Raw genomic sequence first — 55,910 nt, forward strand, 5'->3', positions numbered from 1 at the left:
GGGCGGGAAAAACTCCTGCCTGAAACGCTGGAGAGCTGATGCTGCCAGCCCGTGTCGACAATACTGGGCTAGATGGAGGACCCATGGCCTGACTCGGCATAAAGCAGCCTCCTGTCTTCTAGAGCACGGGTCCTTGATTTTTTTTGGACACGTTTGGGAATTTGAGGAACTGCTGTGTGGGCACCACTACAAAATGGCTTCCGTGGGGGATATGGCTAATCACATAATAGCTACATCTAGGGGTGACCACATTACACCAGTCCTAAAATCTCTTCACTGGCTGGCAGTTAGTTTCCGGGCGAAGTATAAAGTGTTGGTTATCCCCTTTAAAGTGCTACATGGTTTGGATCCAGGCTACCTGCAGGATCGCCTTCTCCCGTACAATTCGCCCCTCACACTCAGGTCCTCTGGGAAGAATTTCCTTCAGCTAGCAAAGACTAGGTTGGCAACCCCATTACCCAGAGGACCTTCTCTTCTGCTGCTCCCAGACTGTGGAATGGTCTGCCGGAGGAGACTCGTCAACTTAACAGTCTACTAGCATTCAAGAAAGCTATAAAGACTGATCTCTTCCGGCAGGCCTATCCAGTGGAATTTTAAGATGTTTTAGTATGTTTTTAGGATGCTTTTGGGATGTTTTTAACAGTGTATACCATGTTTTTAATCAGTATTTTATGTATTTTACGCTTATTGTTGTTTCCTGCCTCGATCCAATTGGAGAAGCAGGTAAGAAATAAATTATTATTATTATTATTATTATTATTATTATTATTATTATTATTATTATTATTACCATGGGGGCCTGGCTAGTCAAAAGGCAAATAATTCACCCAAGAAACTGAGTACAACCAGAATTCATCACAAGCTGAATATGAGCCAATAGTGCGATATGGCTGCAAGAAAGGCCAATGCTATTTTGGGCAGCATTAATAGAAGCATAGCTTCCAAATCGCGTGAGGTTCTGGTTCCTCTCTATTCGGCCCTGGTGAGGCCTCATCTAGAGTATTGCGTCCAGTTCTGGGCTCCACAATTCAAGAAGGACGCAGACAAGCTGGAGCGTGTTCAGAGGAGGGCAAGCAGGATGATCAAGGGTCTGGAAACAAAGCCCTATGAAGAGAGACTGAAAGATCTGGGCATGTTTAGCCTGGAGAAGAGGAGATTGAGGGGAGACAGAATAGCACTCTTCAAATACTTAAAAGGTTGTCACACAGAGGAGGGCCAAGATCTCTTCTCGATCCTCCCAGAGTGCAGGACACGGAATAATAGGCTCAAGTTAAAGGAAGCCAGATTCCAGCTGGACATCAGGAAAAACTTCTTGACTGTTAGAGCAGTACGACAATGGAACCAGTGACCTAGGGAGGTGGTGGGCTCTCCCACACTAGAGGCCTTCAAGAAGCAGCTGGACAACCATCTGTCAGGGATGCTTTAGGGTGGATTCCTGCCTTGAGCAGGGGGTTGGACTGGATGGCCTTATAGGCCCCTTCCAACTCTGCTATTCTATGATTCTATGATTCTATAAGAATAGTTTGAACGCTGAAGCCAATCTATGTATTTTGACCCCACTTGAAGTGGCTGAAATGCATCTCCTAAGACTTATTTACTGAACTACAATATGCAAAGATTTGGGCATCTTGACCCCACCTTCTTTGCCTTTGCCACGCCCCTTTCGCCTCTGGTAACACCCACCAGAGGAATGGGTGCCCAGAATGTCTCCGAAATGGAATTCCGCTGTCGGGCTCAAAGAGGTCGCACACCCTTAGCCTACACCAAATTCACTTTCCTGCCATTTGAACCAAGTAGGTCATTTGTTGATTAGGGAATTGTTAGTTGATCTGCCTTTTCCACCAATTAATGTGTAAATAGAACTGTCTTGTTACCAAAACTTCAATGTAGCTGCATTTTGTTGGATTTGTTTCTTTCTTTGTTTGACATGTTGAAACACTGAGGGGGAACTTTGCAACTTAGTAACAAACTAAAAACAAACAAAGATCTTTAATAACTTTTGTTTTCATTCCTTTTACAGTAACTGACTAGCTTCAAACAAGTAGATAAGACTTCAGGTATCTGCAATCTACTTTTCTTTAAAAAAAAACCAAACCACTAGAACTAGTTTCAGTGCAAAAATTCTTGGTTTTTAAAGTTTGCATAAACATTTATCCTAATACACATATTTTCCATGCAACTTTGTGCCATGAAAACATATTTTGCAAGCAGTGTTTTCCTAATGTAATGCAATTTTGAACGTTATTTTCACTCAAGAGGTCACGATTTCCCCCCGAATATTAGAGAACGCGGACGCAAAATGCGGAGAAGAGCAAATTTCAAAGGATAACGGAGTCCGACCTCTGGAGGCTGCTGGGGCGCCAATTCCCATCAACCCCATCTGAGGGTAAGGAATCATGGGAGCTGTGTAGGGATTATTATTATTATTATTATTATTATTATTATTATTATTAATTGCATTTTTATACCGCCCAATAGCTGAAGCTCCCTGGGCGGTTCACAAAAACTAAAACCATTCAAAGTATAAAGCAAGAAAGGGCGATATGCTTGTGTACACCAGTTGCTGGGGAACATGGGTGCTAGGGTGCTGTTTCACTCATGTCCTGTCTGTGGGTTTCACCCAGGAAGCTGGTCGGCCACTGTGTGAACAGAATGTTGGACTGGCTGGAACCTTGGTCCAATCCAGCATCATCAGGGCTCTTCTGATGTTCTGAGGCTATTCTTGGGTCCTCAAGCCGAAGCGACGTTCTGCGGCCAACCGATGTGAGCTCAGCCTTCCCCAAGCGGCCGCCTTCCAGATGTGTAGTCCCACACATCTGGAGGGTGCCTGCTTGGGGAAGGATGGCGCTTCCTCCTAGCTGGGGAGGGGAGCAGCAAGAATCATAGATTAGCAGAGTTGGAAGGGGCCTCCAAGGCCATCCAGTCCAACCCCCTGCTCAAGGCAGGAATCCACCCTAAAGCATCCCCGACAGATGGTTGTCCAGCTGTCTCTCGAAGGCCTCCAGTGTGGGAGAGCCCACAACCTCCCTAGGTCTTTGGTTCCATTGTCGTACTGCTCTAACAGTCAGGAAGTTTTTCCTGATGTCCAGCTGGCATCTGGCTTCCTGTCACTTGTTCTCCCCGTCTAGTCCTTTATCCGACCTTTTCTCCTCTTTGCCCTTCCTTCCTTCCTATCCAGTGGAATTTTAGGATGCTTTTAGGATGTTTTAACAGTGTATACTATGTTTTTAATCAGTATTTTATACTTACTGTTGTTCCCCGCCTCGATCCAGAAGGAGAGGTGGGTAAGAAATGTGTTATTATTGTTGTTGTTGTTATTCTTCTTTCTTTTTTTCTTTCTCTTTTGTCTTTCTTTCTCCTCTTTCTTTACTCTTCTTTCTTCTTCGTTTCTCAATTTTTCTTTCTCCTCTTTTCTTTCTTCTTTCTTTCTCAACTTTTCTTTCTTTCTCTCTCTCTTTTCTCCTCTTTCTTCACTTTTCTTTCTCCTCTTTCCTTCCTTTCTCCTTCCTTTTTTCACTTTTCGCCTCTTTCCTGTTCTCCTGGCCCTCCCCGTCCCGTCCCCCCCCCGTCCCCCCGCTCTCCCTCTCTCCCTCTGGCTCCGCCGCGCCCCCTGCCGCCCCGTCCAGCCCCCGTCTGGCTCCGGCCGGGACCGCCCCTCCTCCTCCTCGTCCTCCTCCGCCCCTCGGCGGAGCTTGGCGGCGCTCCCAGATCCCTGCCCCCGGCCGGAGATTGGCTGCGCCGGGCGGGCGGGCAAGCGAGCGGGCGGGCGGGCGAGCGCCTTCCAGCCTGGCAGCCCGGCGACGAGCCTCCCCGCGCGCGCTCCGCCCTGCCGCCCCCTCCGCCGCCGCCGCCTCCCCCCCGCGCGCCCCCGCCCCAGGGGCGCCCCGACGGCGGGGCCGAGAGCGCGGCATGCCAAGATGCCCCCGGCGGGACCGGCCGTGCCGCTGGGGCTGCTGCTGCTGCTGCTGCTGCTGGCGCTGCGGGGCTGGCCCGGGGCCGCCGCCGCCTCCTCGTCGTCCTCGTCCTCGTCGTCCTCCTCGCTGGGCCCGTCGGAGCGGACGGCGCTGGCGCGGGAGCGCTTCAAGGTGGTCTTCGCGCCGCTCATCTGCAAGCGGACCTGCCACAAGGGCCAGTGCCGCGACAGCTGCAAGCCCGGCAGCAACATGACCCTCATCGGCGAGAACGGGCACTCCATGGACACCCTCACGGGCTCCGGCTTCCGCGTGGGTGAGCGAGCGGGCGAGACGGGGAGGGCTCCGGCCGGCCGGGGAGGGGGCACTAGCCCAGCTCACGCTGCAACACCCGTCGGGCCCCGGGGGGCCACCAGCGCCTTTCCTGCTCTGGCTCAGCCTCCTCTAGCCTGAGGCGCCAGAGACTGCAACACCCATCATTCCCCATGGGTGTTGTAGTGATGGGTGAGACTACAACACCCATCGTTCCCCACCGGTATCTTTCCTGCTCTGGCCCAGCCTTCTCTGCTCCGAGGCACCACACTACAGCTCCCATCATCCCCTGACGGCCCACAGAGCCCCATCATCCCCATGGGGGGAGGCAGAGGCTTCTTTCCTATTCTAGCCCAGCCTCCACTAGCCTGAGGCACCAGAGACTACAACACCCATCATTCCCCAGGGGAGCTACAGGCTTCTTTCCTACTCTAGCCCAGCCTTCTTCATCTTGCTGGACTTCAACACTTATCATCCCCTGAGGGCACGCAGAGACCCATCATCCCCATGGGTGTCACACTAAACGCCCATCACCTTCATGGGGCCCACAGACCCCATGACCAAGGATGCTGGGCCCTGCTCAAGCCCAGCCTGAGGCACCACACTACAATTCCCATCATCGCCACAGGGCTCATAGAGCCTGTGGGAAGGGCTGATGGGATCTGTAATCAGGCTGCGTCCGAGAAAGGCAGGAGGGTGGCGGGTCTTTAGCTCCAAACAGACCTAAATTGGGATTGCGTATTTGGAACACAGGGCTGAAAGTTTTCCAAGCAAGAGGTTTAACTCTTCCTCTCTCTAACCCAGTTTTTCTTGACCTGAGGCCCTCCAGATGTGTCGGGACTACAACTCCCAGCATCCCCCAGCTGGCTGGGGGATGCTGGGAGTTGTAGTCCACCCCTGGGCTACATTTGTCCCAGATGTCGCTCAGACCTAGCCGTCCCCTCCATCCGGCGGTGCGCGCCCTCTGACACCGCCAGCCCTGACCTGCTCTCTGGTGCGCGCTAAATCCCAACGTGTGGCGACACTGCCGTGTGTCGGGATGCAAGCATGGCGTGATTTTTGCCAGAGTGAACCCTCATCATTTTTGGGGAAGGGGGGGGCGTTTAAGTGGGTTTTATTTTCAGAGCGAGACCCGCTCTCCTGACGTGTTTGTTTTGGGATGTGGTTGCCACCGGCCTTCTCACTCGAGGGCCCTTAATTTTGCGCACTGTTTACGCATTGCATTGCGCACACACACACTATTTCCCCAGTTTCTCTCCCCTCCCTCTCTCTCTCTCTCTCTCTCTCTCTCTTTCTTTCTTTCTTCAACACCCACCCCCTGTCTATTCTTCCCTCAACTGCTTTTGGCTGGCGGAAAACTTTACCTCATGTCCCGGCCCGTCTCTTGGGGCCCGACGGCCTCAGAGTTGCGGCAGCTGAGCTCAGAACTGTTAGCCAAACAAATACACACACAGAACCACGCTGCCTTGCCGAGGCAAACACGCCAACGGCTGCCAGGACGTTTGCTGGCCAGAGAGGGAGGCCGAAAGGACCTAGGAGGCGGCTTCGTTTCGGAAGGAGTTCACTGACGGCTCAACGCCAGAGCCTGTTTCGAGTGCCAGGCAGAGGCCTGTAATTAAATTGTGAGCCGCCACGGCCCTCCTCCCTTCAGAATTTGAGCCTGGGGTTCGGATGGCCCCGAGGTAGGACAGTCAGCCGCTAAGCTACACAGAGCTCCGTCACTTTTGGGCAGGACTAAGAAGGGGAGTGAAGGAACTCACTGCCATAAGATGTCGTGATGGCCGCCAGTTTGGATGGCTTTAAAAAGGGGTTGGATAAATTCCTGGAGGAGAAGGCGCCCCATGGCTCTATTCAGTATCAGAGGCAGGATGCTTATGTGTACCAGTTGCTGGGGAACATGGGTGGGAGGGCGCTGTTGCACCATGTCCTGCTTGTTCATCTCTGTGTGAACAGAGTGCTGGACTAGATGGACCCTTGGTCTGATCCAGCATCAGGGCTCTTCTGATGTTCTGAAGTTCTTACCTGGAGAACCTGGGTCCCTCTCCATCTATGGCTCTTTGCTTTAACATTGAGCTCTGGTCTGTCAGTGGATAACGCGGAGAGAATCTTTTGCTAACTGGGAACTTGGCCTCTGTAAATCGCCATGCACATTGGTTGCGCATACATATGAAGCAAAACTGTGTAGTTACGCCCAATTGAGGCCTGCATTTGGAAAAACATGCGTGGATTTTCACTCAGAAAGAAAGGAAATAGCGCGACCTTGATTTGGGCTTGAGTCGGAACCCGCTTCTGGATGGAATTTAGAGAGCTTTTTTTTGGATTCGCACACCCCTATTTTATTTATTTATTTATTTATTTTATTTATTTATTACATTTCTATACCGTCCAATAGCCGGAGCTCTCTGGGCGGTTCACAAAAATTAAAAAACATTCAAAGTATAAAACAACAGTATAAAACCATAATATAAAATACAATATAAAAGCTCAACCAGATCAAAACAGCCGCAATGCAAAATTACGAATTTAAAACACCAAGTTAAAATGTATTTATAGACTTAAAATGCTGGGAAAATAAAAAGGCCTTCACCTGGTGTCTAAAGGCATACAACGTAGGTGCCAAGCGAACCTCCTTAGGGAGTTCATTCCACAGCCGGGGTGCCACAGCGGAGAAGGCCCTCCTCCTGGTAGACAACCTTACGTTAGGGTTGGGGGAAATTCAGGTCTGGGGGTGTCACATCCAGCCATCCTGGGGCCCCAACTTGCCTTCTCGGATTCCCCAGAACAACACGCTGTCGTCCCCCTCACCAGCGGTCATTTCGTGGTTTCTTGGCTTTTCTGCCATTCCCCCACCCCGGCAGTTGAAAAGTTTGAAATGCTGCTTTACCGGCCGTAAGAGCTGGAAGCTACAACGGGCTGATGTTTTTGATGTGTGTGGTGTTCCTGAGTCTGCCCCTGGCCCTGCACAACCCTGGAATCCAGCCCCAGAGACCGTCTCTAAAACCGAATCCCACCCCCCACCCCTGCTTGGAGGAGGTTCCCCACCCAGTATATAGATAAATAACTTGGCTGCCTTACAGGATTGTTTTAAGACTCACTGAAAGAATGTACATAGAGGAGCACTTTGCCACCAAGAGACGAATGCCAAATAGTATTTAAAACCGAAAAGGGGGCGCCCCACGGTGCGCGGATGTGGAGTAAAAGGAAGGTTTCTCATCTCGCGTTTTTGGTTTCAAAGGGAAACAACGTTGGAAAATGTTGAAACGCCCCTTTTCTGGAGCGGGTGTTGCGTCTGGAGGTGGCCGGAGACACTCACACACGCAGAAGAGCGCCCCTTTTTCGCGCACAGCGGCCTTTTGCGTTTGCAGTCGTCTTCCTTGCATGGATTTCTTTACCAGCTGGGCTCGGACGTGGCTGCCAATTCCCCCATTTTAAATCCACTGATGGCTGGAGGCAAAAAAGGGTGGTTGGGGCGCTCTCGCGGAAGATTTGTCTTGGCCGGGGGCCGTCTGCGTACAGGAGTGGGAAAGGGTGGTAGAAGCTCATGTCCTTTCAGCTAATGGAATCCAGAGGTGGAACTTTGGCCGGGAAACTCCTCTCGCTCGCCAAGAGCGGGAGAGAGGTAGAGGTGGAGCCTCTGGGAACATGCAGAGAGCCAAGATTCTGAATTCGTCCAGTCTGGTTCTGGTTCCAGGCCAGAAAGGGGGCACCACCCCCTCCCACATTCTGCACTCTCCTCTCCCCCCCCCCGCTCCCCGAGCACTTTGGATCTGGCTTTCTGTTTCCTTCCTGTGTTTTGTTTTCCCCGCACAAAAGTTCAAGATACCCGAAGGGCCCCAAGCCACCATGTTTGTTGAATTTGCAGCTGGGGAAGGAGGCTGCTGGTTGAAGAGATAAGGCCAGCATGTGAAGGGACTCCTGCTTCCTTCTCCCAGCTGATGGCTTTCTGCTCTTAGCTGCCGTGCGCCTCCCCTTCGTCCCCGTACCTCTCTGGCTTGATATCTCCTGACCTCTGAAAGGTTCCTGTTGCTCGGTGGAATTGCCTTATCCAGGACCATTTCCTTTCAAGGCTAGATCATAGAATCATAGAATAGCAGAGTTGGAAGGGGCCTATAAGACCATTGAGTCCAACCCCCTGCTCAGTGCAGGAATCCACCCTAAAGCATCCCTGACAGGTGGTTGTCCAGCTGCCTCTTGAATGCCTCTAGTGTGGCACTAGTGTGCCTCTAGTGCCCACCACCTCCCTAGGTCACTGGTTCCATTGTCGTACTGCTCTAACAGTCAGGACGTTTTTCCTGATGTCCACCTGGAATCTGGCTTCCTTTATCTTGAGCCTGTTATTCTGTGTCCTGCACTCTGGGAGGATCGAGAAGAGATCCTGGCCCTCCTCTGTGTGACAACCTGTCAAGTATTTGAAGAGTGCTCTCATGTCTCCCCTCTGTCTTCTCTTCTCCAGGCTAAACATGCCCAGTTCTTTCAGTCTCTCCTCATAGAACTTTGTTTCCAGACCCCTGATCATCCTGGCTCTCCCACCCTAGAAGCATTCAAGAGGCAGCTGGACAAGCATCTGTCAGGGATGCTTTAGGGTGGATTCCTGCATTGAGCAGGGGGTTGGACTCGATGGCCTTGGAGGCCCCTTCCAACTCTGCTATGATCCTATGATTTCAGACGTCCCCGCTTAGGCTTCCAGGCCCATAGATTGCAAATCATGCCCAGGAGGCAGAAGTTTACACCTGCACGCCTCTCCTGGGCTCTTAGGAAGTGGTGCCACCGCCGTTCCCATTCAGTAGATGATTCAACTTCTGAGTCATGTATTGATTCAGAATTATATGTCCCCACCTGTCTGAGATTCTTCCCTCTGGGCGTGCTGTGATGCGAGTTCTGAACAGGAGGGTGCTGTCCCCTGCGTGTCCTGCTTGCAGGCTTCCCGTGAGCAGCTGGTCGGCCCCTGTGTGAACGGGACGCTGGATGAGATGGACCCTTGGCTTGATCCAGCAGGGCTCTTCTGATGTTCTCATGCTTCTTTTGGGGGCTTCCACAGAAGAACTTCCCCATGGATTGTAATTCGGCATAACTAGTGGAAACGCAGAGGGTTCTCTGCCTCCTGGCACCACTTTTTGAGATGGCCTTGCTGGGATTGCTGATGATATAAATGATCCTGAAGAGCTCTTTTTAGCCTGCGGGAAGTTCCTAGGGGCCACATTCTAGCAGATGAAGACTAAAGTGGTGGTTGGAGAAAAAGGGGTGGAACTGGTGGAAAGCACTGTGGTCGTCTGGGGAACTCCAGATTGGGACCCTAGATAGGGTGGATTCCCCCCCACCCCTGTGCCCCCCTGTGGTTCCCCACACCTGCTGAAGGAAGGTACGGGCACCTGCAACGAGTTGTCTGGCTTTGACTAGAGCAGTCTTAAGAATGTCTACACACCCTCCCGAAAACCAAACTGAAAAATCCCCAGCCTTTCCCTGCTGGATTTGGTCTTTGCATAGCTGGGCTCTGTGCCCTGTCCTTATATTTGCTTTTTTGTGAATGGAGGCATTGGGGCGGGATCAACCTGCAGTGTTGGAGCAGTGGGGGTGGGCATTCATTTGCCAGCTTCCTGTCTGCTGACTCAGGGCTCAGGATTCAAAGAGGCTGAAAAATGTTGTTGCAAGTGGGGCCTCTTCCCTGGCGCTGGGATAAACAGCTAGGAAGCCTGCCTTTCCCTCCTTCTTTTTCCCAGAGGCGGTTTTACCAAGGTTTTCTCCTCTGGGTAAGGAACACCGCAGCGGACGTGTTTTTGAAATGGATTTCTTGACAGGCGCTTGTGTCACTTAAACCGAATCCGTCCCTCCAAAGTTGGAGATTCCACAGCGTTGGTTTGTTCCACGCTGAGCACAGAGCTAGGCTGGTGGATCCAATGGTAAAAGTTCCAGGTTAGGAACATCATCATCATCATAAACCTTGCTAGGGAAATCTTTCTCATTCCCCTAAATTAGATCAACCTGAGAGTCATCTACTTGCATTTAATTCTACTTGTACTTAGTGAACGTCAAAGCTTTTTAAAAAAGGACCCTACCCATGTCAGAGACGCAAAGCCAGACACATTATTTAGGCACATGAGGCAGAAAATCCCACAAGCGCCTTTTCTCATCTCTAGCAAGTACATAATACAATATTCACGAATTTATTTATTTATTTATTTATTTATATTTATTACATTTATATACCGCCCGATAGCTGAAGTTCTCTGGGCGGTTTACAAAAGTTAAAAACAGTGGACATTAAAAAAAAGTATACAAAATTTAAAACCATCAAAAATATAAAAACAACAGTATAAAACAGTATCCATTTTAAACAATAACAGTTCTGGGATCCATTAAAAAACAAACAGACTTAGCATATGCTGTTAAATGCCTGGGAGAAGAGAAAAGTCTTAACCTGGCGCCTAAAAGATAACAGTGTTGGAGCCAGGTGAGCCTCAGCGGGGAGATAATTCCACAGTCGAGGGGCCACCACCGAAAAGGCCCTCTCCCTTGTTGCCATCCTCCAAGCTTCCTTCAGAGTAGGCACTCAGAGGAGGACCTTAGATGTTGAGCGCAGAATTAGCTAACTGTTTGCTGCCCTTTTAAATCTGCTGCCCGAGGCAACTGCCTCACCCTGCCTCTTGGTAGGGCCGGCTCTGTGACGTTAATATATGATTCTCTCTTTCTCTCTCTCTCTCTTATCCATCTCTCCCCCTGCCCCGTTATACATACAGTGGTTTGTCCTCTGCCCTGCATGAACGGTGGCCAGTGTACATCCGGGAACCATTGCTTGTGCCCGCCGGAGTTCACAGGCCGCTTCTGCCAAGTGCCAGCAGGCCGCCATGGCCATGGCCAACAGGCCAGACTCCTAAGCGAAGGCCTCCCCATGGAGACCGGCTCCAGCAAACACGCCATCTACGCGGTCCAGCTCATCTCGGACAGCCACGGTGACACTCCCTCCGGCCCCGGCTCGAAAGGCACCGTCAGCCACTCCACCTTTATGGTGCCCCTTGGACCAGGGCAGCATTCGTCCGAAGGTACCCAAGGAGGGAGATTTGCAGGAGTGGGGTTGATGGGTTGGGTTTGGGGCAGGCTCTGGCTGTGGGGTGTGAGTGGGTGGGCATTGTGGGTAGTTTATTGGTTATATTTTTAATCCACCCTATAACCAATGTTCTCTGAGGGGATTACAAAGAGGTCTGTAATAAATCCATCAGATTAAGCCTGACTGCAAGGCTTAATTTGAAACCGAGACATGATGATCAGGCAACCAGGATGATCAGGGGTCTGGAAACAAAGCCCTATGAAGAGAGACTGAAAGAACTGGGCATGTTGAGCCTGGAGAAGAGAAGATTGAGGGGAGACATGAGAGCACTCTTCAAGTACTTAAAAGGTTGTCACACAGAGGAGGGCCAGGATCTCTTCTCGATCCTCCCAGAGTGCAGGACACGGAATAACGGGCTCAAGTTACAGGAAGCCAGATTCCAGCTGGACATCAGGAAAAGCTTCCTGACTGTTAGAGCAGTACGACAATGGAATCAGTTACCTAGGGAGGTGGTGGGCTCTCCCACCCTAGAGGCCTTCAAGAGGCAGCTGGACAACCATCTGTCAGGGATGCTTTAGGGTGGATTCCTGCATTGAGCAGGGGGTTGGACTCGATGGTCTTAGAGGACCCTTCCAACTCTACTGTTCTATGATTCATAGAAATCTGGATTCATTTGAACCCATTGCACATTTCTCTGACACCGCTACTCACACCCCAGGAAAGGGCCTACCAGCAAGAGCCCCCTGGCCTCGCTTCTCCCCTTCCCCATGGCAACCTGCTTGTTTGCCGGCCTCTCTCTCTCACCCAGACAACGGTCGGGACGAGGAGGAGGAGCAGGGGACGCCACGGCTCCCTTGCTCCCTGCCTCTCGAGCAAGCAAATGGGAGCCATGGTGGGAAAGACGAGGCAGAAGGGGAGCAGTGGTGGTGAGAACGTAGACGCACTGGGGATCCCTTGCCCGGGGGTCCTCTGAAATGCTGGTGCTGGTTAGAATAAGTGCCATCTTTTGCCTTCCAGTTCAGGTGCACCAGCCGCTGGTCAACGTCCGGGTCCATCATCCCCCGGACGCCTCGGTGCAAGTCCACCGGATCGACAGCCTCAGCTCGGAGGGTGGCGGGCCGGGCAGCCAGCAGCACCTGATCCAGCACCCGGCCCCCAAACCCGCCTACACGAGACCCCCCACCCAGAAGCCCCTCGGACGCTGCTTCCAGGAGACGATGCCCAAGCAGTCGGTGAGTGGGACGCCGTCTTGGTGATTCTGGTGCGGCAAAGTAATCATACAGTTCTGGTCACCACACCTGAAAAAGGATATTATAGAGCTGGAAAAAGTGCAGAAAAGAGCAACTGAAATTATTAAGGGGTTGGAGCATCTCCCCTATGAGGGAAGGTGACATCCACTGGGATTGTTTAGTGTGGAGAAGAGGAGGCTAAGGGGAGACGTGTCAGAGGTGGACAAAATCATGCATGGTCTGGAGAATGAGGATAGGGAGACATTTTTCTCCCTCTCCCAAAATACTAGGACCCAAAGGGGTCATCCCATGAAACTGATGGGTGGGAGATCCAGGACAAATAAAAGGAAGTACTTCTTCACACAGTGCAGAGTTAAATTAAGGAACTCACTACCACAAGATGTGGTGATGGCCACCAATCTGAATGGCTTTCGAAGGGGGTTGGATAAGTTCCTGGAAGAGGTGAAGGCTACCAAAGGCTACTAGCCCTGATGGTTGTGTGCTATCTCCAGTATTCGAAGCAATAAGCCTGTGTGCACCAGTTGCTGGGGAACATGGGCGGGAGGGTGCTGATGTACCATGTGCTGTTTGGGGGGCCCTGGTCGGTAGCTGGTTGGCCACTGTGTGAACAGAGTGCTGGACTAGATGGACCCTTGGTCTGATCCAGCATCAGGGCACTTCTGATGTTCTTATGACCGGAGAACAGAAAGAATGAGAGAAAAGGCAGCTGAAGTGATCAAGCCGTTGGGCTAGAAAGGTTGAAACTTTTTTTTTTTAGCATTAAAGGAAGTGACACCGAAACAGAGACATGGTTGGTCCTGTCTCAGTTTGTAATTGTAATTGTAACCTGCTCTTATTTTTGACTGAAGGTGGTGTTTTATACCGAAACGTTTCACATTTTAAAATACATATACAACCACCGCTCTGAAATCCTTTGGATGTGTAGCAGTATATAAATACTGTAAATAATAAATAAAAGATCTATATGTTTCAATATTTTAATTTTTAGATGTTAAAATCTATCAATTTATAAACTTGACGCACGACTGGTGGTCAATTTTTTTGTTTTTAGAGACATGATGTTCACTCAACACAAGTGGGGAACTTGCCGTCCTCCAAATATTGTTGACTCCAACTCTAATCAGCCCCAGCTAGCAATGGGCAGGGATAATGGGAATTGTAGTCCAACAGACTAGGCCAGAGGTTCCCCACAGTGAAACATTTTATTTTTTTTAGTTTAGTGTATTTATATGCTGCCTTTTCAGAGCAAACTTATCAAAACACATATGGTTTTAAAAGTGCAATTTGTTACTTACCTAAATGGAACTTCCATGTTCAGGAGCAGTATACCTGATCAGTAGATGTTGAGGAGAAACAGCCATGTGAATGGCTGGAGACCGAGCTGAAAACTAGATGTACCTTTCAGCCAACCCAGCCTGGAGATAGATGGATGGATAGATAGATTTAAAAAATTGCAGGAGAAATAGTTGCATATATTGGGAGACGGAGAGAAGGTACATTTATTTATTTATTTATTTATTTATTTATTTTATTACATTTATATACCGCCCCACAGCCGAAGCTCTCTGAGCAGTTTACAACATTACAGCGGTCCCCAACCTTTTTGGCACCAGGGACCGGTTTCGTGGAAGACAATTTTTCCACAGACCCGGGGTGGGTGGGTTTGAGGGTTTTTTTTGGGAAGCCCCCCCTGTGTCCCGGTGAGATGGTGCCCTGCGCCCAGGTACGCTGGGGTGGGGGTGGGTGGGTGAAAGCAGCTCACCTGCGCGGCCCGGTTCCTAACAGGCCACGGACTGGGACCGGTTCGTGGCCCGTTGATTGGGGACCCCTGCATTACAAGCCACACGGTCGCAGCTGCTCCCCCTGCTAAAATTGGCAGCGTGCATTTTAGACACCCTCAATGAGAGCTAGTCACTTGAAACACAAAAATTAAACCAGCCAGCCTCTTGATATATTTGTTTTCACGCTTGGGGTGGATTTTATTTTTTTCCATGCAGGGTGAGGATTGAGTTCAGGTGGCACAGGGGGTGAGGATTGGGTGGAGGAGCTGAAGGATAAAAAATTGTGGCCTCTTCTCTTTCTTCTCTGGCTTTGTCTCTCCCAGTGTGGAAGCAACCCTCTTCCAGGCCTCACCAAGCAAGAAGACTGCTGTGGAAGTATTGGCACTTCCTGGGGCCAGAGCAAATGCCACAAATGCCCCCACCTGCAGTGTGAGTCGCCTTGCGCCTCCTGTCTCTTTAAGAGAGGCATTTCAACCTTAGCCGGGCGGCTGGGGGTGGGGGGGAAGCTGCACCTGTTGAATTGCTGCCGCTGCTAAATGCGGAGGCCCTCTGCCAGGGTCGGGGAGTGGAAACCAGAGAGTGGATCCTAGTTAGGGAGAAGAGACTTTTGCAGAGAAGGTGTGGGTCGACGGGAAAGGACCTTTTGCACCCAGTGTGCCGCGTCTGGCTTTGCAGCGTCGTCGTGGGGCTGGCACTAACGGAGCCGGGACCGGTTCTCTCTCTCTCTCTCTCTCTCTCCACCACCCGGCTCCCCACCTGGGCCCCGGCTTAATGGATTTTCCAGTCCCCGCCACTGCCATGCAGAGGGATGGGTGTGTTTGTGTTGGACCAGGGTTGGAATGTGCTTGGCCTCTTTGCTCTTCCGCCTCTCTTCTAGTCCCGAGGCAGCGGGCCGGCCTCCTCCTCGCTTTCCCGCAGATGGCTGGCTGGCTTGGCAGTCACACACACACCCCCACCCGGCAGCCTCCCCGTGACCCCTCCCTCCCCGCAAGAATGTCATGTTTGATGTCCAACATGGCCCAGCGGACGGAGGCGGGAGGTGCTTTGCTTTGCCTCCCCCGGGCACACATCACGTCATTGCGTTGGCGCTGCGGAACGTGTTGCCATCCTAGGCTTGGGTGGTCAGGCCAGACAAGGTGTAGCCAATGGGCATTCAGATAACAGCCCCGTCTCAAGACCCGTCATGAAACAAAGGATCTCTTCTCGATCCTCCCAGAGTGCAGGACACGGAATAACGGGCTTAAGTTAAAGGAAGCCAGATTCCGGCTGGACATCAGGAAAAACTTCCTGACTGTTAGAGCAGTACAACAATGGAATCAGTTACCTAGGGAGGTTGTGGGCTCTCCCACACTAGAGGCCTTCTAGAGGCAGATGGACAACCCTCTGTCAGGGATGCTTTAGGGTGGATTCCTGCATTGAGCAGGGGGTTGGCCTTGTAGGCCCCTTCCAACTCTGCTATTCTATGATTCTAGGATTCTATAAAGGGGGACTTTGCAAACACACAGGCGGGCGGTTGTAACCCCCCACAATTGATTCCCATAGGGCTTTTCCCAGACTTTCCTTTTCGGGGCATTCACCCCAGATCTGTTCCGGAGACCGGTTTGTGAAGGCGAAGGGGGCGAGCTCAGATTCCTGGCTCCGAGGTCAGAGTGCTAGCTCTGACCTCGGATCCAGGAGTCCAAAGTATCCTTCCTCGCCCCAAATCTGCAAACGGGCCATAGTATTGCTCCCTCCATGTATTGTTAAGTTTGAAAAACCATATATTTAAAAAGGAAGAACTCCCCTCCGCTTCGAGAATGTGGGTCAGTGGGGCTGCACTGCGCGTGACGCTCATTGAAGGCTTGCGTTTCCTCTCTTTCAGACGTGGGGGTTCAGAAAACGTTGGGGAGCGACTGCCCACAGGGATACAAGCGACTGAACAGCAGCCACTGCCAAGGTATGAGAGAAAGAGGGTCTCTCTGTGTGGATCACTGGGGAAAACTCACAAGCAGGACCTGAGCGCAGTGGCCCCCTCTGGCTCGGTTTCCCCAGTATACTGCCTCGGATGCTAGAGGTCACGTGGAACCATCGTGATGAGTAGCCACTGAAAGCCTTCTCCTTCATTTCTTTCTCCCCCCCTGCAGACATCAATGAGTGTGCCATGCCGGGAGTGTGCCAGGGGGGAGAGTGTTTGAACACCCAAGGGAGCTTCCGCTGTGCATGTAAACCAGGACAGGTCTTGGGGCCTTCCCGGACCCATTGTGTGCGTATGTATCTCCCTTATCCCACTCACGCCGACCCCCAATCTTTCTCTCTCTCTCTCTCTCCTCTCCATCTTCTCCCTGTGGTATGGTTTATAAGCTCTTTGGGGCAGAAAGAGTGTGGTGGTGGTAAAGAGAAAGAGAGAAGGCATGCAGAAATGATGTAGGAGCAGGCAACTTTTGGGGCCATTTGGGAATTCGAGGAAACTCTCCTGGGGTCAACCACAAAATTGTGTCCCATTCTGGGCTCCACAATTCAAGAAGGATGCAGACAAGCTGGAGCGTGTTCAGAGGAGGGCAACCAGGATGATCAGGGGTCTGGAAACAAAGCCCTATGAAGAGAGACTGAAAGAACCGGGCATGTTTAGCCTGGAGAAGAGAAGATTGAGGGGAGACATGATAGCACTCTTCAAATACTTGAAAGGTTGTCACACAGAGGAGGGCCAGGATCTCTTTTCGATCCTCTCAGAGTGCAGGACACGGAATAACAGGCTCAAGTTAAAGGAAGCCAGATTCCAGCTGGACATCAGGAAAAACGTCCTGATTGTTAGAGCAGTATGACAATGGAACCAGTGACCTAGGGAGGTGGTGGGCTCTCCCACCCTAGAGGCCTTCAAGAGGCAGCTGGACAACCCTCTGTCAGGGATGCTTTAGGGTGGATTCCTGCACTGAGCAGGGGGTTGGACTCGATGGCCTTAGAGGCCCCCTCCAACTCTACGATTCTATGAAGCCTCTGCACCACTCCGGTGTTCTGACCTTCCTCTTTCCCCCCTCTCTCTTTTTTCGACGGGGAGGACAGCGGAGAAGGCTGGCGAGAAGAGTTTGTGTTTCCGGCTGGTGAGTGCTGAGCACCATTGCCAGCACCCGCTGCCCACCAAGCTGACCCGCCAGACCTGCTGCTGTAGCGTGGGCAAAGCCTGGGGGGCGCAGTGTGAGCGGTGCCCGGCCGACGGGACGGGTAAGTAGGAGAGGGGCGTAGCGAGCCGGGTCGCACCGCTTGGTCCCTCTAGCCAGGGACTGCCGACGCTGGGCGTGTTCGCATGTCAGGACAAGCCGCCGTGGGGCAATGAGCCCACAGGGCAAAAAAAAAATGATTCATTTAAATTAATTAAATGAATCCAGCCGTTAAATTATATTAATTTAAGCCTTTAACTTGAATGAATTGAGTGAATTTTTTTTTATTCATTCATATTTTTATACTGCCCAGTAGCTGAGGCTCTCTGGGCAGTGCACAATTATTTATTTATTTATTAAATTTATATACTGCCCCTTAGCCAAATTAAACCCATCACATGCAGGCTTCGTGAGGTGTGGCGGCTGCCATTTTGAATGCAGGAGCCGTAGCGGGCGGGCACCGTGGCTTGTCACGTGGTGCGAACACGGGGGGGGGGGGTGAGTCACGTCGCTTGCATCACCGGGGAACAGCCTTCCCCCACCGTGGGCCCCTCTGGATGTGTTGGGACTCCCAACTCCTCTAATCCTCCAGCCTTATGGGAGTTGTAGTCCCAACATATCCAGAGGGGCCCAAGTTTATTTATTTATTCATTTATTACATTTATATACCGCCCCATAGCTGAAGCTCTCTGGGCAGTTGCCCTAGAACCACCCATGACTTCAGACTTACAATTGAAAAGACGTGACACAAAAGGAAACTGGACTGGGAGGGAGGAGGAAAACCGAAACTCAGGTTCTTCGTTTCATAGGTGTTGTTTATTTATTTATTTATTTATTTATTACATCTTTATACCGCCCAATAGCTGAAGCTCTCTGGGTGGTTCACAAAAATTAAAACCATAGTAAAACAACCAACAGGTTAAAAGCACAAATACAAAATACTGTATAAAAAGCACAACCGGGATAAAAGCCACGCAGCAAAATTGATATAAGATTAAAATACAGAGTTAAAACAGTAAGATTTAAATTTAAGTTAAAATTAAGTGTTAAAATACTGAGAGAATAAAAATGTCTTCAGCTGGCGACGAAAGGAATACAGTGTAGGCGCCAGGCGGACCTCTCTGGGGAGCTCATTCCACAACCGGGGTGCCACAGCAGAGAAAGCCCTGCTCCTCCTCCTGTTTAAGGCAGGGTTGGTCGAAAACAAGCTCCCCGCAGCCGTTCCTTCTCGGGCCGATGCAGGAGGCTGATTTGGTCGCCCCCTTGCCACGGTGGTCTTCCTGGGTACAGGCCTCGCAGCGGCCCTTGGTTCTCTGGCTGACGGATACGGCCAGAGCCTGCCGTACCAGGGAACTCTCAGCCAGAGCCGTGGGCGCGTTCCTTCGGGCAAAGAGGGGCGATGCACTCTTGAAGCGTCACACCGTTGCATTACGCCGCCATCGTGTGACTTTTCCCCTCCCCTCACGCCCGCCCCACGCCATCTTGCCAGCTTCTTTCCGAGAGATCTGCCCCGCGGGAAAAGGCTACCACATCTTGACCTCGCACCAGACCCTGACGATCCAAGGCGAGAGCGAATTCACCCTCCAGATCCACCCGGACGGAACCACCGACTTGCAGCAACAGCAGCAGCAGCAGCAGCAGCAGATGGAGCTGCCTACCCGCGCGCCTCCAGGCAGCGACTCCCAAGAGCCAGAAGGTGAGTCCTTGCCAGGTGGGGAAAAACAGTGGTGAGGGAGTCCCAGAAGGCCCAGAGCAGCAGGCTGGGGGTGATGGAAGCTGCGGTCAAACAACTAGGGCCGTGGGAGAAATTCCTCCGTTCGTTTTCGATCAGGAGTTGCCCCGTTCGCAGCTTCGGGCCGTCCGCGGACCCAAGACGCCACCCGCGGTTTGCAGCCGGTTCATTCCCAAGCATGCGCGCGATTTGCAGAAATCTCTAACGGTCCCCTCTTGGTTTGTGTTTTGCAGCCATCACTCCAGCTGCGGTAAGTGCCGGCCCCGGTGCCGGACCAAGGACGAGGAAAACTGAGATGGAAAAGAGTGGAGTGACTGCTTTTAAAAAGGGATGTGACCCGCTTCCCCCGCCCTGCCCCAAACGTATCGCTTCGTTCAAGTGTGAGCCTTACAAGGGTGGGGGCCCAACTGTTTCAGCCGCAGAGTGCCCAGAAGCTAGCAATTTACAGACCTGCCTCGCCCTATAATTTCATCCCTTTCTTCTCTCGTTCTCCACCTGTTTTCAGTTGCCCAGCTACGTGACGACGTCGGAGGAACAGTTGGTGTTCTTCGTCAACACCCCCACCTTCGGGCCCCGTTACCCTGGTGAGTGAGGAAGGATTTCGGTGATGCCGGGGGGCACGGTTGTGGGAATGCTCTCGGCGAAAGTGCCCCCGTCCTATGCTTGGGGGCACTGCCGGTCAAGAGCCTCGTGGCATCAGTTTCCTAAACTGTAACCAGTGGGGTTGGGAAGGCAGGGCTCACTGGGACACAGCCCCGGGATTTTTTTTACAAACAGGGACACTGATCAGGAAAAACGTCCGGACAGTTAGAGCGGTACAACAATGGAACCAGTTACCTAGGGAGGTGGTGGGCTCTCCCACACTAGAGGCCTTCAAGAGGCAGCTGGACAACCCTCTGTCAAGTATGCTGTAGGGTGGATTCTTGCATTGAGCAGGGGGTTGGACTCTATGACCTCGTAGGCCCCTTCCAACTCTACTATTCTATGATTCTATGATCAGGGCCGGCGCTAGCATTAAGGCAACTAGGCAGCCGCCTAGGGCGCAGACCTCAGAGGGGTGCAGTACTGACCTTTAAGGGTCACAGTTTTATACAAATCAGCTGTTTTAAGCGGGGGGGGGGGACATAATAAATTTATTTATTTATTTAAGCATTTTTATGCCGCCATTCGGCCAAAAAAGGCTCTCACGGCGGCTTACAAAAGTATTTCTTGACAGTCCCTGCCCACAGGCTTACAATCTAAAAGACACGACACAAAAGGAAAGGGGATTGGGAGGGAGGAGGAGGGGGGAAAGGAAAGGAAATTCAGGCACTACAATCTTAGCTGCAAAAGTTCAAGTTTTGTGCTTTTTATTTTTTCTACAAAACATCTGTTCTTAAAAATCGAAGTTGGCAATTTTTTTTTGGAGGGGTGCAAGTAGTTCGCCTTGCCTAGGGTGCAAAATAGTCTGGCCCTGGCCCTGTCTGTGATGTCCTCTGCCTTCAGAACTCCTGTTCCTTCTGAGATTAGCTGATCTTCCCATGTTAGAATGAGACTCTTGTTCAGGGGCGTCGTGACGGCAGGTCTCACAGGGACGCAGCCCCGGCACTTTTTAAATGAGCGGGGAACACGGACGTACTCTGCTGCGCCTTGCCCCCCAGACTCCCCTGTTTCCTCTGAGAGTAGCTGCAATCCTGGCAGTATCTGGAAGGAGTACGGATTTCCCCAGCGACAATATATTTGCCCTGTTGCCGTGCGAAGAGTTTCACACGGTTTGGTCGTGGGTGGGCAGCGGGAGGCCCCTTGGATGTACAAAAGGCCGCCTCTGGCTGGTGGAGACGAAAGCGGCTGGACGTGGTTTGTTGAAATGGATCAAAGCAGTTGCCTGCAATTTTGGGGACTCTCCTGGGGGCGGGGCATGGCCTGCACTTCTGCTTTTGCTGCTACACCACCGTCTAGAACCGTGTGTCTTGCTTTTGGCTGAACAGCCGTGGTCCCCAAGCCCACGACGGCAGTCCTGGTGAAGTATCCCGAGGACGACAAGACCGTGGACGAATTTGGCATTTCCGCCACACAGGAGACAGGTGAGCTCGACGAAGCGCTTTCGCGGTGCCGGAAATCGGCCGTATTCATCCAGTTCTCTGCTTCGCTCCTGCCTTTTTCCTGAAGGCATTCACTGGCGCTCCAGGCCAAACGGAGCTGGAAAAGTGAGAACTGCAACAAAATGGTGCAGCGTGGGGTGCTTCCGTTGAGGATTCCAGGTGCTCTGTTTCATCCCTGCCGCCCCCATCCCCAGGTTTTCTATCTCCACAGCCCATGACAGTCTGCATTCAGTGCCCGCTAAAGCATTCTCAGTTTTCTTTGGGCTCTTTTAAAGTTTTCTTGGTCTCTTCACCCCCGCTGCTGGACATTTCTTGTCCCATCAGGCTCCCGCAAACTTCCGGATAACCTTTTGTGTCTGGACGGTGCATGAGCACTGAGGCCCCAGAGAATCGGAATCACGTGAATCGCGAAATTCACATCCGAATGCCGTTTTTTAAAAGTTTTCTTTTGAAGGATGCAGAAGCCCGGTTCGGACGGTCAATTCCCGGCTCGCTACGCTACAAGGTAGCGGCCGGGAAGAAGTGGCAGGACCGTGACCCACCGTCACTTCCCTCCCCTGGCAACCTGGTTAAATTAAACCGCATCGATCTGTTATGTAGAAAACTAGCCAGGATCTTAAACCAACTTCAAATGGTGGTTTAATTAAACCATGATGTTAACACAGAGGAAGGGGGGTGGGTCACAAGCGAGCTTACGGCCGTGTTGCTTGTTCCCAGCTACTGAGCTGTGATTTCGCCGCTAGGAACCAAGTCTCCAGAACAGACCGCTGTGAAAGCGACCCTTTCCCCACCTGATGAAGCTGCAGCTGGGGAAAGGGTCTTCCCTGCTAGGGACCGTGGGGGTTACCAAAACACACCATGTTCAGTCGGTTTATATGAATGTCAAATGTTTCGGTAACACTCACTGGAGAACGAAGGATGGTGACCTGGAGAAGACTGGGCTCCACAATTCAAGAAGGACGCAGACAAGCTGGAGCGTGTTCACAGGAGGGCAACCAGGATGATCAGGGGTCTGGAAACAAAGCCCTATGAGGAGAGACTGAAAGAACTGGGCATGTTTAGCCTGGAGAAGAGAAGATGGAGGGGAGACATGAGAGCACTCTTCAAATACTTAAAAGGTTGTCACACAGAGGAGGGCCAGGATCTCTTCTCGATCCTCCCAGAGTGCAGGACACGGAATAACGGGCTCAAGTGAAAGGAAGCCAGATTCCGGCTGGACATCAGGAAAAACTTCCTGACTGTTAGAGCAGTGCGACAATGGAATCAGTTACCTAGGGAGGTTGTGGGCTCCCCACCCTAGAAGCATTCAAGAGGCAGCTGGACAACCATCTGTCAGGGATGCTTTAGGGTGGATTCCTGCATTGAGCAGGGGGTTGGACTAGATGGCCTTGTAGGCCCCTTCCAACTCTGCTATTCTATGATTCTACGACCGTCGCTTTGAACGAAGCAGAAAATGCCTCCCTGAAATGCGCAGAGCCTTTGCATAAAAAAACCCCGCTTCTTTCTCCGGCACTGGGGACACGTTTGCCGGTTTGTCTTCTTGCTACCGGTGCTATTTTCCCTTCCTGCATCTTTTGTCAGTCATAGTCAGACTGACCAATACCAGAGCACCACGCTTCTGTGTCCCGGTTGCTGGGAAATAGAACGATGATGATGATGGTGATGAAGATTGATCAGGGCCGCCCGTGCCTTGAATGCATTTCTTCTCCTGTATGTCTCTTTCCTCCTCTTCTCCCCCTCCCCTCCACTCCCCCCCAGAGACAGACATCTGCAAAGTAAACCGTAACATCTGTGGCCACGGTGAATGCATCCCGGGAACGCCCGTGCACACGTGCCATTGTAACCAAGGATATCGCTGGCATCCTCAACTCAGGTATTGCGTAGGTAAGGGCCATCTTCCCTTGAATTCTTCGCTCACTCATACATTCCCTGGACCTACCTGTGTCAGAAAAGTCATCACCCAGGTACCTGATTGCAATATCTAAACTCCTCTGTCCTCCACTAGGTGTTAATTTGAGACTCTTCCCCCCCCCCCCGGAGGCCTTCTGAGCATGCACAGAGTGGCTCTCACTCTGCCTTGGGGGTGGGTGGCTCATTCATAAAATGGCGACTGTGGTGACATGGCCGGTTCTAAACCACTCATTCCCCCAGAAAGCAAACTGTCAGGACTCAAAGAAAAGCCACTCACCGGAAAACCTCAGCTGTTGGGGTGATATAGAAATGTACTAAATAAAAGAAAGAAAAAACCTAATTGCAAGGCAGGGAGGGGGTGTCAGAGCTCCGAAACACAACCCCCCTTTTGGGGAACGCAGATAAAGGGGACACTTTGTTCTGCAACATGCCAAACTCCCATACATATTTTTAAAAGAAGACGCTGGCCCTGTTCAGAAGACACCTTAAACCATGGCTTTAACCACGGTGGTTAAGGCAGAAAGCAGGGCTGGGTTCAGAAGACACCTTAAACCATGGCTTTAACCACGGTGGTTAAGGCAGAAAGCAGGGCTGGGTTCAGAAGACACCTTAAACCATGGCTTTAACCATGGTGAATAAAGCAAAAAGCCTTAATCACCGTGGTTTAAGGTGTCTTTTGAAGACGGTCTGGATTTCTGGCTTAGCCACCGTGGTTAAAGGTGTCTACTCTAGCGGGCCCATTTAAATGTTTAAAAAGAAAATAAAAGTTAGGAGGAGCAGAGAGCCTGGCAGACACCAAGAGAGGCCTCCGTGGGCATGTTGGTGCCCGGAGCCACCGTGTTGGACACCCCCGTCAGGTGGATGATCCCTGACGCCTAGATGGAGAAACGGGACAATCAAATGTAGCTCAGTTTGGCCCAGGCGCTCCTCCCTCACAGCTGTGTTCTGACGTGCCTCTCGCCTTCCTTCCTCTCTCTGCCTCAGACGTAGACGAGTGCGACATGGATCCCTGCGGCAAAGGCAAAGGAGTGTGTATGAACACCGGTGGCTCGTACACCTGCCACTGCAACCGTGGCTACCAGCTGAAGGTCCACAAGGGAGTCCGGTCCTGCATGGGTGAGACATCTGTGGGTCGAGGGAGAGAGAGGCCAGGGGAGTCCCCACCATCCTCCCTCCTCACGGTTTCTCCTCCCCTCCTCACTTGCCAGATATCGACGAATGTTCAAAGCCCAACGTCTGCGGGGACGGCGGCTCCTGTATCAACTTCCCGGGACACTACAAGTGCGAATGCCACTCGGGCTACCGGCTCAAGTCGTCTCGCCAGCCGCTCTGTGAAGGTACAGGGCTGGTGCTGTCGGGTTTCTCAGAAAACTCCTGCTTTCAATGGGAGGCAAATGATGAGGCTTGCTTAAGTAATCCACAAAGCTTTTATTAAGCAACAAACGTCTCTTCTACCTGAAGGGAGTCTGACCTCTTGGAAACGTCCCCCTAGGCAAAACTATGCAAACGAAGCAAGGCAATTGTCCGCTCAAGAAGGATAGGAAGCCACTTCCCAAACGCCTGTAACTTCAGAGTGCCTGGTGAGGAGCATAATCGAACTGACTTTCTCACACCTTCCTTCCGCCCCGGGCATTTGAGCTTCTGGCGGACCCTCGCATCAGCTAGCTTGTTGGGACACTCACCTCCAGAAGAAGGCTCCCTTCCCACTGAGTGTGTAGGATTTGGCCTTGAGGAGATAAGCTCTGGAGGGGGCTGATTTCCAGCTGGGGAATCGCCCGTGAGAGCTTCCTCCCCCACTAGTCCAGGCTGGCTGGTGTCTGGCGCTGCGTCTTCTAGTTCCGAATCTGATTCTGATTGATTACCTGAAACATCTTCTCCCAAAACAGGGGCAGTCAGGTTAGCCATGACAGGTACAGGGTTATGGGAAGGGCAGGGACATGTGTGGGAAGGCACTAGCTTAATTTTGAGGCAGGGTTCGGGTCCTGGGAGGGGCGGGCAGTGACGCTAACAAGATCACCATGGCACAGCACAGGGAGGCACCATAGCTCAACAAGGCGAAGGTCCCAGGTTAATCTCCGGCGCCTTGTAACAGGTACAGAAAAGCCCTTCTGTGCCCGAGACTCTGGATTACGGTTGCTTGTCAGAGCAGAGAGGGTTGAGGAGGAAGAACGTTTCTGTATTGCCTTATCCAGTGCTTGAACCCGTTTGGGGAACAGGGAACTCAACCATGTTGAGTTGCGCCTTTGCTGAGTTAAAGTATCATAGAATCATAGAATAGCAGAGTTGGAAGGGGCCTACAAAGCCATGGAGTCCAACCCCCTGCTCAAGGCAGGAATCCACCCTAAAGCATCCCTGACAGGTGGTTGTCCAGCTGCCTCTTGAAGGCCTCTAGGGTGGGAGAGCCCACCACCTCCCTAGGTCACTGGTTCCATTGTCATACTGCTCTAACCGTCAGGAAGTTTTTCCTGATGTCCAGCTGGAATCTGGCTTCCTTTAACTTGAGCCCGTTATTCCGTGTCCTGCATTCTGGGAAGATTCAAGTATTTAAAGAGTGCTATCATGTCTCCCCTCAATCTTCTCTTCTCCAGGCTAAACATGCCCAGTTCTTTCAGTCTCTCCTCATAGGGCTTTGTTTCCAGACCCCTGATCATCCTGGTTGCCCTCCTCTGAACACGCTCCAGCTTGTCTGTGTTGAATTGTGGAGCCCAGAACTGGACGCAATACTCTAGATGAGGCCTAACCAGGGCTGAATAGAGAGGAACCAGTACCTCCTGTGATTTGGAAGCTATACTTCTATTAATGCAGCCCAAAATAGCATTGGCCTTCTTGCAGCCATATCGCACGGTTGGCTCATATTCAGCTTGTGATCTACAAACAATCTACTTGCAATCTACAAGTTCTTAATCTGTCCTTTCTGAGATCTCTTTCTGGTCTTCCATTCTTGTGTTTTATTACTACCATCCCTTTTGCAGATATTGACGAGTGCCTTGACCCTGGGACCTGCCCCGACGGGAGGTGTGAAAACAGACCTGGCACCTATAAATGCAGCCCCTGCCAGCCAGGCTTCCGGGGCCAGAATGGCGTGTGTTACGGTAAGATGCGACCTACAGGCTTCACTTTGAGTCTGGATGCTTTTTTCCGATGCCAGGATCCTCCCCTAGATGCTTTGAAATAATATCAGAGTACCTTTGGGCATATGCTGAAGGCCTTTCCCAAACCAGCAGAACAGAGGAAACCACCTTATATATATTAGGTCAGACCGTGGGTCTTTCTACACAAGGCAGTTATTGTTCTCTCATCATTCCTTACTCACGGTTGTTTATGGGTTCTTTAGACGTGACCCTCCGGTTTCGCTTCTGTGTCTAACTAGCACTTTCAGAGATTTTGCTTTTTAAGAGCAGGGAAAATGCAGCCTTTCATTGCAAAAGTGAAAGATAGTGTGATTTCCTCTTGTGTATTTGCAGTATTCCGCTATACCACAGTGCCACCTAGAGGCCATGTAGCAGAACATCAGGGAAAGAAACATTCTTTTGCGTAGTGCTCGGATCCCAATTCTGTGGCAAAACCGAAAGTAGACACAGGGGATGAACAGCCTCGTGTAGAAATGCTCTATCTGTTTATCTAGTCCAGCGTTGTCTCTGATTTTTGGTTGTGGGTTCTCCAGGGTCCCTTTCCTGTTTCCTTTAAACAGGCGATGCTGCTAGAGATGGGACCTGGGGCCTTCTGTATGCAAAACAGGGGCTGTACCACTTAGCCATCCTCTGCACATCTGCGGTTTATTTATTTACTTACGGTTACATTTATACCACTCCAACGGACCCAAGGCGGCATACGTAATTGCCCTCCTCTCCTTTTTATCCTCCCAACAGCCCTGTGAGGTCGGCTGGGCTGAGAGTCAGCAACTGGCGCTAAGTCACCCAGGGAGTCTCCCGAGTCCCAGCTCAATGCTCTAACCACTACATCATACTCATTTTAGGCGTGCAAAACTCTGGATTCTCAGCTTGGGGCGTGCAGTGGTCTGGTTTGGCCACGATCCTGGTAGAGGGTTGGATGGCACTTGTGGAAAAGCTGAGTGAGGTGGCTGTGGCCTCTGGCTGTGGATTATGGGATGGCGGGCACTTCAGGCCCGGCCTTGCTTCAGCTCTCTTCTTCCGTTGACCAGGGCTTGGGTTCGGGGGGACATTCATTGAATTTCTCTTTCCCCCCCTCCAGATGTGGACGAGTGCTCTGAAGACGGTGCCTGCAAGCACGGCTGGTGTGAAAACATGGCCGGAACTTTCCGCTGCACCTGCGGCGATGGATTTGCTGTCGCACCCGATTCCCGCAGCTGTCTTGGTAATCCGCCCCAACACACACGCGCACACACACATCAGCACGCAAAGCTCTGCTAAGTGGGAGGAGACCAGCTTGGTCTGTTGTCTGTGACATCACAGCAGCACAGCCAATAGGAAGAGGGGAGGCAGCAGATGCTAAACACAGGTTTCAGCAATCCTACTGACGAGTTTCGAAAAGCCCAGGAATGTTTGTTATGTTCCTCCTAAAAGGGAAGTTAAGTTTCTGGTCCTCATTGGGTCCATGCACTGGTCCATCTGACTCAGCATTGCCTACATCAGGGATGAGGAACCTCCAGGCCATGGGCCTGATGTGGCCCTCGGAAGGTTCCCTGTCCAGCCCACAGAGGCCCCTCCTCCAAGCTGAGCTCAGTTGGCCGAGTGCTCAGTCCAAGGTTCAGAGCGTTGGATTAAGGATTGAGAGAGATCCGAGTTCAGATTCCCGCACAGCCGTGAAGCTGCCTGCGTAACCCTGAGGCTGGTCGCTACCTCTAAGCCTAACCTCTCTCGTAGGGTCATTGGGAGGAGGAAGAGGAGGAAGAGAGTGAAGATCTATGTCTGTAGTCCCCAGCTCCTGTGGGGGAAAAGAAGGAGAGGAGAAAAACGCAATGAACTACTTGCCAGGCGTGACAGATCTTGGCCAATTTGCTTCTCTCCCTGCAGATGTCAACGAATGTGAGAACGGTTCCCTGTGTGCCCATGGTGTGTGTGTGAACACGCTGGGGTCCTTTAAGTGCCAGTGCCCCGTGGGTTTCCAAGCGGTGAAGGACGGGCCGCGCTGTGAAGGTCAGAGCAATAAACTTTTACAATTTGTTTTGGCTTTGCTTGTGGCTGGGGTGTGTCTCTGAGTAGGGGCTTTCTTTCAGCTGGCACCAAAAGTCTGAGTTTGGCTTTTTTTCTCCTCCTCCCTCCACATACCTTTTCCTTTCATGTCACGGGCCTCAGGGCAGGGACTGTTTTACTATTAATCTTTCTAAGCTGTTTTGGGAGGCTTCTTTGGCTGAAGAATGGGTTAAAAAAATTATATAAGTCAATCAATAAACAAACCCAGTTTTGAATTCCACTAGCTCTTTAGAAGGAGGAGAACTATTCAGGAATGAGATCCTCTGAGTGTGTGCAGAGTGCCTGGGCATCCTATGCCAGAGGTTTGGGCCCAGCAATTCCCTTTAACCCCCGCACCCCCGGATCTGAATAGTAGCGATGTGAATTTTGGCCGTGTATTGGCATCGGAGAATGTGTGCATCTATTTCCCCCTCACGGCCAGGGTTCAGCCCCATAGCACAAGAAATACTGCTAGAGATGAAAATGCCACAGAGCATGTACAGAGTTCCTTTTCAGTGCTGAAGAACCCTCACTAGCTCCCTGGCGAGTTGGTGACTTTGGGCCGGAAGGTGTGATGTTCAGGCAAATTGTGCGTTCCAGCGCCTTTTGCAATCAGAAATGGACCAGTCCTTTCTTCCTCCTCTGGTCCCTGCAGACGTGAACGAATGTGACTTTCCAGCAGCCTGTGTCGGAGGTGAATGCCGCAACACCGTGGGTTCCTACCAGTGCCTTTGCCGGACGGGCTACCAGCTGGAGGGGGGCCGGAAGTGCCGAGGTGCGTGAGCCCCTTCCCTGTTTCCCCTTTCCTACAGTCTTGGGACCCGGAATTGTAATTTGCACAAGTCGCATCCGTAACTTGCTTAATGCGTGCGACTCAGAGCTTGCAGTGGGTGCAAACGAAGCGAAATCGTGTGAACGAAGCGAAATTGTGTGAACGAAGCGAGATTGTGCGAACAAAGCGAAATTGTGCGAACAAAGCGAAATTGTGCAAATGAAGCGAATCACAAGCGCAGTTTGTGCGAATGTTCACAAATCACAAGCACGCTTTGCATACATGTTGATTTAAGAAAAAACAAAACAAAACCCAGAATTCCATAAACCGGTCCAATTCGAGGTAGGTCGAGTCGCACCCCATGCGGGGGATGAACGTTACCCCCCTGGCCAAATTCCTCCGACATCACTAGCGTGCCATTGCCTCCCCAGACATCGACGAGTGCGCGAAGAATTCCGACCTCTGCCAGCCGCACGGGACATGCAAGAACACCGACGGCTCCTTCGTGTGCACGTGCAACGAGGGATACGCTCCTTCTGAAGACCAGAAGAGCTGCGAGGGTGAGCGGGACACGCCTTGGAGGGGTCAGAGCAGGGATGAACGCTACGGGGTGAGTGCTTTTCCATCCCCCGAGAGCTGCAGTCCGGCTGGAGGAGGAGCTGGTAGGTCCAGGGGGGGAGAGTCTTTTGGGGTGAAGAGTGACTTCCCCCTCCGTCCCCAGAACTGCCTCACGACAAAAGGGAGTGCTACCTGAACTTCGATGACACCGTCTTCTGCGACAGCGTTCTCGCCACCAATATTACCCGCCAGGAATGCTGCTGCTCTCTTGGAGCAGGCTGGGGAGACCACTGCGAAATCTATCCTTGCCCTGTACTCAACTCCAGTAAGTTTGTGGGAGGGGGTGCTCCCCTTGTGTGTGTGTGTGTGTGTGTGTGTGTGTGTGTGTGTGTTTCCATCACCTTCCAGATCCATACCAAAATATGCATGTGAGCCCCTGTAACATTCAGCAACTAAGGCCTTCTTCCGGGTACTGGCACTCCGAGGGAGGCTCAGGGGACGGCAGCAAGGGAGAGGGCTTTCTCAGTGGTGGCCCCCCAATTCTGGAACGATCTCAACGATCTTTAGGGTGGATTCCTGCATTGAGCAGGGGGTTGGACTCGATGGCCTTGTAGGCCCCTTCCAACTCTACTATTCTATGATTCTATGATCCCCCAGCAGGCCATAACTGGATGCTCCTTGGAACCGCTTTTGTGAACCGCCCAGAGAGCTTCGGCTATTGGGGGGTATAAAAATGTAATAAATAAATAAATAAATAAATAGGAGCCTGTGACTTCAGTATCGATTTATTACAAGCTCTTTGACATCTCTCTGCCTTTTAGTTGAGTTCCACACTCTTTGTCCAGACGGCAAAGGGTTCATCCTGGATGAAACCATCCTCAACTACGGCATTCCGGCACACCGTGGTGAGTCGCTTAGAATGCTTGCGGTCAGGAGTTTGTTTTGGGGGCGGGGGGTCTTGCCCATACGAGAAAGGGCACCAAGGAATCGCCTGGGCTAACGGCCTTTCCTCCTGCCCGTTCTTCATTGCTGCAGACATCGATGAATGCGCTCTCTTTGGAGAAGAGATTTGTAAGGAAGGAAAATGCGTCAACACGCAGCCCGGCTACGAATGTTACTGCAAGCAAGGCTTCTACTATGACGGGAATCTCCTGGAGTGTGTCGGTAAGGGGAAAGGCTTCTGTGTCCGCGTGTGTCTCCTCTGGATGTGTTTGGACGACATCCCATCTGCTGTAATCCAAGGCACATAGAGGGAATCGTGTTGAGGAATGCTGATATAGGAAGACGTTGCCTAAGTCCGTTTGGACCCCTGGTCCGTCTGCCACAGTGTTGTCTACGGCAAGGGATTTCCAGTTGTTCTGGACTTCAACTCCCAGCATTCCTGGCCATTGGCCAGGCTGCCAGGGGCTTCTGGGAGTTGAAGTCCAAAGCATCTGGAGAGCTACCTTCTGTAGGGTGACCCTGTGGAAAGGAGGACCGGGCTCCTGTATCTTTAACAGTTGTATTGAAAAGGGAATTTCAGCAGGTGTCATTTGTATATATGGGGAACCTGGTTAAATTCCCTCTTCATCACAACAGTTAAAGCTGCCCTCTTTTAAATCTGGTCACTCTAGTATAGCTCCTACAGCTTTAACTGTTGTGATGGAGAGGGCATTTCACCAGGTTCTCCATATATACAAAATACACCTGCTGAAATTCCCTTTTTCTATGCAACTGTTAAAGATGCAGGAGCCCTGTCCTCCTTTTCATAGGGTCACCCTACCTTTTGCTGACCCCTGGTCTGCCAGTCCATGGACTGGAAGTAGAAGTTTTCAGACAGATTCCCCCACCCCCTTTCCCTACCTGGAGATGTTTGCTGAATAGCAAACCAAGAATCCCGAATTCACATATTCACAGATGTGAGCTGAGCTAGCAGTGACTGCCCAAGAAAGAGCTTTTGGGGCTGTGATGGACAGCTCAGTGGAGCTGTCAAAGCAGTCCGCAGCATTTGCCTGCCAAAAGACTGATAACACAACACTGGAAGGACAAAAGTTCACCCCCCTACAATGCAAGGCACCATCATGAGTGCAGGAATAAAACGCCAGTGGGGTGTAGTGGCTAAAGTGTTAGATTGGGGTTGGAGAGACCCGGGTTCTAGTCCCTACTTGGGCCATGAAGCTCACTGGGTGACTTTGGGCCAGTCACTGATTCGCTCAGCCTAACCTACCTCACAGGGTCGTTGTGAGGGAAAAATGGAGCGGAGGAGGAGGAGGAGGAGGAGGAGGAGGAGGAGGAGGAGGAGACGAAGAAAGGTGTAATATAAATATAATATTTATTATTAGAGAGAAAGAGAGAGAGAGAGAGTCCAGCCCTAGCTGCATTACTGGCAAAGGGTTCTCCGTGGCTACGTGTGCGTGCATAAATGTGTGTATAAACATAGAAGCCCCAGGATCTGAATTCCAGTCTCGCCTTCTCTCCTCCTAGATGTGGACGAGTGTTTGGACGAGTCAAACTGTGCCAACGGGCGCTGTGAGAACACCCGGGGCAGTTTCCGCTGTGCCTGCCCAGCCTTGACCACGTATGACCCCGTCCAAAAGAAGTGTATGGCGCCCGCTGTCCTCGGTGAGTCCTGCCCTCTCCGGCCTCACGCTGTCCTCTGAACTTCGAGATCGGAGCACAGAAGTCTGTTTCTAACTACAGGCACAATCCCGCGCGTGTTTAGACCGGGAAAAGTCCGACAGCTCCCCTAAGATTGTACCCTAAGAAAAATCCAGGTAGCCAGAGGCTTTCACTTAGAAGGTTGCTAGGGTGGCTACGTTACAAGTTTGAACCGGGTTTTTGCTTCTCGGGAAGAGGGAACGTGAAGAAAAACCTCACACGGATGACATTTGGGGTTCACTGTAGAATATAAACTCCGCGAAAAGGATGGAAGATAACGTGATTGTAAAACAACTGCAGCTTCTTCGCTGGCAGGAAGAGCTTTCCGTCACAATGGGCTGTTATTTGGGGCCCGCCCCTTTTGCCTTTAGCCACACCCCTTTTACCCTTAGCCACACCCCTTTTACCTTTAGCCACACCCCTTTTGCCTTCCGTCCCACCCACCGTCAGAATCTGGCTCCCAAAAGCTTCTCTGAAATGGGATTCAGCCGCCGGGCTGTGAACAAAGTTTTTATTCATCATCAACTTTATTACAGTCACCGACCAGACTTTCCACGTGCACGAGAGTAGGGCAAAATTACATCCAGATTTGAAAAGCGTGCAGCGGAATCCGTTCTGGAGAGACCTTATTCTCCCAGCATTCAAAAAGAGTTTTGCCAAAGCCTCGATTGTGCCTCTGTGGCCCTGAAGCAATGAGGAAGCACTTTAATTTCTAAACTGGTGTCGAGTAATAATTTATCTCTAATCTTTGTATAAAAACAACCACAGAGTAAAACGTGGACAACCGATTCAATTTCATTGCTTCCACATGGGCACAAGCGATCGTGAAAAGTAATTCTCTGACACCTCCCCTGCAACGGAGTCGATGGCAGGGCGTTAAATCTTGCCAGAGTTCGCGCGCGCTGATATTTGGGTGTATTAAGCATTGAAAAATATTTTGCTTCCGCCGTTCCGAATCTTGGGTTACTGCCTAAGAGCAGAGGGGAGCAGGTTCTGTCTGCTGCCGATCTTAGAACTTGTGTATCCCCGCCTCTTACCCTCTGAGAGAAAAGGGCCTTGGGCTGTTTTGCGTCCATCATTAATGGAGACTCGGGGCAGAAGCCTGGAGAGTTGATCTCGTTCCTGAGTAGTTCCATCCACTCAGTGACGAATGGGTCATTTCGTATCTTGCAGAGGTAGCCTGAAAAGTTTTTATTATCATGATTATTATATGTTTGTATGCCTCAGAGTTAGAGGTGGGAAATTCGGCCCTCCGTCTGTTCAGAGGGGCTGCAGGCTGTGCGTGTGGGCACAAACGCATAGGTAGCAGTGGCTGTTTTGTTCACTGATCGCATTCCTACACCGCCCAGTCACCGAAGCTCAGGCTCCCCCGTTCTCGCCTACAGACGTGGACGAATGCCAGGATCCCGGAGTGTGCAAACTTGGCCGTTGCACCAATACCGTCGGCTCCTTCACTTGCAAATGCCACCCTCCCTTGACCGTGGACCCCAGCGGGAAGGAGTGCCAGCTTCCAGAGACGCAGGCAGGTAAGCCCCGGGGCTCTGCTGCGTGGGGCGTGGTGGGCGTCAAGGGTGGGCGCGCTCGGGCAGGAGTCAAGGGCCTGCACTCAAGCAGGTGCCCACGGACAGCGCTCCTCCTTCTGCTTGCTCAGCTGCCTTTCGCTCTGGTCCAGACTATGGTGGTGGCGAGGAGGAGGAAGAGGAAGAGGAGGAGGAGGAAGAGGAGGAGGAGGAGGAGGAGGAGCAACGGGGGTGGAAGAAAGATAGACTTGCCGAAGGAAGGTGCCCATGGACAGTGTCTTACCCAGGGCCCCCCAAAACCCTGGGACTGCCCTTAGTGTGTGCCGGGCCGGCTGGTAGAGGACAAGGTCTGTGCCTGTGCATGAGCACTGCTGAGCCGCCCCCTGGTCTGTCCTCTCCTCTCCTGCTTGCTCCCCCCCCCCAGACAGGGTGGCCGACCACCGGGACGTCTGCTGGCAGCTCCGAGGCGAGGACGGGATGTGCTCCTCTCCGTTCAACGGCCACCAGCTCAGCTACGAGGAGTGCTGCTGCCGTTACGGCAAAGGGTGGGGGAACCAGTGCCACCCCTGCCCGCCGCGAGGCCCAGGTAACCGTACGGGGCGGGAAGGTGGAGCGGAAGAGGCGGGTTGAAACGGGGGGAAAGGGCCACTGAGCACGTGCAGAGTGCCTTCCCCCTCCCCTAGCTTCCACCTGGCAGGGCTTAGAAAGGAAAGAGCTGTTGAGGCCCTCGTGAGTGCCAGGGCCCAGGCGGATCCATTTCCCACGTTTGGGCCCGTGATGCCGGGGGGCCCTGAGCCAAGAATCACCTCGGTCGTCGGAACCGCAGAGAAGTAATGACGATGGGGGTGTTACTTAGCATGTGCAGAGTGCCTTTCCCCTCCCCACTGAAAAGTAACCTCTCCCAATCCTTTGCCTGTTAGTATGAGGGTGTCTTTTTGGGGGTGGCCCCAAGAGCCATGGTGACTGGGTTTTTTTGTGTCTCTCCCCCCCGCCCCCCCAGGCCTGAACTGCCAGTCCACTCCGAGCGAGAGTAACTCCTTCTGGGATTTCAGCGCTTTGTTCGGCAAAATGCACAAAGGTGAGAGGGGCGAGGGCCTACCTCCATGGGGAACTTCATGATTATGGAACTCACCACCACAAGACGCAGTGCCGGCTGCCGGCCAGAACGGCTTTAAAAGGGGGTTGGGCAAATTCACGGAGCAGAAGGAGCAGAATTTTTGTGAACCGCCCAGAGAGCTCCGGCTATTGGGCGGCATAGAAATGTAATAAATAAACAAATAAATAAATACTAAGAACATCAGAACAGCTGTGCTGGATCAGACCAAGGGCCCATTTAGCTCAGTATTCAATTCACACAATGACCAACCAGATGCCCATGGGAAACTCACAAGCAAGAGATGAATGCAACAGCACCCTCCCGCCCATGTTCCCCAGCAACAGGTGAACATGGGTATCCTGCCTGTGATAATGGACATGGCATATGGCTATCAGGACTAGTAGCCATGGATAGCCTTCTTCTCCAGGAATTTGTCCAATCCCTTTCGAAAGCCATCCACATCGGTGGCCGTCGCTACGTCTTGTGGTGGTGAGTTCCGTAGTTGAACCCTGCACCGTGTGAAGAAGTCTTTCCCTTGCTCTGTCCTGAATCTCCCTCCATTGAGCTCCGTTGGGTTCCAGTATTAGGAGAGTTATAATATTACAGGGAACACGGCCATGTTCCCTGTGTTAAGGATGCTCAGTAGAAAGAGCATTCCACCATGTTAAAAGGAGTTATTGTGGGGTGGGTCAGCCTAGCATCCTAAAATGAAAAATAATTAATAATAATCCTTATTTTTGGATCCACCTGCTAGTATACGCAAAAGCCTTCGCACTAGTAAAACTGCTTGCTTACATGACAGAGTTAAAACCAATAGAACGTTATGGTTTATCCCTGAAAGAAACTTTGGGTGCAATTGTTGAAATAAAATTTTGCAACTTGGTACATATGTGAGCATATATATTTACACTTGTTGAAGATGCTCTTTAAAAGGTTGACAATGTTTTTACGACGAGATTTTATTTGCAGCCTCCAAGGAAGGGAATAACTTTCCAAAAACATGCAGGACTTATTCAAGCTTTTCTTTTTCTGAACGTTGAGGCCATTTCCTCTTCTGCCTTTGGCTACAATTGACGATTTCCCTTCTTGTTGGTTCTTTCTGAAGTTGATCCCTGTGAAGATGGGTGGTTGGGTTTTTTTGCAGTGTGGACACTGAAACTGGCTTGGTCCTTTACTCTCCATAGATGCTGACAGCTCAGAAGAGGATTCTGACGAATGTCGCTGTGTGAACGGCCGTTGTGTCCGGACCCAGCAGGGTTTGATCTGCGAGTGCCCGTCGGGCTTCCATCTTGACACCACCCGCACCCGCTGCTTGGGTAAGGGGGGGGCATGGCTTCCCCCCCACCCCTGGCATGCACTGACATAGCTTTCTGGGTCAAGCCAAACAGTGAATTCACATTGCAGTCCCCCCCCCCACAGTGGTTCATTTATGCATTTTATGTGTTGATTTATTCAAATTTGTAGAACTCTTTGCACAAAGATATAAGACAAGTGAAAGTAGAATCATAGAATCATAGAATAGCAGAGTCGGAAGGGGTCTACGAGGCCATCTAGTCCAACCCCTGCTCAATGCAGGAATCTACCCTAAAGCATCCCTGACAGATAGTTGTCCAGCTGCCTCTTGAAGGCCTTATTATTTATTATTAAATAAATTATTTATTTTTATTCAATAAATTATTTATTTTTATTCAATAAATTATTTATTATTAAATAAATGTAATAATAAGTAAAGGGCTTCCAAGCAAGGCAGATGGAGGGATTTACTCTCTGCCCCCTCCCTAGGACACACGTGGAGTTTACACTATGCAAGAAATATGTGGGGCCTTGCAGAATTTATTTGTTTATTTATTTAAAACATTTATATCCCGCCCTATATCAATAAGATCTCAGGGCAGCGTACAGATAAAAGCATACAGTATAAAACAGTTAAATATTCGCAGCTAAAAACAAATTAAACCATAAACCAAGTTAAAACGATATATAATTTAAAAGCAGTAAAACTAATAAAACAGTTAAAACAATGTGCCAACAGCGAATTCAACCATTAAAAGCTTTGTTAAAAAGCCATGTTTTCACTTGGCGCCGGAATAAAATTTGCTGGATGCAGGGGTGTCTGATGCAGAATTTGGGTTCCCTCAGCACATTCCTTTTACTAAAATGTTGGGGTTTTTTTGAAGCGGAGGATATGCAGTCCTTATTGCACAAATTACAACTCGTAACAAGCAAACTCCAGTAGAGATTAAGTTACTGCAAAGTGCTCTAACGTGGGGCTGCCTTTGAAGATGGTTTGGAAGCAGATTAATAACAGGGTCCAGAAGGCCTGAGTTAAGAACATCGATTCTGGCCCGCTTGCGTTGGCTGCCTATACGTTTCCGAGCCCAATTCAAGGTGCTGGTTTTGACCTATAAAGCGTTACGTGGTTCAGTATTTGATGGAACCCCTCTCCCGACATGAACCTACCCAGACGCTATGATTGACACCTGAGGCTCTCCCCTGAGAACCTCCTCCAACGGCAGCAACACAGCCTTTTTGGTGGTGACCCCCCCTGATCGTTGAATGCAATCTTTTTTGGTGCGAGGTTAAGACTTCCCTCTCCTTTTTAATGTTAGTTTGGCGGGGGGCTTTTTAATGTTAGTTTTTTTTTTTATCGCGTCCTTTTAGTTTTACTGGTAATTGTTCTAAATTTTGTATGTTAAATGTTTAGCTAACATTTCAGGTTGGGCGCAGGGGGAGGTCGACGGCTCCAATTTCGGTGGTCCAGATATTCCGTTCCGGGTTTTAGTTACAACCAGCCAAGAGGCTAATAGAGCTCTCCAAGGTGATGGGCCCTAAGCCCCAAAATGACTCCAGCACCTTGGATAGTTCCCATGAAAATTGATGGTGCTATATAAATAAATATTAATAATAATAATAATTAGACTCTCGGCTGGTTGTAACTAAAACCCAGAACGGACTCTCTGTACCACAGAGATTGGAGCCACAAGCTCTCTTGGTTGGGGTAGCAATGTAATGAGTAAATGTCGCTTGTGCAGGAAAACCTTCTGTTGGATTGAGACCAATGAGTTCATTAAGCCTGCATTGGCTGCCTATACGTTTCCAAGCCCAATTCAAGGTGCTGGTTTTGACCTATAAAGCCCTACACGGCTTGGGACCCCAATACCTGATGGAACGCCTCTCCCGACATGGACCTACCCGTACACTGCGCTCAACGTCTAAGGTCCTCCTCCGAGTGCCTACTCTAGGGAAGCTCGGAGGATGGCAACAAGGGAGAGGGCCTTTTCAGTGGTGGCCCCTCAATTATGGAATGATCTCCCCAATGAGGCTCGCCTGGCGCCTGCATTGTTATCTTTTCGGAACCAGGTTAAAACCTTTCTCTTCTGCCAGGCATTTAACAACATATGCTGAGTTTGTTTTTAACGGACCCCAGAATAGCTGTTCTTTATAAGAATCCTATGTTTTTATGCTTTTTTATGTTTTTAAATTTTGTATTTTTGTTTTAATGTTTACTGTTTTTAACTTTTGTTAACCGCCCAGAGAGCTTCAGCTATGGGGCGATATATAAATGTAATCAATCAATCAATCAATCAATCAATCGTGCAGTCTTATGCATGCTTAGACAGGAAAAAAAAGTCTTACAACTTCCAGCATTCCCCAGTCTGGGAATTGTAGGACTTTTTTTCGGTCTAAACGTGTATAGGACTGTGCCCTGAATGTGTGGGCAGGGGCCAACTGAATTTCCCACACTCTCCCCTTCAGTGGCAAACCACCCTGCTACAAAGTCTGCCAAGAAAATGTCAGCGAAAGCAGGCGTCCCTCTAGGAGTCAGCAATGACTCAAGCGCTTACACGAGAGGTTCCTTTCCCCTTAAATGCGGGAAAATATTTTTTATTTCTTCCCCCCTCCCAATGCCAGGCCAGTTCCAGGTTTGGGGGTGGGTGAGGGTTGTGCAAAGCATCATCTGGTGCTCTGAGCAACACTGAAAGATTGGGTGTTTAAATTGCCCACAATGCCACGGAGTGATGCTCCACCTGGGACATGGAGGGAAATTGAAAATGGCAGTTAGAGCCAGCTGACAAAAAGTGCCCAGCTTCTGGGGAGGAAGGGGAGGAGCTTTTCCAGGACTAACTGTCAGTCATGGGTCATAGAATCATAGAAGAGTAGAGTTGGAAGGGGCCTATAAGGCCATCAAGTCCAACCCCCTGCTTAATGCAGGAATCCACCTTAAAGCACACCTGACAGATGGTTGTCCAGCTGCCTCTTGAAGGCCTCTAGTGTGGGAGAGCCCACCACCTCCCTAGGAAACTGGTTCCATTGTCGTACTGTTCTAACAGTCAGGAAGTTTTTCCTGATGTCCATCTGGCTTCCTGTCACTTGAGTCCTAGTGGGAGCCTTTGTCTTCGGAGACCTCTCGGACAGGTAAGGAGCCAAACCACCCGCTCTCACCTCTTCTCCAGCTGGGCCGTCCACCTCCCCCAAAACTACCCTTCCTTCCTAGGTCGGCTGCCTTGAGTAATCCTCAAATATGTTTCCATAGAATCATAGAATAGTAGAGTTGGAAGGGGCCTCTAAGGCCATCAAGTCCATCCCCCTGCTCAATGCAGGAATCCATGGTCTTGCCATGGCCCCGAGGCTCCGGAAAGTACGCAAGGATGCCAATTGCTGCTGAAGCCCTGTACGCACCTGTCCTTCTTTCCTTCCTTGTAGATGTCGATGAGTGCCGGGAGCTGAACCAACGAGGACTTCTGTGTAAGACCGAACGTTGTGTGAACACCAGCGGTTCTTATCGTTGCAGCTGCAAGTCAGGCTACGTCCGGTCCCGGTCTCTTGGGATTTGCATTCCCCAGCGCCAGCGGTAGCCTGTAGCATGCACCAGAGGATGGAGTGGGGAAGAAAGGGAAAATGAGCTCATGAGTACCAATTTCCTCACTCCTCCTCTGCCCATGTTGAGCCTCTTCAGGCTGATCGCTATTGGAAACTGGATACTGGGGCAGGAGGACCTTTTCGTTTGGATCCAGCAAGACGGTTCTTTAAAGACTCTCTTCTTCTTCTTCTTCTTCTTCTTCTTCTTCTTCTTCTTCTTCTTCTTCTTTTTGTACCGGCTACGATGAAGGGGCATTGATATTTCTTATAGGTTCCCTACCTATCCCTGTTTTTTCCTGCTCCCTAACACACCGGATGTTTATCGTTAGGGTTAAAAAGAAAACTGCATTTGGTTTGCACTTGTTTCTGTAGGATTCAGAAATAAAACTCCTTTTTTGTACATAATAGATGTTGGTGGGGAAACAAACAAACGAACTCCAAAGTTAATCTGCTAATTAAAGAAAAAGAAAAGAAGGAACAACCTATAAAAATGGTCGGTGTCTGATTCTGATTTTAGCGACAATCTGCAGGGAGCATCAGACACCCTGATGATGCGCGTTAATTGAATAACACGTTGCAGTGCTTCTAATGTGCTCCTTTGAACTCCTTGGGGAAATATTCTTATATACTAATATTAAATTTATTCTTCAATGGAGACTCGAAGTGATTGAGATATTCCAACTTCCATCTAGACCCTTCGTTTACCCCGCCCCAGTTCCGGAATGCGGGTTCTTCTTTGCTGTTGTCTGAACAGGAAATGTGCACATTTGGGTGAACGTGTTTTTAAAAGTGTACCCCCGAATGTATACTTTTCTCCCATTGACTAGGGTGTCCATATGAAAAGGAGGACCGGGCTCCTGTATCTTTAACAGTTGTGTTGAAAAGGGAATTTCAGCAGGTGTCATTTGTATATATGGAGAACCTGGTGAAATCCCCTCTTCATCACAACAGTTAAAGCTGCCCTCTTTTAAATCTGGTCACTCTAGTATAGCTCCTGCAGCTTTAACTGTGGTGATGAAGAGGGGATTTCACCAGGTGCGACATGCCTACAAATGACACCTGCTGAAATTCCCTTTTCTATGCAACTGTTAAAGATACAGGAGCCCTGTCCTCCTTTTCATAGGGTCACCCTACCATTGACCAAAGTGTGAAAATGCTTTTTTTATTCTTCAAAACACGCATTTTGAAAGCTCATGTTTCTCTGAACACAATCACAAATTCGGGAATATGTGGGCTTTGCCCTCCAAAAATGCCTCTGTATTTGGGGTGGTTGTTATTATTATTATTTATATGTATGTAACGCCCCATAGCCGAAGCTCTCTGGGCGGTTTACAAAAGGTTGCCAACAGGGCAAATTCTGATGTTTAATGAACTGAAACGAAGTTCTCGTTCATCCTTATTCTCCAAGGGCGGATATTTCTGTAGCCAGAACGGCATTATCTGCTGACATGAAGAAGGTATTAGCAATCTTGGAGGAACATCCAAAGTTTGCAAATATCCCCTAACATTAAGGGATTAAAAACCCAGTTTAGGCTGGTAGGTTTTGCACCTCCGATGGCTCCTTTAGAGTTCTGTCTGGTTGTGACTGAAACCCCGAATGGATCCACAGCCCCACTGAAATCGAAGCCACCAGCCTTCACTGTGGACTGTGGCCAGAGAACGTTGTGATCAAATGACAGTGAAATTTTAATAAAGTATAATCTGTGGCGATTCTGTGTAAAGCTACTTAAGACCAGGAAAGCAACTATTCATAACAGCAGTAATATGTGGTAGATAACAGTTTGGGTATGTTAATTGAAGACCTGTAATGGGGCTTTCATTGATGGCTGAAAGCGAGGAGGAGCTGAGGAGCCTTATGACAAAGGTGAAAGAAGAAAGTGCAAAAGCTGGGTTGCAGTTAAACCTCAAAAAAACCAAGATTATGGCAACCAGCTTGATTGATAACTGGCAAATAGAGGGAGAAAACGTGGAGGCAGTGACAGACTTTGTATTTCTGGGCGCAAAGATTACTGCAGACGCTGACTGCAGCCAGGAAATCAGAAGACGTTTACTTCTTGGGAGGAGAGCAATGACAAATTGTGATAAAATAGCTAAGAGCAGAGACACCACACTGACAACAAAGGTCCGCATAGTTAAAGCAATGGTATTCCCCGTAGTGGCCTATGGCTGCGAGAGCTGGACCGTAAGGAAGGCTGAGCGAAGGAAGATAGATGCTTTTGAACTGGGGTGTTGGAGGACAATTCTGAGAGTGCCTTGGACTGCAAGAAGATCAAACCAGTCCATACTCCAGGAAATAAAGCCAGACTGCTCACTTGAGGGAATGGTATTAAAGGCAAAACTGAAGTACTTTGGCCACATAATGAGAAGGCAGGACACCCTGGAGAAGAGGCTGATGCTAGGGAAAGTGGGAGGCAAAAGGAAGAGGGGCCAACCAAGGGCAAGATGGACGGATGATATTCTGGAGGTGACGGACTCGACCTTGGGGGAGCTGGGGGTGGCGACGGCCGACAGAAAGCTCTGGCGTGGGCTGGTCCATGAAGTCACGAAACAACAACAACAAATGGGGCAAGAGGCCATGATCTCGATAAGGTTGAATGAGCTAATGCAGGTGTTGACACAATTTAACATAGCAATGCCTGGATAATTATCACCCATTCTTGCAAAAGAGCACTCCTTATTTTGCATGCATACAAACTAATTGAATTGTCAACGGACCTGGCTTCTCGCATTCATCCATTTGACCCCGGTTTTTATGTTTATCCCCCCTTTTATCTCTACCAAATAAGCTAGTATTTTTATCCAGGGGTGACCAGGTATCCTGATTTTAAAGAAGACACTCCTCTATTTAAAGCAGTGGTTCCCAAAATGGGCAGTACCACCCCCTTGGGAGCGGTGGGATTACATAGGGGGGCATTAAGAGGCAGGGGGGCACTCGAGGTGGTCTTTTCCGAGAAGCACCTCTCCAGAAGGTCTTAAAACCCAGGGATTTTTATGGGAGAAGGTAGTTTGGTCCCAAGCCATATAGGGGACGAAGCCACACATGTATTAATACCGTTTAAGAAAAGTCCTTTTAATGGTGAATTGAAATGTTTCAAAAGCACCAAAATGCTAATAAAGAGACATACCCTGCTTGGTGTGCCCCGCCACGCCGGCTGCAAAAACAGAGGCGTTCGCTCTCTTTTGCTTCACGTGTAGAAGTTAGCACGTGGAAAGGAATAGGAGTTAGTAATAAATGGAATAGTGTTAAATTAGAGGCTTTATTGTTATTGCTGTTTTTGCAAATGAAAAGATAAGGATCCGTGCAAAATGATTAGCAATCCTCCTCCGCCCACTCTGCAAAGCAATGGTACAACCCATAATTTTTTAGGATGCACGTGACCTTGAGGAGCGGGGAAAGAATGAAAAGGCTGCAACTGTGGAAGGATTTATGAATTACTTAAGTTGCAAGAGCAAGCAAGGCTTTTCCTTAAAACACTCCCACCCTTGATGTAGTAAATTTGCCCCTGCAAAACTGGATTTATCTCGATTGCAAAAGGCGCGGCGGCAAAAGACTACAAGTCCCAGAGTGCATTGGAGGGATGGTGAACAATACACGTCTCCCAGGATGCACTGCGGTTCTCTGAGGCGCACAGCCCTGCTGGCTAGTTTCTCCAAAAAAGAAAAAAGAAAAAAAGAAGAACCTCAAGTAAAGACCATAGACGTAAGAAAAATGTAGAATAACTCCATTATGTGGTGATGAAACTTCTTGGTTCCTTTTTTTAATCCCCGGTGGGTGGAATTTGAATTGCCCATTTAAAAAATAAGGGAGAAATAATAACAATAATATATTTATTTATTTGTTACCTGCCTCTTCCTCCGGATTGAGGCGGGGTACAACATAAATGCAAATTTTATTTATTATTTATTAATTACATTTCTATACCGCCCAATAGCCGGAGCGCTCTGGGCGGTTCACAAAAATTAAAAACGCCATAAAATACATATAATTAAAACATTTAAAACTAATGCATTATTAAAGGGCATCTTAAAATTAAACTGGGATTGCGTCTTTATTTGCTAATGAGGGGTGTGCAAAGAAGAAGCTTTACAACAACCTTGCAAGGTGGACTGCATCCCTCCATTAACATGCATGCAAAGACTCCTAGAATCATAGAATAGCAGAGTTGGAAGGGACCTACGAGGCCATCTAGTCCAACCCCCTACTCTGCAGGAATCTACCTGAAAGAGAGGGAGCATTAACAGTGCCTTTGCTGCTACCTATTGTGGAAAGGTGGGGGCCTGCCAGTCACACCTGCACCCAAATCCTGGATTATTTCTCCATTGTACTGAATGGGCAGCTCTTCCATTCGGGGGAGGGGCGGGTCTACAAGAATTCGGAAGGCGGCTACCTTGTGTGAGTCTGAAATTTTCTAAGTCCTTCCCGGCAGGCCTTGCAAAACGCAAGACTCCAACTCCCAGGCTCTCTTGCGCGCGGGGCTGGTCTGTAAGCGTTGCTGCTGCGCATTGGATTCAGAGAGGTGAGATGAAGGGGGTGTGTCGGGGCTGGGGGGCTCCACTTATGAGTGGAGCCCCCCCAAAAGAGAATGATGCAAGAGAAAGGGCTGCCATTGCAAAGTGCAGGGGAGGAAGGACAGAATTGGGGGGCTTAAATAGGCTGCGGGGTCTCTCTGCAATTCTTGGGCTGCAATTCTGGCGCGGAAAATGCAAGGGGGCGGCCATGCATCGGTTTCCCAGCCCTTATCCAGTTGCATGGACTCCTCCTGCGTAAATGTTGGTGCAAATATATATATATAATTTAGCACCCAGGAAGCTGTTCCCAGACTAGAGTAGGAATTGCATTTAGGAAATTAGGAAGTCCATCTAGCCCAGCGGCAGCAGCGGCTCTCCAGGGTTCCAGGCAAGGGTTTCCCCTGCTCTACCTGGATTCGAACCTAGGGCTTTCTGTATGCAGAGCAGAGGCTTTGCATACAGCCAGGGTTCTTTCCCTAAACAACAACAACAAGTTTCCAGTCCTCATGGTTCTGAATAAAAGGCTGATTTAAATAAGGGAATAGAACCCCGACTCAGTATTAACCATGGGTCCATCTAGACCCAGCATCCCCAGGTAGGGCTGGAAAAGACTCCTGCCGTTTTAAGAGGGACGCTGCCAGTCAGAGTGAACAATACTGGGCTTGATGGACCCATGGTTTTTGCACAGTGTAAACAGTACTGTGCTCAATCAGCCAATAAAGCAGCGTCTTGTGTTCTTATTTAAATTAGTCCTTTATTCAGAGCCATGAGGACTGGGGGCTTGCTTTATTTTTTAGTGAAAGAGCACATGTTTTCCTGCAGAAGGTTCTTTAGGGTGGATTCCTGCACTGAGCAGGGGGTTGGACTCGATGGCCTTATAGGCCCCTTCCAACTCTGCTATTCTACGATTCCTCCATGACTTCATATAGGGCTGAGAAAAACCCTTATTGAAGTCCTGGAAAGCTGATGCCATTTATGATTGATAATACTGAGCTAGGTGAACCAAGGATCTAATTTGGTATACTTCCTTATTCCAAAGCACGGCTGCTGCATTCAGATTGCTGCTTATACTGTCAGTTGCGATACTCTCCTGAGCTTTGCCAGGCCTCGAAACTGAGTTTTCGAGCAGCTTTGGTTGAGCAAAGTTCCTTAAATCAGGTTTTCTGCTGGCGCGTTAAACCGAGGTTGAAACTCCTTGTTCTGTGTGTTCTAACCTCCGCTTTGTGTGGGTGTTTTTAGTAAGCCACTGCGACACGTCTTGAGTATTTTGATTCCAGTGTGCATTTAAGTCATAATCCTATGTATGTTTAGACAGGAAAAAACTCCTACAACCTCCCAAATTGGGGGTTCTGGGAGTTGTTGAACTCTTTTCTGTCTAAATGTGCAGAGGATGGCGTCCTAAATAAGTTTTAAACAAAGGGCAGAGGAGAAGAATCCCAAATCGGTGATATCTTTATTAAGAGCAGCCGAAATTCCACAAAATTGAGTTCTCCGTAACATTTCATCAGGCTGGAGTTGGTACAAGAAGCAGCAACGGTCTCTTCCCCCATCCCTGCTGTTTGTACCATCCAGCCTGATGAAGAATTCTGGAGGACTCGAAAGCTTGCACATTTTGTGGATTTTGCATTCCCCCCTTCCTCCCCCTAAGCGGAGTTTATTACAGTGCAATCCTGGACGTGTCTGCTCAGAAATAAATCCCATTAGTTCCCATCTGACTTTCTCCCAGGTAAGTGGGTACAGGATGGCAGCCTCAAATTACTTTTTTGGGGGGGGCGGGGGGTGAGGCACGTGATTGTTCAAAGGCAACAGTGTTGGCTGGGGAACGCTATGAGTGGAAGGGATTCTTTTCTACCTAAATATGCATAGGATGGCATTCTTGGGATGGAACTGAAGTTAGCAATCTTCAGAAGTTAGCAGACTGGTGATCCATCAGAAGTATTTTTGAACTTGCTTGTCTTCTCCTAGTGCCTCTCTCGGCCATGGGGCTGAAGACCACCCAAAAAGCCCTCTTCCCGCTGCGTTCGGTGTCGGACGTGGTACATCTCTTTGAACTAGAGCTGCAACGGGAGCAGCCTGACTTGGTGTTACTTTCGCTGGTCTTGGGCTTCGTGGAGCACTTCCTGGCCGTCAACCGCGTCTTGCCCACCAACGTGCCGGGCATCAGCTTTGAGCCGGCGCAGGGCCCCGACAGCCTGACTTACTTCCCGGTGGCCGACCTCAGCATCATCGGGGCCTTGCACGCCCGCTTCACCGCCCAAATCCGTGGCGCCGTCGATCTCTCGCTCTACCCCCGGCCGGATGGCTACTCCTCGCGGGAGCTGGTCAAGAAAGTCTCGGACGTCATCTGGAACAGCTTGAGCCGCTCGTACTTCAAGGACCGGGCTCACATCCAGTCACTGTTCAGCTTCATCACAGGTGGGGCTTTGAAGGGACGGCGCCCTCCATCTTGGTTGCCAGGTGGCCATTTTGTTGCGTGATGCTTAGTCTGTGTTGACATAATAATAATAAATTGATTTCTTGCCCGCCTCTCCATTCTGATCGAGGCGGGGAACGACAATAAATGATAAAATACGTAATACTCAATTAAAACATAATATACATTGTTTAAAAACATCCTAAAAACATCTTAAAATTCCACTGGATAGGCCTGCCGGAAGAGATCAGTCTTTATAGCTTTCTTGAATGCTACTACACTGTTAAGTTGACGAATCTCTCCCGGCAAGCCATTCCACAAACTCGGAGCGGCAGAAGAGAAGGTCATAGAATCATAGAATAGCAGAGTTGGAAGGGGCCTACAAGGCCATTGAGTCCAACCCCCTGCTCAATGCAGGAATCCACCTGGGTAATAGTTGTCAGCCTTGTTTTTGTTGGCTGGAGTAGATTCTTCCCAGAGGACCTGAGCGTGCGGGGCGGATTGTACGGGAGAAGGCGACCCCGCAGATAGCCCGGACCCAAACCATGTAGGGCTTTAAAGGTGATAACCAACACTTTATACTTCACCTGGAAACTAAGTGGCAGCCAGTGAAGAGATTTTAAGACTGGTGTAATGTGGTCACCCCTAGGGGTACCGGTGACCAGCCTGGCTGCCATATTTTGAACTAGTTGAAGTTTCCAGACTAGGCACAAAGGTAGCGCCATGTAGAGCGCATTGCAGAAGTCGAGCCTCAAAGTTACCAGTGTGTGCACGACTGTCTTTAGGCCTTCCGACTCTAGGAAGGGGCGTAGCTGGCGTATCAGCCAAAGCTGATAGTAGGCACTCCTGGCCGTCGCATCTATCTGGGCTGTCAGTTGGAGCGACAGATCCAGAAGCACCCCCAAGCTGCGAACAAAGTCTTTCAGGGGGAGTGTAGCCCCATCCAGAACCGGTTGAGACACCTCCAAACCCAGGTTGTGGCCCTTGACAGCGAGCCCCTCCGTCTTGTCTGGATTCAGCTTCAGTTTGTTTTTCCTCATCCACCCCATTACCGACTCTAGTTGGGTACTTTGAAAAGCGGAGTGGCTGCAGGACCCGGCGTTTGACACTCTTGTGGCTGGTTCCTGTGGCACCTCGGAGGATGGTGTGTGTGTGTGTGTCCTTTGCTCTGCTGCGTTGTGCCCGTGTCCATCTGAGCTCAGCCACGTCTTTCTTCTTTGCAGGCACCAAGCTAGACAGCTCTGGGGTGGCCTTTGCGGTGGTGGGTGCCTGCCAGGCACTGGGGCTCCTGGATGTCCACTTGGCCCTCTCCGAGGACCACGCCTGGGTGGTCTTTGGCAAGGACGGGGAACAGACCGCGGAGGTGACGTGGCACGGCAAAGGCAACGAGGACCGGCGTGGGCAGACCGTCAACTCCGGCGTGGCTGAACGGGTAAAAAACGCCTTGGGAAAGAGGAACACTGCCCTTTTTTTTAAAAGAAAAACAACACCTTCCTTCGGATGAAATCTCAGGGAGAATTCAGACAAGCATTTCAGGCCGTGTCAGTCCTCGTTGCCCCCGGCATATTTGCAGACTCTGTTGTGACAACGCTGCGAGATTCTGTTCTATTCAGCGCTATATCAAAGTCACAACTAAATGCATGAAATAATAACGAAGCGATCGCTTTAGACCAGTCTTCTCTATTCCCTGGCTGGATGGGGGTGATAGGGATTGTAGTCCCACACATCTGGAGAACACTAGGTTGGGGAAGGTTGGTCTCTCTTCTCTCTGTGAGTCCACTCGGGTTTCAGGCAGAACTCTATCCAAGGCGCGTTGGATAGCTCCTTTAGAGTTCTGACTGAAACCCAGAGCGGATTCACTGCTCCGCTGACATCGGAGCCTCCTCTGGCTGAGGGGTAAACGGCATCCTTCTCATGCAATCTTGGCATCTCCAGGTACCAGGTGATAGAAAAACGTCCCTTTTTCTGCCTGGGACCCTGGAGAATCTCCCCAAGTGAGCAGTAGACGTGGATAAAGAGACGGAGCTGGTCTAAAACCTTTTCCTAGCTTTGATTGTTTCTGGAAATTCCCACGTTTCTGCCGCTGGGGTGTCGCGGGCCTTATGTCGGCCCAGAATCCCCGCCTGCAAACTCCCTTGCCCTTTCGCAGAGTTGGCTGTACCTGAAGGGCTCCTGCCTGTGCTGCACACGCCAGATGGAGGTGGTCTTCATGGTGTGCGCAATCAACCCTTCCATAGACCTGCATTCCGACAGCCTGGAACTCCTGCAGCTGCAACAGGTGAGCTGCCGTGTCTTTGCCGTCCTGTCTGCAGGGACCACGTCTGTCTTCACATGCCCCCTGCCTCTGTAGGACCTCTGGGGCAGAACATCCACACCTGGGCTGTGTGTTCGGGGCAAGGGCATGCACCCCACCCTGTTTTGCCACAGTCTGCATGACCATCTCTGTGGGTGACCACTCTCTCACCCCTGTCTCTTTCTCTCCCTTGCAGAAGCTACTGTGGATTCTCTTTGACCTGGGCCATCTGGAGAGGTGAGTCTTTCAGAGAGGGTTTGGTCTTGCCTCGCAAGGGTTCACAACCTGGGAACGAGGGAAGATTACTGCAATGCCCTCTACGTGGGGCAGCCCTTGAAGACGGTTCGGAAGCTGCAGCTTGTGCAAAATGCAGCGGCCAGATTGATAGCTGGTGCAGGGAGGTTCGAACCTATAACACCAATTCTGGCCCGCTTGCATTGGCTGCCTGTATGTTTCCGAGCCCAATTCAAGGTGCTGGTTTTAACGTATAAAGCCCTACAAGGCTTGGGACCGCAATACCTGACGGAACGCCTCTCTCGACGTGAACCTACCCGTACATTGCGCTCAACGTCTAAGGTCCTCCTCCGAGTGCCTACTCTGAGGGAAGGTTGGAGGATGGCAACAAAGGAATGGGCATTCTCGGTGGTGGCCCCCCGACTGTGGAATGATCTCCCCGACGAGGCTCTCCTGGAGCCAACATTGTTATCTTTTCGGCGCCATGTCAAGACTTTTCTCTTCTCCCAGGCATTTAACAGCATTTAACAACGCTAAGTTTGTTTGTTTTTTAACTGACCCCAGAACTGTTGTTTTCAAATGGATACCGTTGTTTTTATACTGTTTATGTTTTTGATGGTTTACATTTTGTATACTTCACTGTTTTTAACTTTTGTAAACCGCCCAGAGAGCTTCAGCTATGGGGCGGTAGATAAATGTCACAAATAAATAAATACCGAGGCAGACCCTGGGTCCATCTAGCCCAGTATTGTCAACACGGACCGGCAGCAGCATCTCACCAGGATTTCAGGGAGCAGTTTTTCCAAGCCTACCCTGGAATCTGGGGCCGTTTGCACGCCATTCAGCCACGGCATTTTCAACCTTTTCGGCCCTGATAACCATATCAGCTGATTGGCTTCCTTGGTAGGTACCCGATGGCATTGGGGAACCTGGCGGATCTGGAAGAGCTTGAACCCACCACTGGCCGCCCCGACCCCCTCTACATTTACCATCAGGTATTTTTCCTGCGTTCATAGGACGTTTACGGGGAGTGGTACCTTTGGTTGGGGGGTGGGGTGACGGATGTATATTGGGATTTCACCAGGTTCACAAATGACACCTGCTGAAATTCCCTTTTCAAGACAGCTGTTAAAGATACAGGAGCCCTGTCTTCCTTTTCATGTGGTCACCCTAGTGGCAAACAATAAGTTTTTAACCAATATTTCATAGCATTCCACTTCTTCCTTAAAAGAAGTTCACCTTCTGGGAGAAATTCAACTTCTATAATTGCCTGTTGCTACTAATTATATGCCTCTTCTTTTTGTAGGCTATGTTTTTAAAGCTATCAGTAACTATGTCAACTTCCAGAGGTAGGTAGACTTTAGGGTGACCCTATGAAAAGGAGGACAGGGCTCCTGCATCTTTAACAGTTGCATAGAAAAGGGAATTTCAGCAGGTGTCATTTGTATAGATGGAGAACCTGGTGAAATTTCCTCTTCATCACAACATTTAAAGCTGCAGGAGCCCTTCCCTCTTTTAAATCCAGTCACTCTGGTATAGCTCCTGCAGCTTTAACTGTGGCGATGCAGAGGGAATTTCACCAGGTGCTGCATGTATACAAATGACAGCTGCTGAAATTCCCTCTTCATCACCACAGTTAAAGCTGCAGGAGCCCTGCCCTATGTTGTATCTGGCAAAGAGGGCAGGGTTCCTGCAGCTTTAACTGTTGTGATGAAGAGGGGATTTCACCAGATTCTCCATATATACAAATGATACTTGCTGAAATTCCCTCTTCTATGCAACTGTTAAAGACACATGAGCCCGGTCCTTCTTTCCATAGGGTCACTCTAGTTTCTCCTACCTGAACGGGCTTGATCATCCCTTTCCTTAAAATGTGTGCGCTTTTGCAATGTTTGCAACCTGTCCTGGGTATGGTGGGCTGCCTGCAAATAATCCCGGAGCCTTGAATGTCTGGCTCTGATCACACGCTTCTTCCGCCCCCACAGGCCATCAACTCAGCCAAGCAGTATTACCACAATGAGCACATCTACCCGTACATGTATCTGGCTGGGTACCACTGCCGGAACAAAAACGTCAAGGAAGCGCTGGAGGCCTGGGCCGACTCCGCCACTGTAATCCAAGAGTGAGTTCCTTTCTTGCCTTTCTCCCTTCCTTTTCCGGCAGCGTCAAGGTCTATATAAGTGCGATGACGCGTTTAAAAACTATGAGCCAGCAGTGCGATGTGGCTGCAAGAGAGGCAAATGCTATTTTGGGCGGCATTAATAGAAGTATAGCTTCCAAATCGCGGGAGGTACTGGTTTCTCTCTATTCAGCCCTGGTTAGGCCTCATCTAGAGTATTGCGTCCAGTTCTGGGCTCCACAATTCAAGAAGGACGCAGACAAGCTGGAGCATGTTCAGAGGATGATCAGGGGTCTGGAAACAAAGTCCTATGAGGAGAGACTGAAAGAACTGGGCATGTTTAGCCTGGAGAAGAGAAGGTTGAGGGGAGACATGAGAGCACTCTTCAAATACTTAAAAGGTTTTAAGGAGGAGGGCCAGGATCTCTTCTCGATCCTCCCAGAGTGCAGGACATAGAATAACAGGCTCAAGTTACAGGAAGCCAGATTCCAGCTGGACATCAGGAAAAACTTCCTGACTGTTAGAGCAGTACGACAATGGAAACTAGGGTGGTGGTGGGCTCTCCCACACTCGAGGCCTTCAAGAGGCAGCTGGACAACCATCTGTCAGAGATGCTTTAGGGTGGATTCCTGCATTGAGCAGGGGGTTGGACTCGATGGCCTTGTAGGCCCCTTTCAACTCTACTATGATTCTATGAAAGCAGGAGGCCTAAAATGCCTGGGACAATAAGGTGAGCCTGTCCCAAGTTCCGTGCTGCCACCGCCTGACTCCCTGTTCTCGTTTCCACAACTGTAGTTATAACTACTGCCGAGAAGACGAGGAGATCTACAAGGAATTCTTCGATGTGGCCAACGACGTGATTCCGAATTTGCTAAAAGAGGTGGCCAGCCTGGCTGACGCAGCTGAAGAAAAGGGGGAAAGAGGATTGGTGAGGAGTAGAGCCGGGGATTTGGGTGGTGATGGTTTGATGTGGGGGGAGCGAGGACGTGGTGCCTTTCCGGCACTTGTGGATGACGAGGAATTAGATCCCTCCGCACTCGCTATCTTTGTGGCGCTAGAGAACGTAGAAGCGACGCTGTCCAGCCTTGTGAACATGCCCGCAAAAAGAGACTAGCCTGCACATTTATTTCCTCCGCGGCCAGCTGGTAAAAAACAATCTTTCTACCGAACAGGCTGGTGGAGAAAGAACAGAAGCGAAGGACAGATTTTGCGTCTGTCTGCGCAGAAACCAGGAGAGCTTGCAGTGGGGGGATTTATTTATTTATCCGATACCGCCCAACAGCCGAAGCTCTCTGTGTGGTTCACAACGCCTAATGAATTAAGGAATGGGAAGTGCGTCTTGTGGCGTTACAGCCCACAAGTCAGTTTCCTAATGTATCCTAATGGATTTGTAAGTCTATTGCGTTTCGAAGATTGACCTGAGTGGGGGGAGATTGAATATCTTAGGAGCGGGGAGGAGGATATATAAGGGAATGACTGGGGTGATAAGGGGGGCGTGTGTGTTATAAAAGTACTTTGCTTCGAGGGAGAATTAGAGGATCAGGGTAAAGAAGGCTGTCTTTTGAGTGTAGTGTGCAGATAGTGGGTGTATATTAAACAATCCTGATAATAAAGAAAGTTCCAGAGTGAAGGTGTGAGAGAAAGGAAAGAGTGTAAGAGAAGAGAGAAAGGATTGGATGAGAGGTTTTTAACAAGGGTCTGAAAAGTTTTATTATGAAACAAATGTTGGTGAACATTGAAATAAATTTTTATTCAGTTTGTTTCACTACCACCAAAATCCCACGTGTCTCCTTGGCGTTTATCCTCTGCAGTTATATACATCTAACACCCGTTCTGACATTAATTCACCATCAGCACCTATAATTCACAGCGCATTATTTTATTCCTGAAATCATTCCTGTTTCACCCCTTTCTCCGCATAGTTTGTAGAAAGGTGGTGTTTGTCCCTCGCCTCAGGCTCGAGCAGGGAGTGTCCGCGGACAGGCCGGTGGTAAAGCGACTGTGTTGTGGCACGCCTCTCTCCTCTGCCAGCCTGCTCACCTGTATGGAGGTTTAAATTGGGGGTTAAACTGCCAATGTTTTGGCCACTGCACTGCCAAATTTCAGCACTGAAATTGGGGGTTGAAGGGGATATACTCAAGGCCACCTGCCGCCCACCGCTGCGGTACTGGGATTCGAGACTCACGGATGAGAAGGTGTGGCTTTGAGAATCTGCTGTGTGTGTGTGTGTCCGTCTCTTCGCACGACAGCCTGTCACGCCCCTCCTTGTCTCCCCTAGGCTTCGCCCTCCCAAGGAGGCGGATCGGCCCTGCAGGATCCCGAGTGCTTCGCGCACCTCTTACGCTTCTACGACGGCATCTGCAAATGGGAAGAGGGCAGCCCCACGCCAGTCCTCCACGTGGGCTGGGCCACTTTCCTCGTCCAGTCTCTGAGCCGTTTTGACGGGATGGTGAGGCATTGCCCTTTTCGCAGCAGGTTGGGGGTTGTAGTGGAGCCCGGGCACCTCTTCCCTGTGAGCTTAGCTGCACTCCTCACAAGTAAGGGGGAGGGAATTAATTTTCCTGGTTACGCTATATTGTCCTCTCTTATCTTTCAAAGTATTTGAGCTCGGGCTTGAATGGTGATGGAGACAAACCTGCTAGAACTGGTTTGTGGGCGTGGATCAAAACAGCATCCTGGATTGTTATTATTATTATTATTTTATTCTCCATCACGGACAAGTCCTTACAAAAAGGGATAAATCACCAGAATCTCCAAATAATTTCAAGCATCCCTGAGCTGCTTCTTGCTTCCCTCGCAGGTGCGGCAGAAGGTGACCCTCGTGAGCCGGGAGGTGGACGCCAATGACGATGATGACCAAGGCAGCGAGGATCCGCGGGAGGGGCGCCGCCGGGGGCCCCGCCGGGAGTCCAAGCCGGAGGAGCCTCCTCTGCCAAAGAAGGTGACCGAGCGCCGGAGGCCCAGCTCCGGCCAGCGGGTGGACAGACCCCTCTCAGAGAAGGAGGAGGGCCCCAGTTGCGGCCTGAGCCCACCTCCTGAAGGGCCCGTCCTCACCTTCCAAAGCGAGAAGATGAAGGGCATGAAGGAGCTGCTGGTGGCCGCCAAGATCAACTCCAGCGCCATCAAGCTGCAGCTCACGGCCCAGTCCCAGGTGCAGCTGAAGAAGCAGAAAGCCTCTGCCCCCCGGGACTACACCCTGTCCTTCCTCAAACGGCCCCGGAAGTCCCTCTGAGGCTCCCGGGCGCCGGCGTCACTCCGGGAATCCGGGAAGGCGATGCGCAGTTCTGAGGACTTTTCCAGCTACGTTACAGCGGCGGGATTTGTTGGGCGCTCCGCTCTCTTTGGTCGGCCATTGTTCACCTTCCCCGGAGGCAAGAGAATTTGGAAAGGATGACCCTGCTCGGGTCGTGAGGCGGGAGGAAGGGCTCCTGGGGGGCTCTTCCCTACTGTTGCGGCTCGCTTGACAGCCCTTTCCTGGAAGCGGAGAGCTCGGGCACGGGTTCGAATGCCGCAGCAGCCAAGAGGCACATGTTTTCAAGGCGCCGAGGAAGTTGGGGGTGTAGAATTGGGGAGCAGAGGGGAGGGGACGTGTGAGAAATGAGTGTCTTAAGGGAGAGGATCGCTACCTCCTCGGTTACCGCATTTGCATAAAAGGGAAACGAGGCTAGCATTTGTACCAGCCGAGATGGGCATTGTTGTCGGGGGTTTTTTCCTAAGAGATAGTTGGATTAATAAATTTTGCGAGTTTTTTCTAAAAAGAAAGAAACGGCTCCTTCTAGTGGTTGGTTTTCCCAACGCATATCTTCCTGTTGTCTCTTTTGGACGCTTGGGGACTTTGTCGAAGGGGAACGCGGTTTTAGAGGCGGGCAGATTGGATTGTGGGTAGAAGAGGCGGCTTGTCAGGTCCAATGACGCTCTCCGTGCCTGGTGCTTCCCGAGTTTCAGAGAGCCCTCTCCCGTTGCTGTTTTAATAATCTGTAGTGAAACGAAAATGCCTCGCCTTTATCCGCGTTGATTTTTCCCATGGGGGAGGGGGTAAGACATGCTTAAGATCAAAGCTTCGTGGAATATCTCCCCCTGCTCTAGAGATCCACCCTCCGGCCATCTCTGTGCTGAGTTCCTTCTTGCTGATGCAAGCAGACAGCACTGCTTTAGTCTCTTTTCAATAGCTGACTACTCAGCCACATTCTGTTGTCCCAGATCAGCGTCACGGGCTGGGCAGAAGGGGAGGGGGGGGAACCAAACCAGGTCAGTCTATCCCAGACTTGGTAATAGCCTTCCAAATAAGCTTTAAGCCATTAAACGAGAGCCGGAGTGGTGTAGTGGCTAAAGTGTTGGACTGGGAGTTGGGAGGTCCGGGTTCTAGTCCCCACTCGGCCACGGAAACCCACTGGGCGACTTTGGGCCAGTCGCAGACTCTCAGCCCAGCCTACCTCACAGGGTTGTTGTTGTGAGGATACGATGGAGAGGAGGAGGATTATGTATGCCGCCTTGGGTTCCTTGGAGGAAAAAAGGCAGGATATAAATGCAACAACAACAACAATAATAATAAAATGTGTTTTCCCATGCGTGTTTAGACAGACAAAAAGTCC

General features: G+C 50.4%; 2 protein-coding genes across 3 annotated transcripts; both read left to right on the forward strand.

Moving 5' to 3' along the window:
• Positions 1–4,009: 4,009 nt before the first annotated feature.
• LTBP3 (latent transforming growth factor beta binding protein 3) lies at positions 4,010–40,520 on the forward strand. Its single transcript, XM_063146182.1, has 28 exons — positions 4,010–4,227; positions 10,958–11,260; positions 12,283–12,497; positions 14,620–14,725; positions 16,158–16,232; positions 16,420–16,542; positions 17,336–17,494; positions 18,920–19,126; positions 19,396–19,412; positions 19,668–19,746; positions 21,130–21,225; positions 23,002–23,127; positions 24,139–24,270; positions 24,363–24,491; positions 26,127–26,246; positions 27,367–27,489; positions 28,149–28,271; positions 28,963–29,082; positions 29,511–29,639; positions 29,801–29,962; positions 30,459–30,542; positions 30,673–30,801; positions 32,101–32,238; positions 33,660–33,800; positions 34,219–34,380; positions 34,795–34,872; positions 36,075–36,206; positions 39,595–40,520. The coding sequence occupies exons 1-28, from the start codon at positions 4,164–4,166 to the stop codon at positions 39,744–39,746; spliced, it is 3,624 nt and encodes a 1,207-aa protein (XP_063002252.1). The 5' UTR covers positions 4,010–4,163; the 3' UTR covers positions 39,747–40,520.
• Positions 40,521–44,209: 3,689 nt separating this feature from the next.
• On the forward strand, positions 44,210–55,084 carry MEN1 (menin 1). 2 transcript variants are annotated; one of them, XM_063146322.1, is made up of 10 exons: positions 44,210–44,267; positions 46,225–46,674; positions 47,896–48,104; positions 48,822–48,950; positions 49,162–49,202; positions 50,107–50,194; positions 51,185–51,321; positions 52,114–52,246; positions 53,597–53,767; positions 54,119–55,084. In XM_063146322.1, exons 2-10 carry the CDS (start codon positions 46,239–46,241, stop codon positions 54,548–54,550), a joined length of 1,776 nt encoding a protein of 591 aa, XP_063002392.1. In that variant the 5' UTR covers positions 44,210–44,267; positions 46,225–46,238; the 3' UTR covers positions 54,551–55,084. The 2 variants fall into 2 exon arrangements, with proteins under 2 accessions (XP_063002392.1, XP_063002390.1); XM_063146320.1 differs by lacking the exon at positions 44,210–44,267 and adding an exon at positions 45,615–45,985.
• The last annotated feature ends 826 nt before the right edge of the window (positions 55,085–55,910 follow it).

The sequence above is a fragment of the Elgaria multicarinata genome, chromosome 21 (assembly GCF_023053635.1).
Source record: "Elgaria multicarinata webbii isolate HBS135686 ecotype San Diego chromosome 21, rElgMul1.1.pri, whole genome shotgun sequence".
NCBI classification, from domain to species: Eukaryota; Metazoa; Chordata; class Lepidosauria; order Squamata; family Anguidae; genus Elgaria; species Elgaria multicarinata.

What these genes read in the sequence shown, in the direction of transcription:
- LTBP3 (XM_063146182.1), top strand. Translation starts at nt 4,164, where the DNA reads ATGACCCTCATCGGCGAGAACGGGCACTCCATGGACACCCTCACGGGC. An exon ending in TCAACTCAGGTATTGCGTAG is followed by an intron (nt 23,128 to 24,138) that starts GTAAGGGCCATC and finishes TCTCTGCCTCAG; the next exon opens with ACGTAGACGAGTGCGACATG. An exon ending in TTGCCCTGTACTCAACTCCA is followed by an intron (nt 29,963 to 30,458) that starts GTAAGTTTGTGG and finishes TCTGCCTTTTAG; the next exon opens with TTGAGTTCCACACTCTTTGT.
- MEN1 (XM_063146322.1), top strand. Translation starts at nt 46,239, where the DNA reads ATGGGGCTGAAGACCACCCAAAAAGCCCTCTTCCCGCTGCGTTCGGTG. An exon ending in ACTGTTCAGCTTCATCACAG is followed by an intron (nt 46,675 to 47,895) that starts GTGGGGCTTTGA and finishes TCTTCTTTGCAG; the next exon opens with GCACCAAGCTAGACAGCTCT. An exon ending in CCCTCTACATTTACCATCAG is followed by an intron (nt 50,195 to 51,184) that starts GTATTTTTCCTG and finishes CCGCCCCCACAG; the next exon opens with GCCATCAACTCAGCCAAGCA.